Source organism: Podarcis vaucheri (assembly GCF_965113315.1).
Source record: "Podarcis vaucheri genome assembly, contig: SUPER_11_unloc_1, whole genome shotgun sequence".
Taxonomy (NCBI): Eukaryota; Metazoa; Chordata; class Lepidosauria; order Squamata; family Lacertidae; genus Podarcis; species Podarcis vaucheri.
The window spans coordinates 1,046,693-1,118,781 of record NW_028118808.1 but is presented as its reverse complement, the minus strand read 5'-3'; the positions used below and the strand labels follow the sequence as shown (position 1 = coordinate 1,118,781).

General features: G+C 44.4%; 1 long non-coding RNA gene across 2 annotated transcripts; it reads left to right on the top strand.

Annotated features, from left to right (window-relative positions):
• The first annotated feature begins 20,458 nt into the window (after positions 1-20,458).
• Positions 20,459-66,049, top strand: LOC309514786. Of its 2 annotated transcripts, XR_014212202.1 has the most exons (4): positions 20,459-20,558; positions 56,473-56,637; positions 64,170-64,267; positions 65,687-66,049. It is a non-coding gene; the product is annotated as an uncharacterized lncRNA (long non-coding RNA). The 2 variants fall into 2 exon arrangements; XR_014212201.1 differs by lacking the exon at positions 64,170-64,267.
• Positions 66,050-72,089: the final 6,040 nt, after the last annotated feature.

Here is a 72,089-nt window from a genome sequence, read left to right as displayed (position 1 = left end):
AAAATCCCTAAGCCCCGGGGTCACAATTTCAGGAAAAATGTGACTTTTGGCAATTCACTCAAAAATGGTGCCAAACGGTTGCAAATGCTCCCCTGAAAGCTTTGGCAGGCGAAACAGAAGGCTTTTTATCACAGGACAAGAAATCAGCCCTGGAAAACTTAACCGGCGGTATAGATTTTTTTGAAAAAATCCCTAAGCCCCGGGGTCACAATTTCAGCAAAAATCTGACTTTTGGCAATTCATTCAAAAATGGTGCCAGAAGCTTGCAAATGCTCCCCTGATAGCTCTGCCGATGGAAACAGAAGGCTTTTTATCACAGGACAAGAAATCAGCCCTCAACAACTTAACCGGCGGAAAATATTTTTTTGAAAACATCCCTAAGCCCCGGGGTCACAATTTCAGCAAAAATTTGACTTTTGGCAATTCACTCAAAAATGGTGCCAGAAGCTTGCAAATGCTCCCCTGAAAGCTTTGGCAGTCGAAACAGAAGGCTTTTTATCAAAGGACAAGGAATCAGCCCTGGAAAACTTAATCTGCGGAAAATATTTTTTTGAAAAAATCCCTAAGCCCCGGGGTCACAATTTCAGCAAAAATCTGATTTTTGGCAATTCACTCAAAAATGGTGCCAGAAGCTTGCAAATGCTCCCCTGAAAGCTTTGGCAGTCGAAACAGACAGCTTTTTATCACAGGACAAGAAATCAGCCCTGGAAAACTTGACCGGCTGAAAAAAAATTTTCAAAAAATTCCTAAGCCCCGGGGACACAATTTCAGCAAAAATTTGACTTTTGGCAATTCACTCAAAAATGGTGCCAAGCGGTTGCAAATGCTCTCCTGAAAGCTTTGGCAGTCGAAACAGAAGGCTTTTTTTCACAGGACAAGAAATCAGCCCTCGAAAACTTAACCAGTGGAAATGATTTTTTTGAAAAAATTCCTAAGCCCCGGGGTCACAATTTCAGCAAAAATCTGACTTTTGGCAATTCACTCAAAAATGGTGCCAAACGGTTGCAAATGCCCCCCTGAAAGCTTTGGCAGTCGAAACAGAAGGCTTTTTATCACAGGACAAGAAATCAGCCCTGGAAAACTTAACCGGCGGTATAGATTTTTTTGAAAAAATCCCTAAGCCCCGGGGGTCACAATTTCAGCAAAAATCTGACTTTTGGCAATTCACTCAAAAATGGTGCCAAACGGTTGCAAATGCTCCTCCTGAAAGCTTTGGCAGTCGAAAAAGAAGGCTTTTTATCACAGGACAAGAAATCAGCCCTTCAAAACCTAACCAGTGGAAAGTATTTTTTTGAAAAAATCCCTAAGCCCCAGGGTCACAATTTCACCAAAAATCTGACTTTTGGCAATTCACTCAAAAATGGTGCCAAACGCTTGCAAATGCTCTCCAGAAAGCTTTGGCAGTCGAAACAGAAGGCTTTTTATCACAGGACAAGAAATAAGCCCTGGAAAACTTAACCAGCGGAAAATATTTTTTTGAAAAAATCCCAAAGCCCCGGGGTCACAATTTCACCAAAAATCTGACTTTTGGCAATTCACTCAAAAATGGTGCCAGAAGCTTGCAAATGGTCCCCTGAAAGCTTTGGTAGTCGAAACAGAAGGCTTTTTATCACAAGACAAGAAATCAGCCCTCGAAAACTTAACCGGTGGAAAAGATTTTTTTGAAAAAAATCCCTAAGCCCCGGGGTCACAATTTCAGCAAAAATCTGCCTTTTGGCAATTCACTCAAAAATGGTGCCAAACGGTTGCAAATGCTCTCCTGAAAGTTTTGGCAGTCGAAACAGAAGGCTTTTTATCACAGGACAAGAAATAAGCCCTGGAAAACTTAACCATCGGAAAATATTTTTTTGAAAAAATCCCTAAGCCCCGGGGTCAAAATTTCAGGAAAAATCTGACTTTTGGCAATTCACTCAGAAATGGTTCCAGAAGCTTGCAAATGCTCCCCTGAAAGCGTTGGTAGTCGAAACCGAAGGCTTTTTATCACAGGACAAGAAATCAGCCCTCGAAAACTTAACCGGCGGAAAAGATTTTTTTGAAAAAATCCCTAAGCCCCGGGGTCACAATTTCAGGAAAAATGTGACTTTTGGCAATTCACTCAAAAATGGTGCCAAACGGTTGCAAATGCTCCCCTGAAAGCTTTGGCAGGCGAAACAGAAGGCTTTTTATCACAGGACAAGAAATCAGCCCTGGAAAACTTAACCGGCGGTATAGATTTTTTTGAAAAAATCCCTAAGCCCCGGGGTCACAATTTCAGCAAAAATCTGACTTTTGGCAATTCATTCAAAAATGGTGCCAGAAGCTTGCAAATGCTCCCCTGATAGCTCTGCCGATGGAAACAGAAGGCTTTTTATCACAGGACAAGAAATCAGCCCTCAACAACTTAACCGGCGGAAAATATTTTTTTGAAAACATCCCTAAGCCCCGGGGTCACAATTTCAGCAAAAATTTGACTTTTGGCAATTCACTCAAAAATGGTGCCAGAAGCTTGCAAATGCTCCCCTGAAAGCTTTGGCAGTCGAAACAGAAGGCTTTTTATCAAAGGACAAGGAATCAGCCCTGGAAAACTTAATCGGCGGAAAATATTTTTTTGAAAAAATCCCTAAGCCCCGGGGTCACAATTTCAGCAAAAATCTGATTTTTGGCAATTCACTCAAAAATGGTGCCAGAAGCTTGCAAATGCTCCCCTGAAAGCTTTGGCAGTCGAAACAGACAGCTTTTTATCACAGGACAAGAAATCAGCCCTGGAAAACTTGACCGGCTGAAAAAAAATTTTCAAAAAATTCCTAAGCCCCGGGGACACAATTTCAGCAAAAATTTGACTTTTGGCAATTCACTCAAAAATGGTGCCAAGCGGTTGCAAATGCTCTCCTGAAAGCTTTGGCAGTCGAAACAGAAGGCTTTTTTTCACAGGACAAGAAATCAGCCCTCGAAAACTTAACCAGTGGAAATGATTTTTTTGAAAAAATTCCTAAGCCCCGGGGTCACAATTTCAGCAAAAATCTGACTTTTGGCAATTCACTCAAAAATGGTGCCAAACGGTTGCAAATGCCCCCCTGAAAGCTTTGGCAGTCGAAACAGAAGGCTTTTTATCACAGGACAAGAAATCAGCCCTGGAAAACTTAACCGGCGGTATAGATTTTTTTGAAAAAATCCCTAAGCCCCGGGGTCACAATTTCAGCAAAAATCTGACTTTTGGCAATTCACTCAAAAATGGTGCCAAACGGTTGCAAATGCTCCTCCTGAAAGCTTTGGCAGTCGAAAAAGAAGGCTTTTTATCACAGGACAAGAAATCAGCCCTTCAAAACCTAACCAGTGGAAAGTATTTTTTTGAAAAAATCCCTAAGCCCCAGGGTCACAATTTCACCAAAAATCTGACTTTTGGCAATTCACTCAAAAATGGTGCCAAACGCTTGCAAATGCTCTCCAGAAAGCTTTGGCAGTCGAAACAGAAGGCTTTTTATCACAGGACAAGAAATAAGCCCTGGAAAACTTAACCAGCGGAAAATATTTTTTTGAAAAAATCCCAAAGCCCCGGGGTCACAATTTCACCAAAAATCTGACTTTTGGCAATTCACTCAAAAATGGTGCCAGAAGCTTGCAAATGGTCCCCTGAAAGCTTTGGTAGTCGAAACAGAAGGCTTTTTATCACAAGACAAGAAATCAGCCCTCGAAAACTTAACCGGTGGAAAAGATTTTTTTGAAAAAAATCCCTAAGCCCCGGGGTCACAATTTCAGCAAAAATCTGCCTTTTGGCAATTCACTCAAAAATGGTGCCAAACGGTTGCAAATGCTCTCCTGAAAGTTTTGGCAGTCGAAACAGAAGGCTTTTTATCACAGGACAAGAAATAAGCCCTGGAAAACTTAACCATCGGAAAATATTTTTTTGAAAAAATCCCTAAGCCCCGCGGTCACAATTTCAGCAAAAATCTGACTTTTTGCAATTCACTCAAAAATGGTGCCAGAAGCTTGCACTTGGTCCCCTTAAAGCTTTGGTAGTCGAAACAGAAGGCTTTTTATCACAGGACAAGAAATCAGCCCTCGAAAACTTAACCGGTGGAAAAGATTTTTTTGAAAAAATCCCTAAGCCCCGGGGTCACAATTTCAGGAAAAATCTGACTTTTGGCAATTCACTCAAAAATGGTGCCAAACGGTTGCAAATGCTCCCCTGAAATCTTTCCCAGTCGAAACAGAAGGCTTTTTATCACAGGACAAGAAATCAGCCCTCCAAAACCTAACCAGTGGAAAGTATTTTTTTGAAAAAAATCCCTAAGCCCCGGGGTCACAATTTCAGCAAAAATCTGACTTTTGGCAATTCACTCAAAAATGGTGCCAAACGGTTGCAAATGCTCCTCCTGAAAGCTTTGGCAGTCGAAACAGAAGGCTTTTTATCACAGGACAAGAAATCAGCCCTCCAAAACCTAACCAGTGGAAAGTATTTTTTTGAAAAAATCCCTAAGCCCCGGGGTCACAATTTCACCAAAAATCTGACTTTTGGCAATTCACTCAAAAATGGTGCCAAACGGTTGCAAATGCTCTCTTGAAAGCTTTGGCAGTCGAAACAGACGGCTTTTCATCACAGGACAAGAAATCAGCCCTCAACAACTTAACCGGCTGAAAAAAAACTTTTTCAAAAAATTCCTAAGCCCCGGGGACACAATTTCAGCAAAAATTTGACTTTTGGCAATTCACTCAAAAATGGTGCCAAGCGGTTGCAAATGCTCTCCTGAAAGTTTTGGCAGTCGAAACAGAAGGCTTTTTATCACAGGACAAGAAATAAGCCCTGGAAAACTTAACCATCGGAAAATATTTTTTTGAAAAAATCCCTAAGCCCCGCGGTCACAATTTCAGCAAAAATCTGACTTTTTGCAATTCACTCAAAAATGGTGCCAGAAGCTTGCACTTGGTCCCCTGAAAGTTTTGGCAGTCGAAACAGAAGGCTTTTTATCACAGGACAAGAAATAAGCCCTGGAAAACTTAACCATCGGAAAATATTTTTTTGAAAAAATCCCTAAGGTCACAATTTCAGCAAAAATCTGACTTTTTGCAATTCACTCAAAAATGGTGCCAAACGGATGCAAATGCTCTCCTGAAAGCTTTGGCAGTCGAAACAGAAGGCTTTTTATCACAGGACAAGAAATCAGCCCTCGAAAACTTAACCGGCGGAAAAGATTTTTTTGAAAAAATCCCAAAGCCCCGGGGTCACAATTTCAGCAAAAAAATGACTTTTGGCAATTCACTCAAAAATGGTGCCAAACGGTTGCAAATGCTCCCCTGAAAGCAGTCGAAACAGAAGGCTTTTTATCACAGGACAAGAAATCAGCCCTGGAAAACTTAACTGGCGGTATAGATTTTTTTGAAAAAATCCCTAAGCCCCGGGGTCACAATTTCAGGAAAAATCTGACTTTTTGCAATTCACTCAGAAATGCTGCCAGAAGCTTGCAAATGCTCCCCTGAAAGCGTTGGTAGTCGAAACAGAAGGCTTTTTATCACAGGACAAGAAATCAGCCCTCGAAAACTTAACCGGCGGAAAAGATTTTTTTGAAAAAATCCCTAAGCCCCGGGGTCACAATTTCAGCAAAAAATTGACTTTTGGCAATTCACTCAAAAATGGTGCCAGAAGCTTGCAAATGCTCCATTGAAAGCAGTCGAAACAGAAGGCTTTTTATCACAGGACAAGAAATCAGCCCTCCAAAACTTAACCGGCTGAAATTTTTTTTTTTCAAAAAATTCCTACGCCCCGGGGTCACAATTTCAGCAAAAATTTGACTTTTGGCAATTCACTCAAAAATGGTGCCAGAAGCTTGCAAATGCTCTCCTGAAAGCTTTGGCAGTCGAAACAGAAGGCTTTTTATCACAGGACAAGAAATCAGCCCTCAACAACTTAACCGGCTGAAAAAAATAATTTCAAAAAATTCGGAAGCCCCGGGGTCACAATTTCAGCAAAAATCTGACTTTTGGCAATTCCCTCAAAAATGGTGCCAAACGGTTGCAAATGCTCCCCTGAAAGCTTTGGCAGTCGAAACAGAAGGCTTTTTATCACAGGACAAGAAATCAGCCCTGGAAAACTTAACGGGCTGAAATTTTTTTTTGCAAAAAATTCCTAAGCCCCGGGGTCACAATTTCAGCAAAAATTTGACTTTTGGCAATTCACTCAAAAATGGTGCCAGAAGCTTGCAAATGGTCCCCTGAAAGCTTTGGTACTCGAAACAGAAGGCTTTTTATCATATGACAAGAAATCAGCCCTCGAAAACTTAAACGGTGGAAAAGATTTTTTTGAAAAAAATCCCTAAGACCCGGGGTCACAATTTCAGGAAAAATCTGACTTTTGGCAATTCACTCAAAAATGGTGCCAAACGGTTGCAAATGCTCCTCCTGAAAGCTTTGGCAGTCGAAACAGAAGGATTTTATCACAGGACAAGAAATCAGCCCTCCAAAACCTAACCAGTGGAAAGTATTTTTTTGAAAAAATCCCTAAGCCCCAGGGTCACAATTTCACCAAAAATCTGACTTTTGGCAATTCACTCAAAAATGGTGCCAAACGGTTGCAAATGCTCTCCAGAAAGCTTTGGCAGTCGAAACAGAAGGCTTTTTATCACAGGACAAGAAATCAGCCCTGGAAAACTTAACCGGCGGTATAGATTTTTTTGAAAAAATCCCTAAGCCCCGGGGTCACAATTTCAGGAAAAATCTGACTTTTGGCAATTCACTCAGAAATGGTGCCAGAAGCTTGCAAATGCTCCCCTGAAAGCTTTGGCGATGGAAACAGAAGGCTTTTTATCACAGGACAAGAAATCAGCCCTCAACAGCTTAACCGGCGGAAAATATTTTTTTGAAAAAATCTCTAAGCCCCCGGGTCACAATTTCAGGAAAAATCTGACTTTTGGCAATTCACTCAAAAATGGTGCCAAACGGTTGCAAATGCTCCCCTGAAAGCAGTCGAAACAGAAGGCTTTTTATCACAGGAGAAGAAATCAGCCCTGGAAAAGTTAACCGGCGGAAAATATTTTTTTGAAAAAATCCCTAAGCCCCGGGTTCACAATTTCAGGAAAAATCTGACTTTTGGCAATTCACTCAAAAATGGTGCCAGAAGCTTGCAAATGCTCTCCTGAAAGCTTTGGCAGTCGAAGCAGACGGCTTTTTATCACAGGACAAGAAATCAGCCCTCAACAACTTAACCGGCTGAAAAAATTTTTTTCAAAAAATTCCGAAGCCCCGGGGTCACAATTTCAGCAAAAAATTGACTTTTGGCAATTCACTCAAAAATGGTGCAAAACGGTTGCAAATGCTCTCCTGAAAGCGTTGGTAGTCGAAACAGAAGGCTTTTTATCACAGGACAAGAAATCAGCCCTCGAAAACTTAACCGGCGGAAAATATTTTTTTGAAAACATCCCTAAGCCCCGGGGTCACAATTTCAGCAAAAATCTGACTTTTGGCAATTCACTCAAAAATGGTGCCAGAAGCTTGCAAATGCTCCCCTCAAAGCTTTGGCAGTCGAAACAGAAGGCTTTTTATCACAGGACAAGAAATCAGCCCTGGAAAGCTTAACCAGCAGGAAAGGATTTTTTTGAAAAAATCCCTAAGCCCCGGGGTCACAATTTCAGGAAAAATCTGACTTTTGGCAATTCACTCAAAAATGGTGACAAACGGTTGCAAATGCTCTCCTGAAAGCTTTGGCAGTAGAAACAGAAGGCTTTTTAGCACAGGAGAAGAAATCAGCCCTGGAAAACTTAACGGGCCGAAAAGATTCTTTCGAAAAAATCCCTAAGCCACAGGGTCACAATTTCAGCAAAAATCTGACTTTTGACCCAAAGGGGTGGTCTCAACAGAAATAGATAGATTAAGGAAGACTAAGACAGAAGGAGGGAAACTACCTAAGACATTTTTTGAAATGGTGAAGAACTATAATTTGGTAGATATATGGAGATTGAGACACCCCCTGGAGAAACAATTTACTTTTTATTCAGGATCGAATCAATCACTGTCAAGATTAGATCAAATTTGGATATCAAACGAACTAACAGTAAGAACTACAAAAATTGAAATACAGGCCAAAATTATCTCAGACCATAACCCTATCATAATGGAGATGAAGGGGGTTGAAAGACGAACTTTCAGATGGAGACTTAATGATAACCTATGGGATGATCAAAAATTTGTGGAAAAGAGTCGGACGAAACTATTGGAGTACTTCTCAGATAACTTAGACAAAGGGGTTAAAATAAACGTGGTATGGGACGCGAGCAAGGCAGTTATGAGGGGCCTGTTCATTCAACAAAATGTATGGAAAAGAAATAATAAAGAAAAAAGAACTAAGGAGATTTTGAGACAGATTATGGATTGTGAACAAAAACTAATTAAAAAACCAAATAATGAAAGGATACTGCAGGAAATAAAATCTCTCCAAACCCAATTTGCAATGTTGATAAATAAGGAGGTTGAGTGGAACATCAAAAGATTAAGACAGAGAAATTTCGAATTTGCTAATAAGCCAGGAAAATGGCTTGCATGGCAAGTCAAAAAAAGAAAGGAACAAAACACAATAAATAAAATACAAATAAACGGAGAAGAGATAACTGAACCAAAAGGGATTAGAAAAGGATTTGTGGAGTTTTACGAGCAACTATACAGAAATAAGGATAGAAACAACAATAGGAAAATAGAGAGATATTTAAAAGAGAAAATGGTAAGGAAGATTTCGACAGAGCAAAGAGAAATGTTAAATGCCCCCATTTCCAGAGACGAAGTAGAGGAAGTGATAAAGGAACTGAAAAGAGGTAAAGCACCGGGCCCAGATGGGTTTACTGCGAGCTACTATAAAGAAATGAAAGATATATTGACGGTTCCGCTAGCTGAGGTGATGAATAAGACCCTAAAGGAAAAAGAGATCCCAAGTACCTGGAAGGAGGCATTTATTACAATAATCCCAAAACAAGATACTGACCTAACCCAAGTAAAAAACTATAGACCCATTTCCTTATTAAATACAGATTATAAGATCTTTGCGGGAATTCTAGCAAAAAGGTTCAAAAAGATACTAGTGAAGATAATGCATGAAGACCAAGCGGGGTTTCTACCGGGAAGGCAAATAAAAAACAACACAAGAGGCATAATCAATATAATAGAATTTCTATCGGACAGAATTGATAAGCCAGCTAGTCTGATTTTTATTGACGCGGAGAAAGCCTTCGATAATGTCACCTGGGATTTCATGCTGAAGAATTTAGAAATTATGGAAGTGGGTCAAGAATTTTGGAATGGGATAAAAGCAATATATACCGAACAGAAAGCAAAGCTGATAATAAATAATGCTATAACAGAAGACATAAAAATATCTAAAGGGACAAGACAGGGTTGCCCGCTTTCTCCGCTGCTCTTTATAGTAGTGCTGGAGGTTCTGCTAAACGCAATAAGGCAAAACAAACAAATTAAGGGAATATCATTAGGTTTAAACGAATACAAAGTTAAAGCATACGCTGATGACGTGGTATTAACGGTAGAAGACCCTATAAATAGCATAAAGGGAATTCTGGAGGAGATGGAGGAATTCGGGAAATTAGCTGGATTCAAACTAAATAAGAATAAGACAAAGATGATCGTTAAAAACTTAGACCAAGATAAGATAGAATCATTACAGGAACAAACGGGAATTGAAGCAGTTAAAAAAGTTAAATATTTAGGACTCTGGCTTACTGAAAAAAATATTGACCTATACCAAAATAATTACATCCCGGTGTGGAATGAAATTAAGAAAAATCTGGAGATTTGGGCAAGAATGAAATTATCACTCTGGGGAAGAGTGTCCATGGTCAAGATGATGGTACTCCCCAAAATGCTTTTTCTATTCCAAACGATTCCGATAATAAAGGGCATAAAAAACTTTAAAGAATGGCAAAGGGTGATTTCTAAATTTGTCTGGGAAGGAAAGAAGCCCAGAATTAAGTTTAAGACATTAACAGATATTATTGAAAGAGGGGGCTTCGCCCTACCAGACATGAGACTGTACTACGAAGCGGCATGCCTATGCTGGATTAAAGAATGGATAAAGTTGGAGGATACAGAGCTATTGGATTTAGAAGGGTATAAGAACAAATTCGGATGGCATGCCTACTTGTGGAAAGATAAGATAAAAGTACATAAGGGATTTTGCAGCCATATCTTTAAGGGACCTCTGATAGAAGTTTGGAACAGATATAAGAACATACTAGAACCAAAAACCCCACACTGGTTATCACCAGTGGAGTTAATAAGTGTAAAGAAAGTCAATATGGGGAAAAAATGGGGTAGGTACGAAGAATTGGTATTGAAGGAAGGAGGGAAGTGGAAAATTAAACCATACGACCAGGTAAAAAGATATACATACGATTGAATCATAGAATCATAGAATCATAGAATCATAGAATCATAGAGTTGGAAGAGACCACAAGGGCCATCGAGTCCAACCCCCTGCCAAGCAGGAAACACCATCAGAGCACTCCTGACATATGGTTGTCAAGCCTCTGCTTAAAGACCTCCAAAGTAGGAGACTCCACCACACTCCTTGGCAGCAAATTCCACTGTCGAACAGCTCTTACTGTCAGGAAGTTCTTCCTAATGTTTAGGTGGAATCTTCTTTCTTGTAGTTTGGATCCATTGCTCCGTGTCCGCTTCTCTGGAGCAGTAGAAAACAACCTTTCTCCCTCCTCTATGTGACATCCTTTTATATATTTGAACATGGCTATCATATCACCCCTTAACCTCCTCTTCTCCAGGCTAAACATGCCCAGCTCCCTTAGCCGTTCCTCATAAGGCATCGTTTCCAGGCCTTTGACCATTTTGGTTGCCCTCTTCTGGACACGTTCCAGTTTGTCAGTGTCCTTCTTGAATTGTGGTGCCCAGAACTGGACACAGTACTCCAGGTGTGGTCTGACCAGAGCAGAATACAGTGGCACTATTACTTCCCTTGATCTAGATGCTATACTCCTATTGATGCAGCCCAGAATTGCATTGGCTTTTTTAGCTGCCGCGTCACACTGTTGGCTCATGTCAAGTTTGTGGTCAACCAAGACTCCTAGATCCTTTTCACATGTACTGCTCTCAAGCCAGGTGTCACCCATCTTGTATTTGTGCCTCTCATTTTTTTTGCCCAAGTGCAATACTTTACATTTCTCCCTGTTAAAATTCATCTTGTTTGTTTTTGCCCAGTTCTCTAATCTGTCAAGGTCGTTTTGAAGTGTGATCCTGTCCTCTGGGGTGTTAGCCACCCCTCCCAGTTTGGTGTCATCTGCAAATTTGATCAGGATGCCCTTGAGTCCATCATCCAAGTCGTTGATAAAGATGTTGAATAAGACCGGGCCCAAGACAGAACCCTGTGGCACCCCACTAGTCACTCTTCTCCAGGATGAAGAGGAACCATTGATGAGCACCCTTTGGGTTCGGTCAGTCAGCCAGTTACAAATCCACTGAGTGATTGGCTGAGTTACTATCAAATAAATGAAATATTTAAAAAAGAAGTGAAGGAGAGGGGCTATGATGAAAAGACATCGAAATTTCAGAAAGAAATTTCAGAAAGAGATAATAAATTGTGATCGGAAAAATCTGTCAAGTATGTATAAAATATTGTTAGAATGGAATATGAAAGATGAGAAAGTTAAAAAAGTGATGACTCAGTGGACAAAGGACCTCGGATATGATATTCAATTGGAAAAGTGGGAGAAATTGTGGAGAGTGAATATAAAATTTACAGCATGTGTACTGCTAAGGGAGAATATGTTAAAAATGTTATATAGGTGGTATATAACACCCGTTAAACTAGCCAAGATGTATAAAACAGATAACAAATGTTGGAAATGTAGACAAAAAGAAGGGACGTTCTATCACCAATGGTGGGAATGTGGGAAGATTAAAAGCTTTTGGGACGAAGTCTATAATGAAATCAAAAAGATTTTAAGCTATACATTTGTAAAGAAACCCGAAGCTTTTCTACTAGGTATGGTTGGAAAAGATATCAAAAGAAAGGATTGTAAAATCTTCCAATATGCGGTAACAGCAGCTAGAATGGTGATAGCGCAGAAGTGGAAGCAGGAAGAAAGCCCAACGTTAACAGAGTGGAGATTAAAATTGACGGAATATGCGGAGTTAGATAAATTAACAGGGAAAATTAGATATATGAAGGATCAAAAATTTATAGATGACTGGGGAAAATTTGCGGACTATCTGGAGAACAAATGTTTAGTAAACACAACACTAGCAGGATTTAAAGAGGCACTGTAAAACACTAAGAAGTATTGCTTATGGAAAACAATGTTTGAAAGATGGTACTAATGGCAGTACGAAAGACTGGAATGCGTTATTAAGAGATAAATACGAATGAATGTCAAGGACGTTGAAGGAAGTCCAAAAGAATGAGATGTATGAAACAAGGATTTAATGTATATACATGGAAAGATTAATAAAAAATTTTTAAAATGCAAAAAAAAAAAAAAAAAATCTGACTTTTGGCAATTCACTCAAAAATGGTGCCAAAAGCTTGCAAATGCTCTCTTGAAAGCTTTGGCAGTTGAAACAGACGGCTTTTTATCAGAGGACAAGAAATCAGCCCTCAACAACTTAACCGGCTGAAAATTTATTTTTCAAAAAATCCCTAAGCCCCGGGGTCACAATTTCAGCAAAAATCTGACTTTTTACAATTCACTCAAAAATGGTGCCAGAAGCTTGCAAATGCTTTCCTGAAAGCTTTGGCAGTCGAAACAGAAGGCTTTTTATCACAGGACAAGAAATCAGCTCTCAACAACTTAACCGACGGAAAAGATTTTTTTGAAAAAATCCCTAAGACCCGGGGTCACAATTTCAGCAAAAAATCTGACTTTTGGCACTTCACTCAAAAATGGTGCCAGAAGCTTGCAAATGCTCTCTTGAAAGCTTTGGCAGTCGAAACAGAAGGCTTTTTATCACAGGACAAGAAATCAGCGCTCGAAAACTTAACCGGCGGGATACATTTTTTTGAAAAAATCCCTAAGCCCCGGGGTCACAATTTCAGCAAAAATCTGACTTTTGGCAATTCACTCAAAAATGGTGCCAGAAGCTTGCAAATGCTCCCCTGAAAGCTTTGGCAGTCGAAACAGAAGGCTTTTTATCACAGGACAAGAAATCAGCCCTGGAAAACTTAACTGGCGGAAAAGTTTTTTTTTCAAAATATTCCTAAGCCCCGGGGGTCACGATTTCAGCAAAAATCTGACTTTTGGCAATTCACTCAAAAATGGTGCCATACGGTTGCAAATGCTCCCCTAAAAGCTTTGGCAGTCGAAACAGAAGGCTTTTTATCACAGGACAAGAAATCAGCCCTCGAAAGCTTAACCGGCGGAAAAAGATTTTGTTGAAAAAACCCCTAATTCCCGGGCGCACAATTTCAGAAAAAAATCTGACTTTTGGCAATTCACTCAAAAATGGTGCCAAACGCTTGCAAATGCTCCCCTGAAAGGTCTGGCGGTGGAAACAGAATGCTTTTAATCACAGGACAAGAAATCACCCCTCGTCAACTTAACCGGTGGAGAGAGGTTTTTTTGGAAAAATCCCTAATCCCCGGGGGCACAATTTAAAAAAAAAATCTGACTTTTGGCAATTCACTCAAAAATGGTGCAAGGCAGTTGCAAATGCTCCCCTGAATGTTCTGGCAGTGGAAACAGAAGTCTTGTTATCACAGGAAAAGAAGTCAGCCCTCGACAACTTAACCGGCGGAAAAAGATTTTTTTGAAAAAATTCCTAAGCCCCGGTGTCACAATTTCAGGAAAAATCTGACTTTTGGCAATACACTCAAAATTGGTGTCAACCAGTTGCAAATGCTCCCCTGTACGCTTTGGCGATGGAAACAGAAGGCTTTTTATTACAGGACAAGAAATCAGCCCTTGACAACTTAACCGGTGGAGAAAGATTTTTTTGGAAAAATCCCTAATCCCCGGGGTCACAATTTCAGCAAAAATCTGACTTTTGGCACTTCACTCAAAAATGGTGCCAGAAGCTTGCAAATGCTCCCCTGAAAGCTTTGGCAGTCGAAACAGAAGGCTTTTTATCACAGGACAAGAAATCAGCCCTGGAAAACTTAACCGGCGGAAAAGATTTTTTTGAAAAAATCCCTAAGTCCCGGGGTCACAATTTCAGCAAAATTCTGACTTTTGGCACTTCACTCAAAAATGGTGCCAGAAGCTTGCAAATGCTCCCCTGAAAGCTTTGGCAGTCGAAACAGAAGGCTTTTCATCACAGGACAAGAAATCAGCCCTCGAAAACCTAACCGGCGGAAAAGATTTTTTTGAAAAAATCCCTAAGCCCCGGGGTCACAATTTCAGCAAAAATCTGACTTTTGGCAATTCACTCAAAGATGTTGTCAAACGCTTGCAAATGCTCCCCTGAATGCTCTGGCGGTGGAAACAGAATGCTTTTTATCACAGGAAAAAAAATCAGCCCTCAACAACTAAACCGGCAGAAAAAGATTTTTTTGAAAAAACCCCTAAGCCCCGGTGGCAATTCACTCAAAGATGTTGTCAAACGCTTGCAAATGCTCCCCTGAATGCTCTGGCGGTGGAAACAGAATGCTTTTTATCACAGGAAAAGAAATCAGCCCTCAACAACTTAACTGGCAGAAAAAGATTTTTTTGAAAAACCCCTAAGTCCCGGGGGCACAATTTCAGAAAAGATCTGATTTTCGCAGTTCACTCAAAAATGGTGCCAGAAGCTTTCAAATGCTCCCCTGAAAGCTTTGGCAGTCGAAACAGAAGGCTTTTTATCACAGGACAAGAAATCAGCCCTCGACAACTTAACCGGCGGAAAAAGATTTTTTTGAAAAAATCCCTAAGCCCCGGGGTCACAATTTCAGCAAAAATCTGACTTTTGGCAATACACTCAAAAATGATGCCAACCGGTTGCAAATGCTCCCCTGTAAGCTTTGGCGATGGAAACAGAAGGCTTTTTATCACAGGACAAGAAATCAGCCCTTGACAGCTTAACCGGCGGAAAAATATTTTTTTGAAAAAATCCCTAAGCCCCGGGGGTACAATTTCAGAAAAAAACTGACTTTTGGCAATTCACTCAAAAATGGTGCCAAACGGTTGCAAATGCTCCCCTGAAAGGTTTGGCGGTGGAAACAGAATACTCTTTATCACAAGACAAGAAATCAGCCCTCGACAACTTAACCGGCGGAAAAAGATTTTTTTTTTGAAAAAATCCCTAAGCCCCAGGGTCACAATTTCAGCAAAAATCTGACTTTTGGCAATTCACTCAAATATTGTGCGAAACGGTTGCAAATGCTCCCCTGAAAGGTTTGGTGGTCGAAACAGGACCAGGTTTCCAGGTCATGTGGCCAGCAGGACTAAACTGCTTCTGGCACAATGGGACACCGCGACGGAAAGCAAAATGCACAGAAATACCGTTTACCTTCCTGCTGCAGTGGTACCTATTTATCTACTTGCACTGGCATGCTTTCAAACTGCTAGGTCAGCAGGAGCTGGGACAGAGCAATGGGAGCTCACCCCGTCATAGGGATTCAAACCACCAACCTTCTGATTGGCAAATCGAAGAGGCTCAGTGGTTTAGACCACACTGCAACCCATGTCCCGAATAAACAAGCACAGAATCACTGATAGGTCCACCCGCCATTGTGAGGCTCAAAGCAATGAAGATGATGCCTCCCCAGCTGTTGCCATTGGCTGTGGGCTTCTTGTGATGTCACAAAAGCCCTTGGCAACTGAGTGGATATAAAGGCAGGCCAAGGGGAAATCCCTTTTCTATTTCCAGCAGGACAAACCTGGCAATAGATGTGACATTCAGCACTGCCCAGGTTTCTTCCACTTGGAGGAGGCAAAGTGGTGAATGGAAAGAGGCAATTCTCTGGCAGTGGGATGCTAGGGAGCGATAATAAGGAAGTTTGCTTGCTTGAAGCCTGCTGTTACCCGTGGTTGGAAGCTGGTGGATGTCTGATGATGGACCTAAGATAAGCTGGCAGATGTTGGTGGATGGAAGCCAGTGGCTTTTGGATTTGGAAGTCAGTGGAGGCTACAAGGCTAAAGCAGACTGATGTTTGTGGATGTTGGCTGATGGAAGTTCACCTTTGGAAGACAGTCATCAGAAGCCAGTGAATATTTGTGGACTGAAGCCAGGGCACAAACGTGAATTGATGTCATGTTTTTGGATGTCGGCTGGTATATGTTTGTGTGAGTAAATAGGAGGTTTCAAATGTGGTTGAGGCAGAATAGTGTTTGCATGTGCACGAATGTGACATGTGAAATGTAGATATTCATGAATAGATGGAACCCATGGGAGGGGGGATATTGGTTTCATGGAATCAGAATCAGGGAATCGAGTTTCGGAGGGACCATGAGGGTCATCTAACCCAACCCTTTAGAATGCAGGAATCTTTGTCCATTGTGGGGCTCAAACCCACAACCCTGAGATTAAGAGTCTAGTGTTTTTTGTGTTTTCGTGTTGTATTTTTATGTTGTGTACTGTCCTGTGATCTTTGGATGGAGGGCAGTATTCAAATTTTAATAATCATAATCATAAATATTGGTAGGCTGAAGTTAGCAGGTGAAGTTACCAGGCAGAAGCCAATGAAGGGTCCTGAGTGATGCTGTCAGATGGTAGCCTTAACGCCTGGCCATCTATGAGGTAGGGTGAAGCAGCCACCTTGGCCTTTACAATCATAGAATCATAGAGTTGGAAGGGACCCTGAGGGTCATCTAGTCCAACCCCCTGCCAAGCAGGAATCTCAGCTAAAGCATCCATGATAGATGGCCATCCAACCTCTGCTTAAAAAACTCCAAGGAAGGAGAGTCAAGAACCTAATATGTTCAAGAACCTAATATAATTGTCCATATGCTAATACATTCCTCCAAGAAAGGAGAGTTCACAACTTCCTGAGATTGCTGTCTATGTCCTTTGACATCCCAAAGTATTTATTAGTTTGTACATTTAATAATAGTTAGCATTTATGCAGAGCTCTTGGGGCTTCAGAACACTTCTCTTACAGTGGGTGCTATAATCCTAACAAGGACAGTATTGAAAACACCCTTATCTCAGATAGGAAGCTACAATTTACCCAGGAGCACCCTGGGCCAAGGTGCCATTTGAACCAAGGTGAGATTTGAACCAAGGACTTGGGTGATTTGTGGCTCAGTCTCCACACCACACCATGCCTTGACATTTTTAATATCCTTCTTGAAACTGAAAATCACAATCAATACCTCAACAGCTGCTCAAAGGCTTTTTTTTTGTAGTTACCTTCTTGAGTAGAAGGCAATTACATGCCTGTCGTTAGAACAATCTCAAGAAGACTAGGAAACATTATGTTCCCTTGCTATAATATGTACCACACACCGCAAAAACATATAATCTGCAGTTGGAGCAGAGAATGAATTACAACAGTAACAATTATTGTGCTTAATAGAACGCTCACAAGCTGAAACCTACCTTGTTAATCCAGTTTGCTCTGCCCAACGCTGATTAAGGTACATTACTGCATAGCTTGGTAAAATCAGGCAATTTCACAAGCATTTTACAACAACTGCTATTAGACACAGGGACATAGTGTTCATCTTCCAATAGCACATTTCTACGCTTCCATAAGATCTGATCTGCAACTGTTGAAATGACCCAGTCATTTCCCTAAATTTAATATTGCATAATTCAGACACTCTAGTGATGGTCAAAAATGTGCACCATTCGGTCAAAACTGTACTTATTTATTTATCTACTTGTTGTTAATGTGTGTTGTTGTTGTTTTTAATTATCTGATTGGTTTTTTATGGGTGTGCGTCTTTTTAAAAATACTGCTTTTATTTATTTTAATGGTACAGAAGATACTGGTAACTCTTGAGGCAACAATCGTTACAACAGTAAACATTAATTATCTGATTGTTGATTTATTTTATGGTTAAAAGTTTGGGGTGTTTGCGTTGGGTCAGACCATATTTTGGAAAGAAAAAAAATATGAACGAATTCCTATGCCCCACAAATAACCCAGAGATGCATTTTAAACAAAAGGACACATTCTAATGTAAAAACACGCTGATTCCAGGACCGTCCACAGGCCAGATTTAGAAGGCGATTGGACCAGATCCGGCCCCCGGGCCTTAGTTTGCCTACCCATGGTATATATTATGAGACTAAACCTGGCTCTGAGTGAGTTTCTTTTAATTACATATTTTTACATTTATTTTCTCTAAAAGTACGTGTCTCCAAAAAACAAACTGAGCCAAGTAGCTCCAGAACATTTGAGAAATCATTACATTAAGAAATCATTACATTCCAACTAGTGCAATTAGTCCAGGAGGTGAGAATTAGGTTGGTTCATCTCAGAAACCAGAAATATTGAATTTCTTACTCATCTTTGATACAGGCTTCTCCAAGGAGTTCAACAACCGCTTTATTCTGCCTACATGAAATTTTGGGAGGGGCTATAATGTTAATTCTCATTAGCACTGCAGCTCTGACCCTATTGCATTTCATTAACCTGCAGTCATATTACAGGTTGCCCTGAGATGTGGAAGACAAATAAAATAAATGGCATATTTTGTAACACCTGGAAATAAGCACATGCAGGAACTTATATATTGCTTGTTTTGTTTTTGTGTTCCCGTAGTGGTACTTCTGGACTACCTGTCAGATATTATAAAAAATACAATAAAGACATTGACAAAACAAAACACCTTTGTCACCAAGCTTGCATATTCTTACTTCCAGAAAATAGTGTAATTAAAGTGATTTTTTTCCCTGGGGGCACGCATACCCCTAAACAATTTGTGAATCTTTGTACTTTTGTCCATTTACTGTACTATAAAATGGTGATTTTCTTGAGTCAAAATGAGAGTACCCCTAGACATTCTTTTTTTAGAAAAAAAGCACTGAATAAAAGTATCTGTATGATCCATTTTGTCTTTCTCACGTTATAAGGCCCTACATTGTATTTATTTCCTGTATCACAGTGATGCAATGTAGCTTCCTTTAGAGACCTTTAGGAGTATTTTTGGGAGCCAGTTTCCTAGGAGTTTCCTAGGTTACTGGATCTGCGATATGGGAACGACGTTCTGAGCTCAGGCAGTGACATGGCTGAGATCATCATAAGCAGAACTGACAATCTGGAACAAATCAAGAATCTCATAGGTAAATGATTTGCCGCGTAGATTGTCTAAGAGGATGCAACTTAATCCCGGAGATATGCCTTTTCAGTTGCCTGACCAAAGGATGTTACCATTGAGTGAGAAGGTTTGCATCATACAAAACAAGGTGTGTAATGAATTTAACCAAAGTGAAGGTAACAGGAGCATGGATCAGCATCGCTGTCTAAAATTAACTGAAGCACATTAGAGTATAAAGAACAAAGCGCCACCAGCAAGCTCCGCTCAGCCATTTCCAAGAAGATATCCCCAAACACAAAAGCTGCCCATGTTGGGCAGCACAGCAAATAAACACAAGTTAATTTCCAAGTTTAGTTCATTAAATATTTCTAGTGTGACAAGTGACATGTTCTTACAATCACTGCATCCTCTAGGAGTATGGAGGATTTACTCCATTTCATGCCCTCCAGCATTTCTCAGATGAAAATAGTGGCATCCTATATAGCAACAACAATTTTATTATTTATATCCCACACATCTGACTGGGTTGTCCCAGCCACTCTGGGCGGCTTCCAACTTATATAAAAACATCATTAAACAGTAAACAGTAAGAACACCTCCCTATACAGTGGTACCTCTGGTTATGAACGCTTCTGGTTGCAAATGCTTGGGGTTACGAACTCCGCTAACCCGGAAGTAGGTGTTCCTAGTTGCGAACTTTGCCTCGGTATGCGAACAGAAATTGTGCGCCAGAAGCACACGCACAGTGGGAGGCCCCATTAGCAAAAGTGCACCTCAGGATAAGAACGGTTTCAGCTTAAGAACAAACCTCCGGAACGAATTAAGTTCGTAACCACAGGTACCACTGTACAGGGCTGCCTTCAGATGTCTTGTATTGTATAGCTACTTATCTCCTTGGCTCTGGGGTCACATAACTTTAGGTTGCAGGGTATCTCCAGAGGCAACAAGGGCTGAAGCGCTCCTCTGGGGGCCGTTCTAGGCTGTGGGCATCTCTGGACGTGGCACAAGTTGGGGCGACCCTCTGGGGGCTGCTGTAGGCTGCGCTGTGTCTCGTGAGGCTGCACAGGGCAGGAGGCAGAAGACAGCAAGGGGAAGAGGGGAGGGAAGGAGGAGGTGAGAGAATGGGTTGTGGCTGCAGGCAGGCAAGGAAGGGATTAGTGCCAGTGATGGGGATGGTAGTGGGTGCCCCAAATTTCCGACACAAAATGTTAGAGTGTATGTATTCAGCTGTCTGAAGTGGTATGCCAGAATACTTGGTGCATTGGTTCAAGATGCAAAACCTATTATCCAGAGACTTGCACCACTCCACTGAAGGTCATAAAATTACCAAAGATTTTAAGTTGTATATATGTACTGTGACGGCGTGAGCTCCCGTTGCTCTGCCCCAGCTCCTGCCAACCTAGCAGTTCAAAAGCACGCCAGTGCAAGTAGATAAATAGGTACCACTGTTGCGGGAAGGTAAACGGCATTTCCGTGTGCTCTGGCTTCCGTCATGGTGTCCCATTGTGCCAGAAGTGGTTTAGTCCTGCTGGCCACATGACCCGGAAAGCTGTCCACAAACACCAGCTCATTCAGCTTCAAAGCGAGATGAGCACCGCAACCCCATAGTTGCCTTCGACTGTCCAGGTCCTTTACGTTTTTTGCCTTTACTATGACCGGTTAGCAAACTAACAAAAGATGTAGTTAAAGTCTTCTGAAAGTGAGATATTATTCACAATGCATGTACTCACTTTTGGTGATGTGTTTCTACCACATAACCCTAACACATGATTCAAGGTGTACTGCAGCTCACAGGCTAGAGTCATTACTTTTTCACCAAAATTCAGTGCCCTTCTGCCTCTCGCACTCCATTCTAAATAATATTTGCAGTGCCCCCGGCATCAACCCCAAAGTTCTGTGCCTAGTGCAATCGGAGCTGTCACGCTCCCCAAATTCTGCCTCTGATGCATAGCTGTCAAGCGTCCCTTATTTGGAGGGACAGTCCCTTATCCCAGCGCCATGTCCCGCTGCTGTCCCTTATTGATGGATGTCCCTTAAATTTCCCGGGTTTCAAAGGAAGCAGCTCCTCTCCCTCCCTCCCTGCCAGCCAGGGAGGAAGGTGGCTCCAACTGTGTTGCTTGGCTGCCCGGACCGCCCCCCCCCTGGCCTCCTCTCACCAGCCTCAGCCCCCGGGAGCCCCTCCCTGCTGGGATTGGTGGGAGCCTCGGGCCTTTCCGCCACCATCCTCCTCGCAGCTGCCAAACTGAGCGTCTCTGCCTGGGGCCTCCCCTCTGCCAGTCGCTGCCACTCCCGCTAGGCCGTACTGTGGCTGTGCCGCCGAAGGACCCTGATGAGATGGGCAGCCTGGCATGGCCTATGAATTGCTGAGGTGCCTTGAAAGGAGAGCGAGGGCAACCATAGAGAAAGCAGTTCAGAGAAAGGAGGAGGCGGAGGTGTGGGCAGGGGTTCCAAGGGCTACAAGGGAAGGACCGAAAGCGCTTCTCCCATAGATTTGTAGTGGTAGACTAGCATAGATGGTCTGATCTGCAGGTTTACTTCAGGTGCTATTCCCCCCCCTTCCTCCCGCCCCACCTGATGGAATTGAGAGCTGCAGATGGAGCACGAGAGAAAAGATACAGAACTGAAGCAGCATCTTCATAGCTTGGACTTCGTTTTGCATGAAAAGTGGTTGCTGCTTGTAGTTATTTAATTGCAGTGTTTCATCAGCTGGTGTCTTGAGTAGCAACCTCTGGAAACGAAGGGCTAAAAACCGGTGCTGCTCTCCAAAATTATCTGGTCCCTTTTAACTGGTTGACTAAAATCCCTTATTTTGGCTGCTGGTCCCTTATTTTCAAGGCTGCTGGTCCCTTATTTTCAAATCTGTAAGTTGACAGCTATGCTCTGATGGCAAGTAGCTCTGCCACTGTCTTATTCAATGGACAATGATTTCTCCTTCTTGGGTGTCATCCCCCAGAAAGATTTGAAATCCTACAATAAACCTCATCACAAGATGTGTAATATCTGCCTCTGCTTTTCAGTAGACAAGAAGGGACTTTCGTTATAGGCCTCATTTTATAGTAAGCAGAGCAAAATGTACTCTGAGCCTGTAGGGTTTTATAATTATAACATTAGATGTCCACAACCTCAATATTTTACCCTTGCTGAGTACACAAGTTGGAAACCTTTCGGACATGCATTAAAGGAATGCTGAGACCCACTTCTCCTGTAATTGCATTTGGGAGTCTGCATCGTTGGCAGAATTTGTCTGCATTTGAAGCCACCTGGTGTTATTTAGAACATATGGCAGCAGAAAGAGAGATAAAAGAAAAGAAAATTAGGGCAAGAAGCACCTGGCTCAAAAGCATTTGCTCATCACTGCTGGCTAGAAATATTGAGCTCTAGATCCAGTTTTGTTACCTTTAGAAATCAGTGATGCTCCTCAAGCACATGGCAAGCTATTCTCTATATTTAGCCCCAACGTTGCATCCAGGCAATACTGGGAGCAATATCTGAATCCTGTTTGCTGAGGCAAAGTTCACAATAGGACAGTTTTCCCCTTTCTGAAGACTCATAAGAAAGCCAGACTCTTCAGGTGATGGGGTTGATTGCCTATCCTTAGGGGCAGTGGTGTAGTGTGGGTTGCCAGCACCCGGGGCGGACAAGCCACCAATGCCACCAGAGCACCCCCCACGAGCCAAGTGGGGCTGCACTGTACCGTCTGCCTGCCCGTGCAGGGGGGAGCTTGGCCAACCTACGGCCCTTGGCAGACAAATCCCCCCAATGCCCGTGGACAGGAGCACCAGTCCGGGCCACGCTAGGGTCAACCCTTGCCCGCCTGCCTCCATCCATGCCAGCTCACCATGGACCCGAGCTGCTCTGCTGCCTTTGCCAGGGCAGGGATCCCCATGAAAGCCTGTGCCTGCATGGGGGCATCTGGTTGTCCCCCCTACAAATTTTGCGCCTGGGGCCACGGTCCCCCACGCTATGCCACTTCCCTTGCAGACAAGTGGGGTTGGTTGAATCTGTCAATCACTGTTTCTGTTTCTCATTTTTTCCAATTCTCCACATTTCCACATCTTTTGCATTTTTTTTAAAAAAGAAGTCCTTATGAAAAGTCTGTAACATTTCTGCTAGTATCCACATCTTTGTAGCCAATGCTTATTTACAATCCTACTAGAGAAAGGTAAGGAACGTGGACGTCCCAACTTTTGAAGTTGCAAAGACAGAGAGTTTTAAAGTTCATCTCTTATTTTGGAATTCTTCCTCCCATTTGACTTGTGATGGAAGCGAAGCTTAATTAACAGTGATGTTCTTTAACTTAAGAAATTGCAGTGTACAGAAAAATTAATGCAGGAAAGACAAAGTAGGCTGATTAGTTTTCAAGGTGGAAGGAGACAATACGTAGTGTGGGCTTGCCTTGCTCAAAAGTGGTGAGTTGTATGCTCCAAGGGAGGGGATTTGATTTATTTTGAAGATTTCTGTTCCACTTTATCTTCAGTGAGTGCAGAGCATTTCCCATCAAATCACTAAACCATCGAGCTGATGAATAAAAAACAATAGCAAAATTATTATCAAAGAAATAAAATGTTCCCATCAGAATGAGCTATGGCACTAATCCATAAAAAGGAGACTGACCCCACTTGTAGCAACAGAAAAGTAGTGAATATTTTAAAGACCATCTGATCCTGAAGGCATTCAGTGCCCGAGGTAGGCATTCCATAAGTTTGGTGCCAGTACTGAGAAGCCCCTGCTTCTGGCAGAGCCCAGTGTGGCACGCCTTCTGCTCTCATGCTTGGGAGAAGCCAGCTATGGTCCTGTGTTGAAGGAAAGGTATTTATTTTCCTACAAAATTGTTTAAACATTAAGTGTTTGTTTTGATTTCAATTTCTCATCCCTGATTACTACACAGTCAGACCGCGGTTTGCCCTTGCTTTATTTTACCTGCTTTACTTACAAACTGCAAAAGTCAGATTCATGAGTTATTCCATGCAGCAGCAAGAAGAACACAGGTATAATTTCTTGGGTTAGAAAATACAGAAAAATGCTTCTGAGCACACAGTCTGCACTTGAATTGGTCACCCCTGACATGTTTAGCACATTCAGAGGGATTTTAGCACATGGGCACATTAATACTCCCATTTGCACTCCAAATGCAATCTAGTTAACCTGGGGAAGACTGTACAATGTGCCTTTGCTAAATGTGCAGTGGTACCTTGGGTTAAGAACTTAATTCATTCTGGAGGTCCCTTCTTAAACTGAAATCGTTCTTAACCTGATGTACCACTTTAGCTAATGGGGCCTCCCGCTGCTGCCGCCGCGCAATTTCTGTTCTTATCCTGAAGCAAAGTTCTTAACCCAAGGTACTATTTCTGGGTTAGCGGTGTCTGTAACCTGAAGCATCCGTAACTTGAAACGCCTGTAACCTGAGGTACCGCTGTAATTGGATCTGAAAACCCTCACTGTTTTTTGTTTTGCCATTATCTCTTGATTTTAGTTTTATTTTGAAGTTCCCACTCTATCAGTCTAATTAGATGAATTTGTTCCTCTTGATTTTAAACTAAACAAACTGTTTTATTGACAATAGGATTGATGTATGTTTCTGTGCTTTCCAAGTATCATTTGTGAATTTCTCTATCAGTTGATTTATTTCTTGAGCTGCCACAGCAGGGTACATTAAACAAAAATCAGTCTTGTAGCTGTTGATTTATTTGTATCCTCTTTTCCAGTTTAGAGAACGTTAAATTGATTTTGAAAGGAACTTAACTTCCTTTTCATATACTTTAAGAGAAAATACCACTTAAATAACCCAGATTAGGTCTAGGTCTTTCTATTCATATTAGAATGGTTGCAATCAGGGTTGTATTTTGCTTTATATACGAGACAAATCTTTTACACCACATTTTTATACTAAAGACATCTCTTACACATCACCTCCCCCAACTTGATGCCCTCTAGATGTTGGACTGCAACACTCATCAGTCCCAGCTAGCATGACCAATGGTCAGAAACAAAGGTCTGATAACATCTGAAGATCACCAAATTGGGGAAAGCTGCCGTATAAATTGGCTGCATTTAGAATGTGCTTGATCAACAACCTCAGATATGCAGATGACACAACCTTGATGGCAGAAAGTGAGGAGGAATTAAAGGACCTTTTAATGAGGGTGAAAGAGGAGAGCGTAAAATATGGTCTGAAGCTCAACATCAAAAAAAACCAAGATCATGGCCACTGGGCCCATCACCTCCTGGCAAATAGAAGGGGAAGAAATGGAGGCAGTGAGAGATTTTACTTTCTTGGGCTCCATTATCACTGCAGATGGTGACAGCAGTCACGAAATTAAAAGACGCCTGCTCCTTGGGAGAAAGACGATGGCAAACCTAGACAGCATCTTAAAAAGCAGAGACATCACCTTGTCGACAAAGACCCGTATAGTTAAAGCTATGGTTTTCCCAGTAGTGATGTATGGAAGTGAGAGCTGGACCATAAGGAAGGCTGATCGCTGAAGAACTGATGCTTTTGAATTATGGACGAGATGGATGGACAGTGTTCTTGAAGCTACCAGCATGAGTTTGACCAAACTGTGGGAGGCAGTGGAAGACAGGAGTGCCTGGTATGCCCTGGTCCATGGAGTCACGAAGAGTCGGACACGACTAAATGACTAAACAACAACAGCAACCTTCTTCAGGCTCACTTGCTTCCCTCACTGCTGCCACTGCTATAAGGAGGAGTTCAGAAGCCCCCTTCAGTTTGTCATCCAGACCTGGCAAGCTATCATCTTAACTGTGGTTTGCTTAAAGCAAATCCACTCCAAACTGTGGTTTATGAAACTGGTTTGTTTCAGCATATCATACCTAAGGCTGTCCACAGTTTAGGGTTCAAATGTAATTCTAAACTGTGGTGATATGAAATTGGAACTTAACACTTCCAAACTCCTCTTCAGGACAGCACGAGAGCACAGGATCCCTGGGAAAGGCTAGGCTTGGTTTTTTGTGACATCTTGATGCAACCGCTGATATATATTGTACCCACTGTATGAGGGAGGTAGTATGTGTTGTGGGAATGTACATATGGAGTGGTTCCCTCTACTAAGATCATTTGAAAACTATAGTGGTGAAATTTGCTCTTTCAGTGCATCAGAGGCACAATATCTTAGGGTTGCCATATTTCAAACAGTGAAAAGTTGGTGCAAAATTGCAAGAGAGAGAGAGAGAGAGAGAGAGAGAGAGAGGATTTTCCCAGACATCCCCCCCCCCCCCACTTGATTTCCACCCAGGCACTGCTGCCAACTTCAGTATTCTGGATATGTCTGGAGAAATCTGGATGTATGGCAACCCTAAATATCTACAACAGATTGCATATCAAAGTGCTATAGTCTGGATAGAGTGTGTTCCCTAGCTTTTTCTGTAGAGCACATGACACTTTCTGAACACAACTAGTGGCGTCACAATCCTATTTCCCAAGCAGTGAGATTTTCAGGGCTATCTTTAGAGAATGCTGGAGACTTGCACTATCTTTGTAATTATCTGTTCATTTAAAAAAAAATAATTACAGGTTGAACAGGAGTCACGGAGCACAAAATCAGCTGCACAGGCTTTATCAGTTGTACGGCTACATCAGTCCAAGTCTCACCAAATTCAGATCCAAATTCCAGACAGTTGATTGATGCTGTCAGGCATATGCTTTCAGACACAATGCACAACTTCCAGCAATCACCCTCCGGCTGAGTTTTACCAGAGATACAGTACAATGTGGTTTTAGATCAAAGTCACAGAGTGACTGTCGGTTGTCTAAGCCATCCAAACTTAAGAGCTGCCACTTTTCTTAACAGGGCAACATGCTTAACCATCGCATCAGTAGTGAGCAAGTAAGACCGCATGATTCTCACCAGATGATTGCACAAAACTGCCTTGCAATGGCAAGAAAATCATTGAAGGAGCTCCTCTTAAGTTTGTAGCAGGAGAGGCCTGACCTGGTCGCTCCACACAGATTGCACAGGCTCTGGAGAGGTTTGCAGCTCAACTCAAAATAATATTTTTCACTGCTTCCAGATTTTGATCTCATTGCACATACAGTGGTACCTTGGGTTAAGAACTTAATTCGTTCCGGAGCTCCGTTCTTAACCTGAAACTGTTCTTAACCTGAGGTACCACTTTAGCTAATGGGGCCTTCTGCTGCTGCCACACAATTTCTGTTCTCATCCTGAAGCAAAGTTCTTAACCCGAGGTACTATTTCTGGGTTAGCGGAGTCTGTAACCTGAAGCATCTGTAACCTGAAGTGTCTGTAACCCGAGGTACAACTGTACTATAAATCCCCCAAGAGGTCTTTGTAAGTGACAGAGTCTGAAAGACACTGTTCGTTTTTTAAATATACCTGCACTCCTGCAGTGGCTGAGCTTTACAAAATACTCACTCTTATTAAAACAGCGACATGGGGAGCACATTCCTCCTTTGATGATTGACACTACCATTAATTAAAGTCATCTGACTGACTGAAGGGAGAAGCAGCACAAAGACTTTAGTTTTGTACAGCAAGTTCAAAATATGCAAAAAAAGGTAAAGGGACCCCTGACCTTTAGGTCCAGTCGTGGCCAACTCTGGGGTTGCGGCGCTCTCTCGCTTTAGTGGCCGAGGGAGCCAGCGTACAGCTTCTGGGTCATGTTGCCAGCATGACTAAGCTGCTTCTGGCGAACCAGAGCAGCGCAAGGAAACGCTGTTTACCTTCCCGCCGGAGCAATACCTATTTATCTACTTGCACTTTGATGTGCTTTCGAACTGCTAGGTTGGCAGGAGCAGGGACTGAACAATGGGAGCTCACCCCGTTGCGAGGATTCGAACCGCCGACCTTCTAATCGGCAAGTCCTAGGCTCTGTGGTTTAACCCACAGCGCCACCCGTGTCAAAATCTGTACCTGGTACTCAATAAATCCTGGTACTAATCTCTGTGGCTGCTTTTCCAATAAAACCTATGGTTGCTTCCAGGTGACTCCAATGTCTGAAGTTTTTCTGGTGGATCTCTCTCAACAGTTCTGCCTCTTAGTTGCCCTGTCAGTCATTGTAGTCACTAAGCAGTAGCTTAAATCTAGGTAGAGTTCTTTGAAAGCCATTTTGCGTTCCCGGGGAGATGACGCTGCGGGCTGGGAGCAAGCCTTCCCCACGCGCATGGGGTGGGATAGCCCTTGCGCCATTGGATGTTCCTCAGCCACGTCATCCTTAGGCCGTCCAATCCGGATGGTCCAGGGGCATGGCCCAGGCTATTTAAACTGTCCACAGCTGAGGACTTGCCCCTGTTTTCTCCCTGCTCTGTCAGTTCTCCTGCCCTTAGGTTAGGCTCTTTATGTCTTGACCTTGCTATGGACCTTGGTTGCTCGCCTTGGTTGTCCAAGGGGCCTGGTAGGAATTTTTCCCCACTTGGCAAATTGGCACCAGCCATTTGGTTTTTCGCCTACCTCGTAGCAAATTGTTACAACTTTGTAAGGTTTGGCGGTTAGGCATTGGTGTATTCGGTTGGAAGTGTGGGGAGGTAGTGGCCATCACCTACCCCTCTTAATTTAAGGGTATTCCATTAAAGGATTCTGGGGGGGGGGGCGTGGTCTCTGTCTGAAGCCCCAAGACTCCTTTCAAGACTCCTGCAGACGGGCAGATATAGTTGTGTGGTTTCCAGTGCCTAAGCCAATACCACTCACATTCTGTAACCAATAGAGTTGTGGTCTTTTTCACCCATTAATCTAAAATACTGTTCCATGTGTCTTTATTCCACTTCCCAGGAGGGTTTGGGACCTTGCCACACAAAAACAAAGCAATTGCATTTCAGCACCCTCCATGAACTCCATGTTCGCAGGTCATTGTCTTGCATTGAAAACAAGCCTTCCAAACTGTCAGCAAACAATTGCTTAAAAAATAAAAAAGTGGCTTCATGTAATTATTAAATGAGAACAAGGCAGCCTGGTTCGATGGGGCTCCCATACATTTAACAGCCTTTACCAAAAGCGTCATGGGTTTTGAAGACACTCGAACTCAGGACAAAAGGGAGAAATGTGCTTAGAGAAAGGCACGCTTGGCAAACCCTCACCATGATCAACTCCAGCCCGGAAACCTATGTCTCCACTGTGGAAGGGCGTGTGGATCCAGAATTGGCCTCCACAGTCACTTACGGACTCACTTTTAAAATTGTGTTTATGGAAGACCATCTTACTTGGCTATGAGGGATCGCCAAAGAACTAGTTGCATATTCCATCTTAACAGACAAATACAGATTACCTACAAATGCTCAATGGCAACATCTCCAGATAAAACACTTGCTAACCACCATCTACGGGCCAGCAGCTTTTACAGCCTCAGAGACCCCAGAGATATTGAAGCAGTTGATTAATTCTTATGCAACAAAAAACCCCAGCCATCAGCATATATAAATCTTTGTTACTAGCAAAGCAGTATAATACACAGGCACTGAGGGGGGATTGGAATAAAGAATTAGGCATCTCACTTTCGACCACACAGTGGGAAACTGTTTTAACTGCTATAACAAGGGTGTCTCTGGACCTTAAATTGACAAAAAAATAATATTTAGAATACACTGGCGTTTGTTGAAAAAGGGCTATCTAAGGTATCTATCTGTTGGAGATGAAATAGGGATAATGCTTCTCTAAAACGTATGCTTTTTCATTTTCCTGTATTGAAAGATTTTTGCCAGAAGGTAACTGAAACTATCAACAGAACTGTATGGAACAACCTTACATTTACAGAGCAAAATATCCTCTTGAATTATATACCCAGCACATGGGACCTTAAAAAAGGACAATACGAATGTACCCTTCTGCTTAACTCAGTGGTGCAGGACTTTTTGGTGACTGTACGTGAAAATGAACTTCATGCTTATGCATGTTAATTGTTAATTGTTCAACATCCCTGGAGAAGGTACACCCTTAAGATGCTACTTTATGCCTTATAACTCTGTTTGAAATGTATGCGCTAGCCTGGATCTACAGCCGCACAATATGAATCATACTTAATTCTAAGGACTCAGCTATACAGCTGCAAATAAAACGTTTTAACGTGCAATATACAAATGCGACACTAGATGGCAATGGTGAGCTATGGCAAATTCAATATAGTTTTCAAAACGTTTTTTAAAAAGCATTTTCATAGCATTTTTTATATGTGTGTAGATTCCACCCAGGATTCAGTGAAAACAGGCTTTCAACCTTCCCCATACTATTTGTAGATGGCAAAGTTGGGGATACATGTAAACTGCTTAGATACCACTTGGGCAATTGAGCACATAATGTAATAAAATAATGATAATAATTTTTACATATGGATGAAGGAAGACATGGACTAAGAGCTACAAGGAGGGTGGGCCAAGTCCTTTGCTTTCCTCAATATTAAAATAATATAGAATGATACTTAAATAGGATCCACAGTTGCAATTCACAGTCATAATTCACAGACAGTGAAACTAGGAGGAGCCAAAATATATTCAAGCAATAGACTGAAAATGTTCAACACTTGAGGACTATCTATAGCTATAAATTGACAGAAAATTTGTCAGAAAGTACGATTAACCATGGAGTCCTATGCATTTACTTAGGAAAAAGTCTCATTGTGTCCAGTGAGACTCCCTAATAAGTGTCCTCAGGACTGAAGCCTTAGGCTACACATTGCAAGTGCATGCTCACTTGCTTGGCAGTATACTTGATTCTACTCAGTAGTACTGCCAAGGAAATACAGGATCAGGCCTGCAATCCTACTGCATTGGAATTAAGTCCCAGCAGTGTGTTGACTGCTGAAGAAACATGCTTAGGATCAGGCTACATGGAGGGCTGCAGTTTGTCTGAAACTCTTCACTGGCTGCAGAGATGAAAGGAGCCTGAATTCCAGATTTCTTAGATCTCACCACTAGATCATGCTGTGACACAATAGATGCCTCTACAAACCTAATTTTCAAAATCTGTTATCTAATGCTGCATAACACAGTGGGCCTGCAGAAACTGACACATTTCCTTTCAGTTTGATAAGGCTGTTTTTATCCGGAGAACCGAACACGATTTTAATCTTTCTGAGAGAAGCTGAAATCTTATAGGGGCATTTGGGTTCTTTTGGCAACCATTGCTGAATCTGAACTCCTTTATTTTTCATTTTACACACAAGGGTTCTGTGTTGGGAATGGGAAGAAGGAGTGTAGAAACATTTTTATACAGTCATACCTCGGGTTACAGACGCTTCGGGTTGTGCGATTTCGGGTTGCGCACTGCACCGAACCCAGAAGTACCGGAACGGGTTACTTCCGGGTTTTGGCACTTGCACATGTGCAGAAGTGCTAAATCATGCTTTGTGCATGCACAAAAGTGCCAAATTGCAACCCGCACGTGCACAGATGTGCCGCTGCGGGTTGCGAACGTGCTTCCTGCACGGATCATGTTCGCAACCCGAGCATCCACTGTATGTGTTTGTGTGTGTATGTTATGAGGAAAAAAAACTGCTCCTTTTCCCTTATCGGGTACCCAAGAGCCCATATAGAGTCCTTTTGTAGTTTCTCTATCAGCAGGAGAAAATAACAGAGGCCAACCAGAGAATATTGAGAAGCAAAGCAGCTAGTAAGCCTGATCTTTATTAAAGCTGTTGCAACAAGGTGTTGCCCCCCTCCCAGGACCCCGAGCCATGTGCGCAAGCCCTTATATAGACATTTTTAATTGCCCACCCTGGAGTCCAAGACCACCCCCAGAAACATCATACATACATCACAGAAGGGGTGTGGCCCAAGACTACCCCCGAAATCTGGGTGTGTTGTTTCTTCCTGTCTGCCACGTTACCTGAGTGGATTACCTGGGCATCCTGGCCACTCTTTTGTTATTCTAACTACTCATTTCCTGAATCCAGGTCACAGGTCACGGGCTCACTCCCTATTCATATCTTAAATGTGCCCTTAAGACAGGATTTGTTAATGAGACAATGGGGAGAATTCCCATTACCTTCGACCTTCCAGAGAAATATTTGAGGTCATTTTGAGAGAGCGAAAACGGTTTCAGGACTTTTCTGTGGGTTTCAGACATGTGGTTTACATATTTGTATGTGTTTGCTTGGTACATTTATGAACATCTATTTTACATATGTAAGACCTTAAAATTATTATAACAATATATATTGGTGAATTTGGAACTTGTCCAGTTTTGTGATGAAATGCAGACAGATCTCAAGTGCAGCAGCCCACAGTGTTTACTAAGCAATTCTGTCTGGATTCTTTGGCTTCTGGCGATACTTGTGGCTCTCCTTGACATTTTATGCAAGAAGAAATAAAGCAAATTTAAAGTTGCAGGAGTGGCCTAGAGTAATTGATGCTGCAAAGATGCATGCCAATTAGCAATATGCATTTGGTATATAAGGTAAAGGGACCCCTGACCATTAGGTCCAGTTGTCACCGACTCTGGGGTTGCGGCGCTCATCTCGCTTTATTGGCCGAGGGAGCCGGCGTACAGCTTCCGGGTCATGCGGCCAGCATGACTAAGCCGCTTCTGCCGAACCAGAGCAGAGCACGGAAACGCCGTTTACCTTCCTGCCGGAGCGGTACCTATTTATCTACTTGCACTTTGATGTGCTTTCAAACTGCTAGGTTGGCAGGAGCTGGGACCGAGCAACGGGAGCTCACCCCGTCGCAGGGATTCGAACCGCCGACCTTCTGATCAGCAAGTCCTAGGCTCTGTGGTTTAACCCACAGCACCACCTGCGTCCCTTTGGTATATAGTCTTTTTGGTATATAGTCTTTGCCAATTTTTGAGTTTTCAAGTTTTATCCTATAGGCATTTTGTGTCTTCCAAAAGTGCCACGTAATATCAAACCAATCTAGAAAATAGTTATGTAAAGGAAACAGCAGGGGTGAAGAAACTCCAGCATCTCCTGCTCTTCATCCTACTGTTAGCGATGATTAGCTGAATGAGATAACCACAGATAAGGACAGAAGGCGAAAGCCCACTGGCCACTTTCCCTTCCAGTAAGATGTCAAGGCAAGTCCAGAGGGAGCCTTCAGAATACCAAATAATTAGATTCCAGCTGCTTTTCATGTGATGAATAAAAAGCAGTTGGCTCTACGGTCTAGCAGAATGTGGTAGGAAGCTTATGGTGGGGTTCCCCACCATAGTTTGTAACTTTGGGGATCATATTTGTTGTTGTGGTTGTTGTTTTGTTTTTTTAAATACTCACAAAGAAAAAAGACTCCTCATAAGTTGGAGAAAACGTAACGGGTTTCCAAAAGAAAAAAGTACACCCCCACATCCTGAAGGGATACTGTCTACGATTTCATGTCATGATTCTGCTTTCTCAGTCTGATACATGTCAGCATGAGGCACACTTGATGCCCAGTGAGATGGTAGAATGCCTGACTGTGTCATTTCAAGCGGCAGGTGGGTGTTTCTTTGAAAACTCCCTCATGTTAACACACATAATCTTGTGTGCAAAAGAAAAAAGAAAGAAAAGAAAGCCACATTGTGTAGCTCTCTACCTGTTGTACAGCAACACGAGCAGTTTTGAGGAGAATGTGCTTCTGGCGCAACGGGATACTGTGATGGAAATGCCTTTTACCTTCCCAACACAGCACTATTTATCTAGTTGCCCAGGTGTGCTTTCGATCTGCTAAGTTGGCAGAAGCTGGGGCAGAGCAACAGGAGCTCATTCCATCACGGGGATTCGAACCGCCAACCTTCTGATTGGGAAGCCCAAGAGGCTTGGTGGTTTAGACCAAGGCACCACCCTTGTCCCAAATAATCAAGCACACAATCACTGAAAGGTCCACCCACCATTGTGAGGCTTAAAACAATGAAGATGATGCCTCCCCAGCTGTTGCCATTGGCTGTGGGTTTCTTGTGATGTCACAAAAGCACTTGGCAACTGAGTGGATATAAAGGCAGGCCAAGGGGAAAGCCCTTTTCTGTTTCCAGCAGGACACACCTGGCAATGGATGTGACATTCAGCTCTGCCCAGGTTTCTTCCACTTGGAGGAGGCAAACAGGTGAATGGAAGGAGACAACCCTCTGGCAGTGGGACGCTATGGAGTGATAATAAGGCAAGTTTGCTTGCTTGACGGCTGCTGGTATCCATGTCTCATGATAGACCTAAGAGAAGCTGGCAGATGTTGGTGGATGGAAACCAGTGGCATTTGGATTCAGAAGTTGGGGGAGGCTACAAGGCTAAAGCAGACTGATGTTTGTGGATGTTGGCTGTTGGCTGTTGAATGCTAGGGAGCGATAATAAGGAAGTTTGCTTGCTTGAAGGCTGCTGGTATCCATGGCTGGAAGCTGGCGGATGTCTCATGATGGACCTAACTGTAGCTTCTGGCACAACGGACACCGTGACGGAAACCAGAGCACACAGAAATGCCATTCACCTTCCTGCCACAGTGGTACCTATTTATCTACTTGCACTGGCGTGCTTTTGAACTGCTAGGTTGGCAGGAGGTTGGCAGAGCAATGGAAGCTCATCCCGTTGTGGGAATTCGAACTGCCGACCATCTGATTGGCAAGCCCAAGAAGCTCAGTGGTTTAGACCACAGCGCCACCCACATGCAACAATCTCATCTTAATAAATAACAGTTGATTAGGCTGAGAACAAGTGCCATGGCTGCATGTTCCTACAGCTATCACATTTGAATCCTGCTCTTCTGAGGCAACCAAGCTTTTCTGCATATTTGGTTAAGGGATTATGAATGCAACAACAATTATAGCAAACTGGCGTACTTTGAACCTCATCTTTTGCTGATATCATATCATGTTCCTGGGTAGAGTCATCTTATGCAAACAGATTATAATATATTAAATGTTTAATGTTAAATAATGTATCTGTGTTGCCCACGGCTCCCAACAAGCTGCAGCAATGAACAGTTTTACTACCTCTATCAGTACATTTGAATGACTGCCTGTTTGTTTACTAGTCCCATCGCTCACAAAGGTAAAACAAAAACTCTGAACCAATTTCTGATGGAAAATTATCCATTGTTGAACTGTTGCTGCACATTTCCTGTTTAATGAGAAGTGTTTAAAAGCTTTAGGAAAAGCTATTGTTTTTCTGCAATTTCTTGAACGGCCAGGAGAAAGAAGAATTTGACTTCCAAGTCCAATGCAAAATGTATAGGCTAAACTGCTTTCAGTGACAACATTTCTCAAAGTAGTGTGTAGCAGAAGTGAATATTCCCCCCAAGCATATCCTGTTTAACAAAATACAACACCCGCCTGCTGCTTCTGTAACTCTCTTTAAATAGTAATCCTATTTTAACAGAACTTGTGGTTATGCAAACAATGTGGGTTTTCCCCAAACCACTCAGTAAATGGGCCTTACTGTCCCAACAGAAAGCAAAACATACTTAGCTGTCATTGCACATATTCTTCCTTTCCCTATTTTCCCTCCAGTAGCCACCAGTCAGATGATGTGGGCGGGACACTCTTCCTCTCCCAGTACAGAGGCTGACTGGCAAATGTTTATCAGAGAAGGAATAAGACTCAGGGAGATTGACTGTGTGACAGTCCAGACCCTCCAGGTGTCCCTGTTTTCCAGAGACACTCCCAGATTTACAGAATCCGATTTGATCCAAGAATGTCCTGCTTTTCTTTAGGCCATCCTTATTTTCATCAGAGGTGATGGAGTCATGCGATCCCCAATTCAAGGAGAGAAGTAACTATACAACCTTTAGAAGACCCTGGAATTTTTAAAATGTTTAATGTTTTATTATGGGGTGTGTGTGTGTGTGTGTGTGTGTGTGTGTGTGTGTGTGTCAGTCAGGATGCTGTCATCAGCTCCTGGCTGGTTGCCCAGGAAAGTATAAAGACAAGGAAAAGTTTCCTGCCATCCTTTTCTATTTCAGTCTTTTCAGACAGAGGCTATAGAACCCAGCCTCTTGGACAGGCATAGGCAGACTTGGCCCTTCAGATGTTTTGGGACTACAACTCCCATCAGCCCTAGCCAACTGGTCAGGGATGGTGCGAGTTGTAGTCCCAAAACATCTGGAGGGCCGAGTTTGCCTATGCCTGCTCTTGGATAATGGCATTGTCCCGAGTGAATCTCCACCCCTTGTCTCTCTCTTTCTTTTTAATTTATTTAATCATTTTTTCAATACAAACAACCACAAAAGACACATACAACAAAAACCATAATAACACTAATAACAGAATTTGACAATTCAGATCTGAATACTGATATACCAAGAATATTTCCCCACCTCTCCTCCCCCCACTTCCCACCACTGTCCGCCTTATCGCTCTTGGATAAAGGCGTTGTCCTGAGTGAATCTTCACCCCGTCTCTTCCACCTTCTCATTCATCATTATCATCTCCTCTGTGGGTGCTGCTATGTGCCTTCTGTCTTTGAGCTCTTTGCTCTCCTACTTTTAAGGCTCGCCGGGTTCTAGGAGATGGAGGGTCTGGGATGCTTTCTAATGATCCCATGTCAACTGGGTGTTGTTCTGGCTCTCTCATGATTTCCCAGCTTTCCCTCTCATCTTCCTCTGAGCTGTGACCTCCCTCAAACTCATGTTGTATACCGTCTTCCTCTTCCTCCTCCCTGGAAGGGTCAAGCTGGGGAGGCGAGGCGGTCTCCACCATTCGTCCTCTGCCCAGTCTCTGACAATATATTTTGTGTGTGTGTGTGTGTGTAATCAGTCAATGACCAGTAGAGAAGATAAGAAGATAAGAAGAAAACAAAACACATCAAACACAATAAAATACACTGAGTACAGTGGTACCTCTGGTTACATATTTAATTCATTCCAGAGGTCCTTTCTTAACCTGAAACTGTTCTTAATCTGAAGCACCACTTTAGCTAATGGGGCCTTCCTGCTGCTGCCACGCTGCCGGAGCACGATTTCTATTCTCATCCTGAAGCAAAATTCTTAACCCAAGCTACTATTTCTGGGTTAGCGGAGTCTGTAACCTGAAGCGTATGTAACCCGAAGCGTATGTAACCTGAGGTACCATTGTATACTATTACATGCGGAGATTAAAAACAATGTAAAATATTTTAGAAAAAAATAAGAGATATAAAATAGTTATTAAAATGGTAAAAAGACAAGGTAAGGTGTTAAAAATTCTAAACTTAATACATGGTCCTGCGCCGACAAACTATTGCTGCTGCACAAAACTAGCTACCTTGGCAGTCATCTAGTATTCAAACTTAATGTGTACCATGTTTCATTCCAATATCACAGTCTTTAATAAATATATCATGCTACAAAAGAAACAAACTGAGAAGCAAAGTAATCGTTGAATGGGGCAGTTAAGATAAAGGCTTCACTTTGCTTCACTCAGTGGCGTAGCGTGGGGGGTGCAGGGGGGCGGCCGCACCGGGCGCAACATCTGGGGGTTAGGGTTAGGGGGCGCAAATCCATGGGTAAGGGGGCGCAAATCCACAGGTTAGGGGGCGCAGATTACTTGCCTTGCCCCGGGTGCTGACAACCCACGCTATGCCACTGGCTTCACTGATGTTGTCATACTGTATTTGCTAATTCTTCAAAAAAAAAACAAAAATAGACAAATAATAATAAAAAAACCCCAAAACCTGGACATTTCATGTAAAATGCAAAAATCCACCTGGGCAGGCATACTGCCCCCCCCCCAAAAAATAGGACGTGTCTGGGGAAACCTGGACATATGACAACCCTGTCATAAGGAATAATTGTTTTGGATCTACCATTAAACTGAATGGGCTCAAGGAGCTGGGGATTTTATAGGAGTGTATCTGTGCAGTTCGAAAGCACGTGAAAGTGAAAGTGCAAGTACATAAATAGGTACCGCTCCGGCGGGAAGATAAACGGTGTTTCCATGCACTGCTCTGGTTCGCCAGAAGCGGCTTAGTCATGCTGGCCACATGACCCAGAAGCTGTACGCCGGCTCCCTCGGCCAATAAAGTGAGATGAGCGCTGCAACCCCATTGTTGGTCACGACTGGACCTAATGGTCAGGGGTCCCTTTACCTTTGCCTTTATCTGTGATTTAGGCTGCAGGGGCAGGTGACGTAGTAGGACTGTGCACTTACGTGACCTCCCTGCAGCTGAGTCAATGCTGCTACTGGGATGCTGCTGGGATGGAGAGCAGTGTGGTGTGACAGCGGTGAGGTCAGTGCGGTGCAATCACACGGGCAGGAACACCAGATTGGCTCCGCCAGCGCATTTGCACCACGCTGACCATTCTGCTACCTCTTCTTCCCATTGCATCCTGGGATCCACCAGCAACTCAGCAAGAGGAAGATCAAGTAAGTGGCATAGCCCCACTGAATTGCATATCCGTGTAACTGGGAGCAAGCCTTGCTGAACTTAATGGGAGTCCCTTCTGAGTAGATAATGGAAAAGATTGGTGCTGTTATGAGATCTCTGTTTCTCTCTCTGATCAGTTTCATTACGTTTCATGAGATCTAAAAATATATCCTCTTCTTGTAGCAGATGTTTGAAAGGCTGCACATTTATATTCAGAGATTCCTGCTCATCCACGAGCATCTCAATATGATTTATGAACTAATCTTGGCATTCGGTGCCTCTCAAGAATTTATCTGCTTGCAATTCTAGGAACAGATTGGAAAACTGGGTATCATTAATTTTGACTCTCTCCAATACTTCTTCAAGAAGGAGAAAAAACTGTCGCTACAAGATTTAAGAGGGACATGGGTGGCGCTGTGGGTTAAACCACAGAGTCTAGGGCTTGCCAATCAGAAGGTCGGTGGTTCGAATCCCCGTGACGGGGTGAGCTCCCATTGCTCGGTCCCTGCTCCTGCCAACCTAGCAGTTCGACAGCATGTCAAAGTGCAAGTAGAGAAATAGGTACCGCTCCGGCAGGAAGGTAAACGGCATTTCCGTGCGCTGCTCTGGTTCGCCAGAAGCGGCTGAGTCATGCTGGCCACATGATCTGGAAGCTGTACACCGGCTCCCTCAGCCAATAAAGCAAGATGAGCGCCGCAACCCCAGAGTCGGTCACGACTGGACCTAATGGTCAGGGGTCCCTTTACCTTTACCTTTACAAGATTTAAACCCTTCAGTAAACCAAGCGCTTTTGCTTCTGGAAACGGACATCATCGAACATTTAACTAGAGAAGGATTCCAATGAAACCATTGTCTGAGTATGCAACTGTAGTTCAAGGAAATGACATAAATATTTATTTATTAAATTTATATCACACCCTTCCTCCTGATTTAAGGAAAGCCCAATGAGTACAAATACATCTCTGGGTGGATATTACTGGGGCTTTAAAAAGCCTTCTGAAAAATGGCTGCTAATACTCTTTCAGCTGTTACAGATATCAGTGGTAGACAACTGAGGGGTTGAGCTCTTGACACTCTAGCTGCTTACTAGATGAAATAAATAGATGCAATAAGGTTCTTGATAATGTAAACTCATTTGTATTACAGTGGTACCTTGGTTCTCAAACACTGAAAACCTGGAGGTGTTCCAAATGTTTTTCAGAAGCCGAAAGTCCGATGCAGATATCAGCTATTGTATCCGGGGTGCCTGCACCAATCATAAGCTGCGCCTTGGTTTTCGAACATTTCAGAAGTCAAACGGACTTCCGGAATGGATTAAGTTTGGCACTTTTGTTTTTGCTATTTATTTTGTGTGGGGGTTTTTTGAGGCTTTTTTGGTTAATTTGTTTTTGTGACTTTGAGGATGATAATTTTTGTCACCTACAATACTGTCTTATTTATTTTATAGTACAGCACATTGATTATTGCTTTCATTTTGTGGATCAATGGTCTCGTTAGATAGTAAAATTCATGTTAAATGCTGTTTTAGGGGTTGTTTTTAAAAGTCTGGAATAGATTAATCCACTTTGCATTACTTTCTATGGGAAAGCAGGCATTGGTTTTGGAACACTTTGGTTTTGGAACGAACTTCTAGAATGGATTAAGTTTGAGAACCAAGGTACTACGGTACTGTGACACTGATCTGTTATATTTGATTTTGATATGTAAATTTGTCTTGCTGTGCTTAGTGCTTCATATTTACCCTTTTAGCATTTGTTAAGCTAAATGTTTTTGTTATGTCCTGTTTCAATAAAAATTAAAAGGCAATATTTTTTAAAAAAAGAAAAGAAAAAGAATTCTTAGGGCAGTAGAGGGGCACTGACAACGTAGTGGATCCAGGCAGAGGAGTCTTCGGTTGCATGTGATTAATTGTATTTATATACAGATATTCAAGGTTACTGAAGATAATACAAAATAAGACTGGAAGGAAAATAAGTAAACGCATGCCGATCCAAATCTGTTGCCAATTTTTATGAATTCATTTGTCCCCTGCAAAAATTAGAAGGGAGTTTCTCCTGGGGTTTTGTTTTTTTTTGGGGGGGGGGGTTATTATTGTAATGCAATATAATTCATTTACTCTTTCACCACCACCTAGGTTGAAAGGCATCCACTCTAGAAGGAGTGCTGAAACATGCCTGTGAATTTAGATTAATTGGCTAACTAATATCACAGTCAGTGATAAAGGAGGGGAGAGAAATATTACCTCATTAGTTCAAACAAATGGCCCTTCTTGCTAACTTCACGCGGAATGCCATATTTAAAATGTCAGACAAGCGCAATATCAGCATCACTCAATTGCAGACCCCAAGATAAACCATGTGGAACCTCAATGAGTAATGAATTTTAGAATCACCCTTGACAGCAAGGTCCATAACTGTGTTGACCTCACTAAAAATAAATTAGAAGGTAATGGCTCCTCTTCATGGTGAATTTTGCATTGCAAATGGATATTGTCCTCCAGGAGCCTCATTCAGATTGTTTCTCAAAGAGATTTCAGAAGTGCTGTCATGCCATAATAAAGCACTTGGCAAGATTTAACAGGCACTGATGCCAACCAGGAATAATATTTTTAAAACCTGTTTTTATCCTAGTTTCGAGAATGCCTTTTACCTGTTGTTCAACTTATTGTTCTACATCACTACAGTCATAGATCCTAAATAAAAGTAGACTTCATTTTAGCCTCTCTCCAAACATACAAATCAACATTCTTAACCTATAATTTCATTTACGCTTTAGGTACAGAACGGTGGAAACACAAACAGAAAATAACAAGTATGGAAATAATTACAACAGTGAATAGAGTAACAACAGGAAGAAACTCCTCAGTTTTACTTGCAACAAGTTTAATAGCGGGTGGCGCTGTGGGTTAAACCACAGAGCCTAGGGTTTGCTGATCAGAAGGTCGGCAGTTCGAATCCCCGCGACGGGATGATCTCCTGTTGCTCGGTCCCAGCTCCTGCCAACCTAGCAGATCGAAAGCACATCAAAGTGCAAGTAGATAAATAGGTACCGCTCCGGCGGGAAGGTAAACGGCGTTTCCGTGTGCTGCTCTGGTTCGCCAGAAGCGGCTTAGTCCTGCTGGCCACATGACCTGGCAGCTGTACGCCAGCTCCCTCGGCCAATAAAGCAAGATGAGCGCTACAACCCCAGAGTTGTCCGCGACTGGACCTAATGGTCAGGGGTCCCTTTACCCTTACCTAATATAATACAGGCACAGAATTGTAGAGCTGGAAGGGATCTCGATGATCATCTAGCCCAACCCCCTGCAATGGAAGAATCTCAACTAAAGCATCCATGACAGATGGCCATCCAACCTTTGTTTGAAAACCTCCAAGGAAGAAGAGTCTACCACCTCCCAAGGGAGTCTGTTCCACTGTTGAACAGCTCTTACTGTCAGAAAGTCTTCCTGATGTTTAATCAGTGAATTGTAGTATATTTATATAATTTTGAACAAACGTTATAAAGCAGCCATTCTTCTTAGACATTTCAATTATCCAGGCAAACGTGATGATGTTCATTGGTAGGCAACTACTGGCTGGGTTTCCCCAGCTACTCTAGGCGGCTCCCAACAGAATATTAAAAGCACAATAAAACATCAAACATTAAAAACTTCCCTAAACTTCCTTGACATCTGATGGGAAGGCGTTCCACAGGGTGGGTGCCACTACCAAGAAGGCCCTATGCCTGGTTCCCTTAGCTTCACTTCTCACAGTGAGGGAACTACCTGATGACCCTAGGAGCTGGTCCTCAGTGTCCAGGCAGAATGATGGGGGTGGAGACGCTCCTTCAGGTATACTGGGCCAAGGCCATTTAGGGCTTGAAAGGTCAGCATCAACACTTTGAATTGTGCTCGGAAATGTGCTGAGAGCCAGTGTTTGTACTGAGAGGTCTGTGCTCTCCAGAGTCAGAGATCTAATAAGATGTTGAGTCCATAGATATGCACATGACCAAATATTGTTGAACACCACCCCAATCTCCAAGCAACGTGAAATTCCTGGGGTTCTAGGCACTTACCAAGGGTTCAGTTTCCTTTGGAATGAGGAGGAGCAGAGACTGTAGTGTCTTTATGATGTATGGTTTATTTACACATATATACAACCTGAGCCTATGATAGAGGGGTTCACAGCATTAACACCCCAAGAGGGTCTTGCTTACTCCCATAGCCACAGCCTTGGATTTCAACTGAAATTAGGCATGATTCTGGCTCCTGGCTGCCCAGCCTGCAGCCTGCAGCCTGCCAGCTTCTAGCTTCTAGCTCACATAACTCAACTTTCAGTTCTGGCCTTTGTATTTCTAACTGCCGGCCAGTAGAGCGATGGGGGCCCACCCACTGGCGGAAGAAGAGAGCAGGGGGAGCACACCGCCCCCAGCAGAACGATCCCGGTGGGGTGCCATCATGGCTGCCCCCCACCCTTGTTGGGTGCCACGCCACCACAGGCATACAGTCTACCCGCCCCCTGCACACTCAGAGCAGTAATGGTAGAGGATGGATGAAGTTAACAAAGTGAGAATTCAAGAACAGGAATTCTATTAACACTTAGGATAGTTGGTGAGCTGTAAATCCAATGGAAGGTAATTACATTTTATTGAGAGAGAACCACGTATATTGCTTATTCAAGCCTAAAGAATGTGTCACATATGCCCATGAAATCTATTGAGCTTTTTTTAAAAAAAATTGTTGTTCAAATATAGCAACTTTTAAAGTCAGAGACAAAATGCCCAAGGAAACAGAGACAGGGCCTCACAGGTTCTTCTATATTTTAGTAGTTGCGGCTGGCAATACACATTTCATCACCTTCCATTTTAAACCATCGTTAATACGCATACATTTTCCATTTCTGTCTCAATTAAATCAATTATACTTAACAGAACCTGTGCCTTCAGGGGAAGTGTAACTTCAATCGACCAGTTTCTTGGACACAGGAAATTTCTTTTGCTAGTTTTCCCTGTATCTATATGGCTTTGTTTTTGTTTTGTGTTCAATGGGAGCACATTCTCCATTCACACCTATGATTCGCCTCCTGAGTCAGGCTAGGAGAAAATGGATTATATGATTGTATTGTATACAGAGCAGCACTCACCAGACATGCCAAGCCTTCTTTCACACCCTATTTTGCTTGCCTTTTCAATTGCAATTTGGCATCTCAAGTCCCATCAATCAGGTTGCTTAATGAGGTACTGTAGGCAGCTGTATTTGTCAGCCCAGAGGCTAATGCACAATGTGCTTGTTCCAAAGAGGTTTTCTATTTCATGCATATGATGAAGTAGGCTATTACCTACAAAGTTCATTCCGAAAGCTCAGGCTCCAAATGTATTAACATTTGCAGTCCAACGGCACGGTAGACGTTAGTGTTACAGAATCTACAGGTTCTTTCCTGTTGCAGAATCTATAGATATGAAAAGTACAAAAAAAAGTTATGGCCAACGTGAAGAGGAATTGCAGGCTGGGAGAGGTAGATTATAAATACACATTTCCACAGTGAACAAAAATAACATTGCAGTATTCTAGATAACCCATCGGTCATGAGAGTTTACTTCACTAGATAACCCATTGGTCATGAGATTTTACTTTACTTTTTACTCAACATGTTCAAACTTGGGGTTTGATGTGATTGTAGAAGAAGTGCTATTATGAAACACTATGGTGCTGAAATGAAGTAGAACACTTAATCTTTGCAAACAAAAAAACTAAAACCCCCAAAAGGCAAGTAAACTCAACAGTAAAAACTGCAAAACTAGGTTGGAGAGTGTGATATCAAACAAAGTCTTTGCATGCCCACAGTCCTGAAAAAGTATGAAGTAAATGATCAAATAAATGAAATCTTTAAATGCATAGTGGTTCAGTACAACCACTACTGCAGGGGGACCCTGTTTTGAGTTCATACTGACAAAAAATTGATTATCGTTTCTATATATCACCAGTATCAGAGGTATTACTCTTATTCCTGACTGCAAATCTCACAAAACAGAGAAATGTAACCAATGCCAAAAACAGTCAAGCACATCTCTCTAGTGAGCTAAACTGGCTCATATACAAGGGAGGACGCAATGGAGGCAGCTGAAGCCCCCTCACCTTGTCCCTATGACTGAACACACTCACCCTCAATGGTGGCACTGAGGAAAAGGAGAAAGAGGAGGAGCAAAAGGGCCAGGGGGAACAGACAGTGAGCCCTCAGATTGTGGTTCTGGGCCCAGGCCAGAAACCGATGGTGCCATCCCTTGTCTCAAGTCCTGACCTTGCTTTCGATTTCAAATACTCAGAGACTTTAAGAAAGTCTCTTTGCACAGTAGACGAAAAGGGTTAATTAAAATACGTAGATGTAATTTACGTTTCATTCTCAAAGCTTTTTCTATCACATCCGAAAACAAATGCTGGAACTGGATGCTGGAGCTACGATCTGGAGCTGCTTTCTGTTACCCTCATCTGGACAAGACTCCCACTTAAAAAACAAAAACAAAGACTTCAGTGGTTTTCATAAGAAGAATAGGTTTATCACATGGCATTGGTGGACACTGCTGAGGGAGAGTGTTGCAGATACAGTGGTACCTTGGTTCTAGAACAGAATCCAATCCGGAAGTCAGTTCAACTTCCGAAACTTTTGAAAACCGAGACACAGCTTCCGATTGGCTGCAGTAGCTTCCTGCACTCAAGCGGAAGCTGCATCAGACATTCAGCTTCCAAAAAACATTTGAAAACCGGAAGACTTACTTACGGGTTTTCGGCATCCGGGAGCTGATTTGTTCATCAACTAAGCTGTTCAAGAACCAAGGTTCCACTGTATTAATATTGTGCAGCTTGAACTGGATGCTCAAAAACTGACTCCTTTTGGAATAAAACATTGTCCAGACCCATAAGTATTGTTCAAAGCTTTACTAACCAGAACTTCTACAAAACAGGTACAAAACAATCAAAGATACATCCAAATAATTCTATAAGACATATGCTTATCCAAGGCATAGGTTCATTTTCTTAGAAATAAAATAACTTATAATCAGAGTTGACAAACATAGCTCTCTCTCTCTCAGGCTCCATTAGCCAGCATGGAATTCCAGCCCAAGGCTCCTGAGCTCCTGGAGAGGCATCTTATCACATCCTTTTCCCACAGAGCCTGGGAAAAGCCAAGACCCTTCCAAAATGGTGAATTTGCAACTGAATACTTTACTCATTTGATCTAAGGTTAAACACTCGCGTGTTAGAGCAGAAAACTTTCTCAGCTAATCATTAACTCAGCTAAAGCTTAGAGAGCTCTCAGTATGCTGCCATAGGAAATCCCCAGTGTTAGCAATGTACACTCAGGCAGTCTCCATTTCAGGGTCAATTAAACAATTATACTTAACAGAGAGGACCCATAAAGCATTGCCATAGTGACTGAAGAGAAGCAAAGAACAAGGGGGCAGGGAGAACCTGATCAGCAGTAACAAAAAAAGGACGGACCTGGTTTGTGGCGGACAAGCGCTAAGTAGCTCAGTGGTGGAGAACATCCCCCCCCCTACATAAAGCCCCCATCATCTCTAGGTAGGGATGGACAAGGGTACTGCCTGAAACCCCACAGAGTCAGTGTAAACAATAACAGAAGGACTAATGGTCTCTGACTCCGCATAAGCCAGCTTCCTAATGGCTCAGGACCACAGTACTTCAAGGACTGCCTCTCCCCATATGTGTCCATCATCTGAGGCCCTTCTTGGTGTGCCTCCATGTGGCTGTTAGGATATTTCCGTTCCACCTTAAAAGGGAGCAGGATGTTTGTGTCACAGCCTGCGTATTTCCTGTTCACAGAATGTTTCTGTTGTGTCTATGCTTTCGTTTCTCTCTCTGCGTCTGAGACACTGAAGCAGGCAGTCATGTTTTCTTTGTTCTGACCAACGCTGAATAAACTTGTAAATAATGCTCTCCTGCGTGCATCTTTCGCTGTGCATTTTCTGCTGATAGAGCGTGCATCAGCTCTGGAATGTGGCAAGCTATTTCTGGAGCTCGTGTCGCTAATTGCTGATACTGTATCTACGGGAGATCGATGGATCGTCCGGAGGCGACGTGGAGTCATGATGGACTTTGTCTCCCTGGCAGTATCCCAACAGTGGCAACACGAGAATGGGCCTTTTCTGTAGTGGCTCCCAATTTGTGGAATGCTCAGGAACCTTTGTTATATATTTTTAGGTGCCAGGCGAAAATGTTCCTCTTCAGCCAGGCCTTTGGCTGATTAATATCCTACAGCCTTTAAAACGTGTCTGTGGGAAGGAGGATTATTGGTCTGTTGTCTTGGTTTAATTGTTTACTTGTGTTTTATCTTGTGTTTTATTCTGAAGGGAAAGAGACTTTCTACAGGCAATGGCTTCTCCACCTGCCTTGCCCCACCCTCGAACACCGGGAGCCTTTCCCAGAACAGCAGAAGCAGCTGGGAAGAGAGGAGTTCGGGGATATTAATAAATAAATAAATTATAAGTTGTGTGTCCTCGTTTCTCAATTTGATCCTTTTAAACTGTTTTGTTTTTTTTTAAATATTTTTATTGGGTTTTCACATTTTATATAGACAAAAACAAAACACAGAACACCAAAACAGACATAAAAGACGACAAACATGTACAATTTCCTAACATCTTATTTTCTAACCCTAGTCCTTGACTTCCCCCCACCCCCACCCTTGCCTCCCTATTCCCAAATTTATGTCAGCAAGTTGGCATTTCCTTTTCCATCTTAATATTAATCCTTTTATAAAAAAAAACAAAAATAAATTTTCCCTAAGTTGGACCCCAATTCTCTTCCCGCGATTTCTCATTTTTTCTTGAATAATTTTCTTATTAACTAAACCCCCTGGTCTTGAGTGTTGTTTGAATTTAAATGCTTCCCTCCCTCCCATCCCCGGTTTGCGTCCTTTCCCAAGACATGTCCAAAATAACAGTTTTTAGCCTGGGTTCCGCACGTCCGAGGCCCTCAAATCTCTTTCAGTCCCTCTCCGCCGGTTTTGTTGGTAGTCCTTTTTGTCGGTCATCGAGTCTCGAAAGAGTTCCTTCACAATCAATCCAATCAGTCCATAGTCTCTTCCCATATTTAGAAACAACTGCTGAAGAATTTCCACAAGGCCTGAGTCTTGATGATAATCAAAATCAAAGTCTATGTGGAGGCCCCAATTGTACTTCTTTATTTCAAGTTCCTGAATTCCATAAACTCCCGGGGCCTCCACTTTCGTCTTCTGTATCTTTCGTAGGCTTAAAATGGATTTAATCCAATAGTCTCCTTGCTTGTGTTCTCCAGATGTCGGCTTCTGGTTAGTATTTTCCCACTTAACTTGTTCTCTTTCTTGTTTTGTCTTCTCCTCTTCTTTGTTTATTATTTCGAATTCAGCTGTGGGTTCTTTCTCACTCAAGTCCTCATTACATTCAGCAGAACTACTTATTTCAGAATTCAAGGTCCTCAGTTGTTTACTCATAGCTGTAGTCTGCTCCTGTAAGGTTCCCACCAGTGAAAACATCCTTTTGATTTCTCTCAGTATCTTTCCACCCACAGCCATTGTAATTCCACAGAATTCCCCCTAGAGGGAATCTGGTTACTTAATATTCTTTTCTCCAACAATCCTCTGACCTGTTATTGTTTCTTTGTTTCCAACAATTTTGATTCAATTGTAACTCCTTTTAATCCGGAGAGATCTTAAATAGCAATTTTTCCACTGTTAACAGTCCATTTGACAGCTTTGACAGCTGTCAAATTCTGCTCCTCTATACAGGCTCCAAAACAGGTCGCTCCCGGGCCCGGGAGGGAGGGTTGTTTACAACAAAACAAAGTCTCTTCCAACACTCCACTCTCCTGCTCAAATTTGCCTTTCCAAATCTTGGAAGTTACTGTCTTTTTGAAACTCACCCTTTACAGGGTAGGCACTCCAGCTTAGCTCTTATATCGTTGCTCTGGATCGTCTGCAAGGGGGGGGTGGGGACTTCCTTTTAGCACACCCCCCGGTCGTCTCAAATTCAGAAGGTAAAATTTTTAAAGTTCAGTTCCAGATTACTCACGGGTTCTTTTTTTCAGTCCAAATTTCAAGGAAGGAAGTCAGCGCTCTCCAGTTATGGCTCGCGGCTTCGCTCAGCGGCGGTAGCGATCGACTCTCAGTGCCGCGCCGTCCCCCGTATCCCCTCCGTAGCCTTTAAAAAGGCTCTTCGCGAATCAGGGGGGGGCGCTTAAGGCACCCGCCGAGTCTTCAGTCCGCAGGCTTCCGCGCCTGCGGTTTTTAAGGGTCCCCGTGTCGCCGGCACGGCAAAGACCCATCCACCGCTGAGCCGATTCCCTCCGGAGCTCGGAGGGAATCCGCCATTTCCAGATCGCGCCAACCCGGAAGTTTTAAACTGTTTTGTATGTCTCTATGCATTGTGCAGAGACATCACCTTGCCAACAAAGGTCTGTATAGTTAAAGCTATGATTTTCCCAGTAGTGATGTATGGAAGTGAGAGCTGGACCATAAAGGAGGCTGATCGCCGAAGAATTGATGCTTTTGAATTATGGTGCTGGAGGAGACTCTTGGGAGTCCCATGGACTGCAAGAAGATCAAACCTCTCCATTCTGAAGGAAATCAGCCCTGAGCGCTCACTGGAAGGACAGATCGTGAAGCTGAGGCTCCAATACTTTGGCCACCTCATGAGAAGAGAAGACTCCCTGGAAAAGACCCTGATGCTGGGAAAGATTGAGGGCACAAGGAGAAGGGGATGACAGAGGATGAGATGCTTGGACAGTGTCCTTGAAGCTACCAGCATGAGTTTGACCAAACTGTGGGAGGCAGTGGAAGACAGGAGTGCCTGGCATGCTCTGGTCCACGGGGTCACGAAGAGTCGGACATGACTAAACAACAACAACAATGCATTGTGATTTACTGTTATTTTTGTTGATTATAGATTAGTAGTAATTCTTTATTGTAATTGATAAGTGCAAACTGTTGATTATTTGCTGATATTTAATTTTACTGTTCACTATTGGATTATAATGGATATTAGAATATTGTTTTATTTAATATAAGTTGTTTATTGTAAAGTTATTGTGACTTTTTATATTGGATCAGATTGTTACTATTAATGTTTGATGTTTTATTGTTATTTTTATGTGTGTTGGAAGCTGCCCAGAGTGGCTGGGGCAACCCAGCCAGATGATTGGGGTATAAATAAATTGTTGTTGTTGTTGTTGTTAATAATAATAATAATAATAATAATAATAATAATAATAATAATAATAATAATTCTGTAAACTGCCCTAAGAACTTTTGATGAAGGGTAATATAATGATGATGCTGATGTGCTGACTGCATAAGTGTGTACATCCCTTTGAGATTTTTTTTAATTTTAATTTTTACTTTAAAGTGGCATCCTATCAAATCAATCAATCAATCAATCAATCAATCATGTATCTGGCTTCCCAGGTACAGCAATTGTAGCAGCGACATTGAGCAAACCAGGCTTATTGCCCATGGTGTCCCCAGTTGGTCCTAAGAGATTATTACAGGGTTGCATGGGCGTGAGGTTGGGCATGGCCCAACAAGGTGGCAGTGCCAAATCACTGGTCTCACAAAGCCTTAAGGCGTCTTCTGCGGAGGACAGCCTGTGTCGCTCTGCTGTTCTGTGGCCCTCTGAGCGACAAACACCTGTGGCTTTCTGTTTTCTCCAGCATCTTTTTCATTCCCCACTAATAACTTGTGAAGAAAGAGAAACCAAATTGACTGCTGTGGCTTCCGAGAAACGCAACTGGTGAGAAACTGATTAATGCGCTTGACAGTTAATCAAATGCCCGAACAATATTTCCCTAAGCCCAGAAGGGGCTGTGTAATTGCAGCAGCGGAGATTTCATAGCTTCCCACTTGCCTCGGGCACTGGGTAGGCACAGTTGCTACCTTTTGAAATGAAGTGCAGCACAACATTTAAATCATTCGCCGGGTTAGGAAACTAACCAAACGATAAATGCAACCCACATGAATATCCAAAGGACAAGCCCACTTAACAATGTTGTGTCATTTTGTATTCACACAGGTTAAACACACAATGGCAGGAATATTACAGGAACTTGATTCGGACTCCTTTGCCACGGGTTTGGAAAGAATTCCGCTGCGATGGTGATCAATTTTTAATTACACTTTCTGGCAGCGTAATAATATGGTGATTCGTTTTCCTGACAGGAACCTGGAAGATCATTATGCAGCATGAATAATTCAGAGAAGCAAAGTTCTTGTTGACAAGAATAGTAATAGTTTTTGCATTTTTTGTCCCCTCGCCCAAGGGGATCTTGTTGACACCCCTAGCTAGAGTTAAGACATGCCAAAAGACTTTAGCCACAGGCCTTGGGTAGGTTGAAAAAAAAAACACCTGGAATGGAGTTTGGAAAGTAGATTTGAAAATTTTGTTAGGGCAAGCAAAATAACGTTTGTCAGCTGAAATTTCTTTTAAAAGTTTGAATAAGCATTATTTATTTCATTAACATATTGTTCATATGGGTCTTTATAAAACAACAACACACAATTATGCCGTGAGGATACATTCTCCATCAAGCTTATTGGTAAATGAAATATGACCCAATTTTCATGATGGAAATGTTGCCTTTGCTTATAATGTGCATTTTACAGCAGGCTGCACAGCGAAGTGGTGGTTTCTTCATTCCACTGTGCAGCAAGCAGGCTACATTTTCAACCCACAGGGAGGTGCATGGAAAAAGTTAACACTCTCCAGACTGAAAATTGATCTGGCCGCAGCGTGGAGCCATCAGATGACCACTTCATTGTACAACCCATGTGAATCCACCTCTATTTATAAGCTATATATTTTAATCTTTTATATGTAGTTATATGGAAATATATTGGATTTTCTTTTACATAAATGGATAATTTGTTATTAATTTTGCAAATCTGCTTGCTTCTGCCATTAAACACACACACACACACACACACACACACACACACACACACCTTTCCCTGAACTTATGCAGCAAAACTCTGCGTTTCAAAGTTGCAGTGTTTTTGTCTATTGATTGCTCACCTGCCCCTCCACGATCAAGGATAATCCATTAAAGGACTCCAGGGGTTTGGATTTTGTCCAAAGTCCGCAGAGGGGTGAGGGCCATGCCATGACCCACCCGGAAAGCCGGGGTAGAGTGTGAGTTGATTTCTATCGACCGAGCCCCCTCTTCAGCTGGTTACCCTTACCAGACTCCCTACAAGGTGGGCAGGAGTCAGTTATCGTTTTGGATTCCGGTGCCTAAGCCAATACCGCTCACATTCTGCATTCAGTAAAGTTGTGGCCAAAATTTGCCCATTAACATTTAAACTTAATTCATGTGTCATGATGTCTTTATTAACCAGGAGGTGGACTGTGGCCTTGAAGTGCAACCTGGGGTCTGAGGCGATCAGAATGAGGGAGTCATTTTTGCATCTGAAGCCCTGACAATATGTCCTGGCCAGGGATGAAGGTGTAGGTAGTACAGTCCTACCTCGGGTTACAGCTGCTTCAGGTTGTGTCTTTTCGGGTTGCGGACTGCCGAAACCCAGAAGTACCGGAACGGGTTACTTCCGGGTTTCGGCAGTTGAGCATGCGCAGAAGCGCTAAATTGCACTTTGCGCATGCGCAGAAGCGCCGAATCGCAACCTGCACAGATGCACAGACGCAGATGCATGGATCACGTTCGCAACCTGAACATCCTATTCCATCCCTCGCTGTGCCTGCTCCAGGTGGCATGAGAGGTCCAGCCTGCCTCCACCAAAATGCTTCTCACATTAAACCACTGATGGGTGGAACACCCACAGAGGCTTACCACTTGCCTGGATATAGATTGGGGCCTCTACCACAGGGAAGTCCCCCACCCACTGAACCTCTTGGGCTTGCCGATCAGAAGATCGGCAGTTCAAATCCCTGCAACGGGGCAAGCTCCCATTGCTCTGTCCCAGCTCCAGTGCTAGTTTACTACTATTACTACTATTACTGCTATTAAAATTTGAATACTGCCCTTCATCCAAAGCTCACAGCATTACAACATGGAAACACAAAATACATGAGACTCTTAATTTCAGGGTCTTGGGTTTGAGCCCCACACTGGGCAAAAGATTCCTGCATTGTAGGGGGTTGGGCTAGATGACCCTCATGGTCCCTCCCAAACTCGATTGGGTGGCAAGTCCCCTCCCCCATGTGAAATGAAGACACAGGAAACATTATTTAAGGTTAATGGGCATAAAAAGGCCACAAGTTTATTGATTACAGGAATAGGAAGGTATTGACCTTGGGCATTGGCTCCTATCGACTAACCGGCATGGAGACTGGGAAGGGTTATCCGCAAGCCGTGGGGGTCCTGTTGAAGTACGCCAACTAGGATCCCACGGGTGTCACCGCTCGGGGGCGTGCCGGAGGCCCTTACCTCCCTAGGTTTCGGAAGCGCTCCATCTGAAAACGAGACAGAGCACCCGCAATGTCATTATTAATGCCAGGTATGAATTTGGCTGAAAAATATATATTCTGCTCAAGACAGAGGAGGACGAAGGACCGTAACAAGTTTCCCACCCTGGTGGAACACGTGGACTGTCTAGAAAGAACCGCTACTACTGCCTGGTTATCAGTGTTGAAACAAACCCTATGATTGCGGAACTGCTCTGCCCAAAGATGTACTGCCACTACAATAGGGAAAAATTCCAAGAATGTAAGGTCCCGAGTAATAGGCTTGCCTTGCCAATCTGCTGGCCACTTTTGGGCACACCACTGGCCCCTGAAATAAACTCCAAAACCCAAGGAACCTGCCGCATCTGATTGGACTTGGAAGTCAGCATTGAGTGCCATGGAATAAGGATATACCGTTGTACCTGTCGAGGAATTGTAGCCAGACTCCCAGATCTGCCTTAACTTCTTTGGAGAGGCGCACCCTATGCTGTGGTGCCCTGAGACCTGCTGACAATCTGGCCAGACGGCCACAAAAGGGCTGACCAGGCGCCACTACCCTACAAGCAAAATTTAGGTGACCTAGCAGGGATTGAATTTGCCTTAGGGTAACTTTCTTTAGGGGCAATAGCTGCTGTATTAGTGCCTTAAGGGCGAACAGTTTTTCCTCGGGTAACCTAGACGTTTGGGCCACGGTGTCTAACTCTATGCCCAGATAGACCATGGAAGTGGCTGGACCCTCCGTTTTCTCGGTGGCCAGTGGCACCCCCAGCTCCCAGGCCAGGGCCGTGAAGGCCTCCAAAAGGGCGGAGCATCGTTGCCTATTATCTGCCACCAAAATAAAGTCGTCCAGGTAATACGACACGCCCACCGACCCTGTCCTGAATCGTAGGGCCCAATCGAGAAACGTACTGAATGACTCAAAGGCTGAGCAAGCCACGGAGCAGCCCATAGGCATTGCTTTGTCAATGAAATACGCTCCCTCAAATCTAAAGCCCAAGCAACAGAAGTCAGCTGGATGGACGGGAAGAAGGCGGAACGCCGACTCGATGTCACATTTGGCTAGAAGTGCCCCTTGCCCAAATCTGCGAATCATTTTAACTGCTTGGTCAAAGGAGGCGTATTTCACAGTACAAAGTTCCTGGGGGATCGCGTCATTGACTGAGCCTCCCCTTGGGTAAGAGAGGTTGTGGATCATGCGAAATTCCCCTGGGGCCTTTTTAGGTACAATGCCCCGGGGGGATAGGTGAAGTCCTTCCAGGGGAGGTTGGGAAAAGGGGCCTGCTACCCTACCTGCCCTGATTTCTTTCTCTATCTTTTTTCTAACTACCTCGGACCTTTCCCTAACTGATTTTTGATTTTGTGGGTCCCCGGTGTTGGGGGGGGGAAAGCCACGGGGATCCTGAACCCCATGGAGAACCCCTCCCAAAGGTATTGTGCGGCTTTTCGATCGGGATATTGGTCTAGCAGGGTTTTGAGGGGCTGGAGACGGATAGAGGAGAAGGCAAGACTAAGATACCTATTATTGACGGTTACCGGGACCCTGATGAGAGGATCCGGGGGCACCTCTGGCATTGATGTTGAAGTACCTCCTGCCCCCCGAAAGGGCTGCTGCTTATTCTTAAAGCACGCCGAGGCAGGGTGGTTTCCCTGGCACCGCTCACATTCGTGAAGATACTTACAGGAGGGACGCAAACATACACCTCTGTTGTATTCCCAACACTGGCGGCGCCGTTTTGCATCTGTCTTACCCAACTTGGCCGATTCCTGGCTTTTCTTTTCAATATAAGGGCCAACGTCCTCACCCCAGTAATTAGGATCCCTTAGGTCCCATCGGGTGGAAGGCAGGAGAGAAGCATTTCTGCGGAAATTCTCATCATATGTTAAAGCGGCATTTTCCCCTGCCAGCGTGTGAGCCCACCTCACATGCGCCAAATAAGCAACCAGATCCATGGAGCGCCGCCAGATGCGTAGTGAGCAGGGAAGCTGCGTGCACGGCTTAAAGCAGGGACGGATTTAAACCTCCCTGCCTGGAAAATTAGTCTAGGAAGATCCACAGCCCCGCAGATACCCGTCTGCAAAGAGAGGGGGGACTGCTTGATTAAATTACAAAAAACCACCCCCCACACCCAAGTACTTAGCCAGCCGCAGGACGATCAGGAGAGACTTTCTGGACATCCCAGCAACTCCAATGTAGTTTGGAAGCAAAACACCAATGCAGAGACGCTCCCAAAAGCTGGTCCAGTAAAAGGAACAGAGGGCAGAAAAGCCGACAAACAAAAAGCCGACAGACAAAAACCAGGGTCAAAACAGGTCAGCTGGAATGGGGCAAAGAGGGCGGACCCCAGTCGTGCCTGGCCTTAAATGGGTGAGGCCACGCCTCCCTAGCCCGCCGATTGGCGGGCAGGGCTGCAGGCAAGCCCGGGGATTCCCTTGCTCTCGCGGGGGCAAAAGGCCAGCCCCCGCGTGTGTGGGAGGGGGTAGCCCGCAACCCCCTCTCCTCTTCAGTTCGGAAATGGCTTTCTCTGATTCTCTGAAACCTATATCCCTCCTCCCATGGGTTTCATCTATTCTTTCACACATCACATTCTGCCTCAGCCACATTTGAAACCTCCTATTTACTCACACAAACATATACCAGCCGACATCCAAAACCATGACATCCATTCACGTTCGTGCCCTGGCTTCAGTCCACAAATATCCACTGGCTTCTGTTGACTGTCTTCCAGAGGTGAACAGCCAACAGCCAACATCCACAAACATCAGTCTGCTTTAGCCTTGTAGCCCCCACCAACTTCTGAATCCAAATGCCACTGGTTTCCATCCACCAACATCTGCCAGCTTCTCTTAGGTCCATCATGAGACATGGATACCAGCAGCCGTCAAGCAAGCAAACTTGCCTTATTATCAGTCCATAGCATCCCACTGCCAGAGGGTTGCCTCCTTCCATTCACCACTTTGCCTCCTCCAAGTGGAAGAAACCTGGGCAGTGCTGAATGTCACATCTATTGCCAGGTTTGTCCTGCTGGAAACAGAAAAGGGCTTTTCCCCTGGCCTGCCTTTATATCCACTCAGTTGCCAAGTGCTTTTGTGACATCACAAGAAACCCACAGCCAATGGCAACAGCTGGGGAGGTATCATCTTCATTGCTTTGAGCCTCACAGTGGCAGGTGGACCTATCAGTGATTGTGTGCTTGTTTATTTGGGAAACGGGTGGTGCTGTGGTCTAAACCACTGAGCCTCTTGGGCTTCCAGTCAGAAGATTGGCGGTTTTAATCCCCATAACGGGGTGAGCTCCTGTTGCTCTGTCCCAGCTCCTGCCAACCTAGCAGTTCAAAAGCACGCCAGTGCAAGTGGATAGATAGGTACCACTGTTGTGGGAAGGTAAACAATGTTTCCATGCGCTCTGGTTTCTGTCACGGTGTCCCGTTGTGCCAGAAGCAGTTTAGTCCTGCTGGTCACATGAACCAGAAAGCTGTCTGCGGACAAACACTGGCTTCCTTGGCTTAACCATCCAGGAGTCCTTTACCTTTTACTTATTTACCTTATCATTTCTAATTACTACTTCAATGGAAATGTGAAAGGACTGCAGTCTTAGTCTTCCCGACAACTTAGAAGTCTGGATCCTTCTCCTGTATTATATGAAAACCCCTCAAAATAATAAAGCTAAAACTGGTTGGCTAACTCAAACAGGACTCTGGGATTTCTGCCATCTGGAATTCCTAGGTTGTCCATGTGTCCTACTTTGCAGATGATCTGAAGGAATCCTCTGTTCAAAGGGCTGTGCAAACCAAGCTCAATTCAAAGATAAAGAACCAGAAGAAGGGAATGGACCTTGAAGTTGTCCGAAAGTTGGCACCCGGACAGCAGACCAAGGAGGCATACAGAGCACCCAATTGCAGCCTTCCCTGCTAAGGTGAGATATCTTGTTTCTATTTAAAATATAGTAATTATTTCCAACTGTATATATGCATTAATTAATACATGCAGATTATATGCAAATCCATGTCTTCTTTCTGGTATTGCATAACTGGCCACTCTACAGATTTTGCATTTTCAGTGTCCCAGGCAAAAGGAAGAGGAGTACCTCCCAGTTGTTGCTACTTCTTCTCCCACCACTACTAGGTTAGATTTCCATACCCTCCAACATTTCTCTGATGAAAATAGGGACATCCTAAATTATTATTATTGTCAGGGGTTCAGGAGCAGAGGCAAGGGCAAGGGAGGAAACAGAGAGCGAGGAGGAGGAGGCAGAAGAAAAGATGAGTGATGACGACGACCCGAGATCTCCGAGTCTTTCCAGTGAATCAGAAGATTCACAGAAAGGAGCACCAGTGGCCAGGGCAAGGGGGGAGCCTAGGGGGACACCCCAGGAAGATAGAGCCAGAGGGGACTCAGAGGGGAGCAGTTGGAGATCGGGACCAGCGTCACCGCCAGAGAGCAGGGAAGAGGAAGGGGGCCAGGGATCAAGCGCTGGCAGCTCACAACAGGAGGGAGGGCACGAGTCAGGAGTGGCCACACCTCCATCAGGGAGCGAAGAAATGGTCAGACGGAAAGTGGAAGGTTGGGCGCACGTGCCAAGTTCAAATGCACAGGAAAGTGACGCAGTAGGCAGCCCGGAGAGGGAGCCAGGTCCTAAAGCCCGGCGCAAGGAGACAGAAGGGTCCGGGGGGTCGGCGTCGGAGGAGTCCCGGAGGGAGGAGACCCCGGGGGGCAGAGGGACCCAGAGGAGAACAGTCAGGCGGAAAAGGTGGAGCAGGGCTAGGATATTAAGTTGGTGCACAAGGGGCGGAGACTCAGACGGAGCTTCGCCGATCTAACCATAAGACGTAGAGTTGCACGCAGCAGCTTGAGAATGGGAACTGTAACTCAATAAAGACTTTTACTTAATGATCGCTGGCTAGCGTGATCCTCTGTGAGCTAGGATCGGGGAGCAACTCTGACAGTAAGCTCCGTCTCATAAATTGTGGGCATCTACGACCTCAAGGAGAGGAGAGAAAGCGGGTGCCTACTAGCGAGCTCACGAACGGCAAACAACATGACGGCTGAACAGCAGATAGCGGAACTCAGAGAAGCAGTGACACGACTGAATGCCGAGGCACTTGCATCCAGGAAGAGAGAGGAGGACGCAGCTGCCGCCTACAGGGATCTCCAGGTCAGGTTGGAAGTGCTTACTAAGCAAGGGCAACTGACACCCAAACCGGAGGGGATTGGGTTGGGGAGACGAACAGGCGGTCTGGTCTCTCACTTCGATGGGAATCTGCAACAGTACCCCAACTTTAGAGCAGATGTAATGTGTGCACTGCAACTGCTGAACAAAGACTTTAGAGATGAGCAAGAGAAAGTGGGGTTCATCATGTCCCATTTGCATGGAGATGCTAAAGCATGGCTGCGCAATTTGTGGAGGGATAAGGATCCGGCGGTCCAAAATGCGGATGCCTTTATTAAAGCGATGGATGGGTGCTTTTTATCAAGCATTGACGTGGATCTTGCTCGGCAGCAGATACATGGACTGAAGCAAGGGAGGGCCAGCGTAAGGCAGTACCATGCCCGCTTTTTCGCTTTGGTCAGTGCCCTGGAATGGGACAGAGATTCGGCTCCTGTCAGAGACCTTTTTTGGGAGGGCTTGCACAACTCGGTTAAAGATGAGATTGCGAGGGGGGAGAGACCCCGGACCACGCAGGAGATCGTTCAGAGGGCGCTGGCGGTGGGGGTGCGGCTGGAAGAACGTCCGTGGAGCAGGGACGAAGGGCGTGGAGGGCGCGAACCAGCCAGGGGCTCCTCCTTCCTTCCCAGAGAAGCAGCGCGTGCGCAATCCACGCCTCTGCCAGGAGGAGGGGCGGAACCTATGGAGGTTGGAAGTGCAAGGGCTCAGTCAGCAGCCAGAGCCCTAGCACCGGCAACAGTGAAAGCGAAGCCTCCTAGAGGGAACAGGAAGTGTTATATCTGCGATGATCCACAGCATATGGCGAAAGAGTGTCCCCGGAGGCTCCACAAGCACACTGCAGCCTCAGCAATGGTAACTGCAGCAACGCAGCAAGGAGAACCACAGCAGGGAAACGACGCAGTCTGGCTGGAGGAAGAGGCACTGGGGCCCAGCCAGACGTGTCAGTGAAGCAGTCCCCAGAGATTTTACAGCCCATGGACCCCCTCCCGCCCAAGCCAGTAGTGAGGCTCACCGCATCGCTCCAGCTGCCCAATGGAATCACCATGGACGTGCCAATTACCATCGACTCAGGCAGCAATGCGGACTTTATAGGGCAGGACTTTGTCGACCGGCACGCCATACAGTTGCTGCCTGCCACGCTGCCCCTGCAGGTTGTCACGGTGGATGGCAAGGAGCTGCTAGGGGGGCAAGTGGTGAAGCAGACGCCACCAATGGTGATGCGACTTGGGAATCACAGGGAAATCATCAGCTTCAACGTCACTCAACTATCGGACACGCCAATTGTATTGGGCATGAGTTGGCTGGACAAGCACAGCCCGACGCTGGCTTGGTACCAGAGGCAGCTGACCTTCGGCTCTTCCTTTTGTGCTGAACACTGCATCGTGCCCCGGCAGGAAGGAGAGGAAGAGGAGTCACAGCTGCAGCTAGGCATGCTGCAAGCGGTTCCCCACAAGTACGCAGAATTTTTGGAGGTTTTCTGCGAGAAGGAGGCAGACAGGCTACCCCCCCACAGACCATATGACTGCAAAATTGACCTGCTGCCGGGGGCGGCGCTGCCCAAAGGGAAGCTGTATTCCATGTCTGAGGACGAACTGCAGGAACTCAAAGAGTTCATAGATCATAATTTGGAGCGCGGTTTCATCTGAGAGTCCAAGGCAGCGGGGGGCAGTCCTGTATTCTTTGTTAAGAAGCGGGACACGCCCCAAAAAAGGCTTGTAGTGGACTATCGCATCTTAAACAGTGTGACCAAGCCATCGGACTTCCCCATGCCCCGAATCGACGACCTCCTTGCAAAGGTACGGAAGGGCAGCGTGTTCACCAAGTTGGACCTGCGAGGGGCGTACAACCTCATTCACATGCGGGAAGGAGATGAGTGGAAGACAGCCATGTTCATGCCCCTGGGTACCTACGAATATAGAGTTATGCCTTTTGGATTGCAGAATGGCTCCCACGTGTTTCAAGCGTTCATGCATCACGTGTTGGCGGGGCTCCTCTACAAGACGTGCGTCTGTTTCTTGGATGACATCCTGATCTTTTCGGAATCGCAGCAGGAGCATGGCAGACACGTCAAGGAAGTGCTGAGCAGGCTACAGCAGCATAGGCTTTACGCCAAGCTGGAGAAGTGCCAGTTCGACGTGACGGAGGTGGATTTCCTGGGCTACAAGTTGTCTGACAAGGGGCTCGCCATGGACAGCGCCAAGGTTCGAGCAGTGTTGGATTGGAAAAGCCCACGCAACCGGAAGGAGGTCCAACGGTTTGTCGGCTTCGCGAACTTCTATCGCAAGTTTATCAAAGGCTTTGCTATGCAGACGGCGGCCATCACAGACACGCTCAGCTCCAAGAAAAAGAAGTTCATCTGGACAGAGCAGGCGGAGCAGTCCTTTCAGGCACTCAAGCGGCTCTTCGCGTCGGAAGAGCAGCTGCTTCATGTCAACCCCAGCAGGCCGATGAGGGTGGAGACAGACGCCTCGGACAGAGCCGTGGGAGCAGTCCTGCTGCAGAAAGACCCGCAGGGGGTTTGGAGGCCGGGAGCGTTTTAGTCCAGGAAGCTCAGCAAGTCCGAACAGAACTACACCATCTGGGACAGGGAGTTGCTGGCCATTCATGCAGCATTCAAAGCGTGCAGGCACTTCCTGATCGGCGCCAAGCACACGGTGCAGGTCTGCACGGACCACAAGAATCTGGAGCACTGGCGCACGGCACAGTTCCTGAACCAGAGGCAGATACGTTGGGCTGAGTTCTTTGCGAACTTCGACTTCCGAATAGAGTATGTCCCGGGGGACACCAACATCATGGCGGATGCTCTCTCCCGTAAGCCGCAGTATCTGGAGGAGGCAACGCCAGCGGCCGCCATGCACATCTTCGCACCAACAGTGTGGGCATGCGCGGCGGCAACAGTTGACCTGGAGGCGGTGCGACGAGCGTTGCAGGATGACTCCTTCGCGCAAGCAAAGATGGCAGAGGTACACAGGGGCACGGCAGCGACCGACGAGTTCCAGCTGCGAGATGGATTGCTCATCCGTAAAGGGGCCATCTACGTGCCGGGAGACGAACTTCGCGCCAAGGTACTGCAGCAGCTGCACGACGCGCCCACTGCCGGGCACTTTGGCAAGGAGAAGACGATGGAATTAGTCGCCAGAGACTTCTGGTGGCCCGGAATGAGAGGGGAAGTCGCGGACTACGTGGCGAGGTGTGACACCTGCCAGAGGGCCAAACCAGTGCACAGACCGCCGGTCGGACTGTTGGAACCGCTGCAAACTCCGTTCGAACCATGGGAGAAAGTGGCCCTTGACTTTGTCACGGATCTGCCCAGCTCAAGGGGCAAGACGGCCGTGCTGGTGGTGGTGGACTTGTTCTCCAAGATGGCACATTTCATTCCGTGTGCTAAGGTGGCCACGGCGGAACAAACCGCCAAACTGTTCATAGACCACGTGTTCAAGGTTCACGGTCTGCCGCGGTCTATTCTGTCCGACCGAGGGCGACAGTTCATCTCGAATTTCTGGCAGAAGCTGATGGGCTTCCTGAACGTCAAGATCAACCTGGCGTCGGCTAGACACCCGCAGACCAACGGGCAAGCGGAGCGGGTCAATGCCATCATGCAGCAGTACCTGAGATGTTATGCGAATCAACAGCCTGTGACGTGGGTGGATTACCTGCCTCTCGCCGAGTTCGCCTACAACAACATGAAGCACGTGTCCACGGGGGTCACGCCGTTCTTCGCCAACAACGGGAGGCACCCCAGAACCTTCCCGGGACTGGAAAGAATGGGGGAGGGGGAGCCGCAGACAGCAGATGCGTTCGCGTCAGAGTTGCAGGAGGTCCACGATCAGCTGTGGCGGCACCTGGAGCTGGCCAAACACGCATACAAGGTACAAGCGGACAAACACAGAAGGGTTGGCGAAGAGATCCATGTGGGAGACTGGGTCTGGTTAGCAGCCCACGCAGTGCCGGCCAGGTCGTTGGCGAAGAAGAAACTAGGGCATAAGCAACTGGGGCCCTACCAAGTCGAAGAGCAGGTCAACCCGGTGGCTTTCAGGCTGGCGCTTCCGGAGGGTTCCAGGATGCATCCGGTGTTCCACAGATCGGTGCTCACTCCCTACAAGGCACCTCACAGATTTCAGGAACCAGGCACGGCACCAAGTCCACTCCGAGAGAGAACCGAGCAAGGGGGAGTGGCACAGGAGGAGCGCATCAACGAAGTCACAGAGATTTTGGACTCTAGATGGGGGAAGAGGGGGTAGAATACTTTCTCGCCAAGGAGGGCACCCCGGCCAGTGCCAACAGCTGGGTGCCAGGCTACGCTCTAGACGAACCTCTGCTCAAAGAAGAGTTTCATGCCCTCTTCCCACACAGGCCCATGCCAGCTGATTTTTTCGACGACTGGCTTTTCACGCCCACGCTTTCAGCCAGCACGTTCCGGGGGTTCGACTCGGACGAGGAACCGACACGCGACGCACGTTCCCCGGAGGGGTCACCCTCGGGATCTGCCTCAGAACCCTCGTATTGGTGGGACGATAGACCAGAGGAGCAGTGGCGCAGAAAGTGGCTGGAGGGTCCAGGACGAGCGACGCCCCCAGGAGGAAGCGAGGGAGAGACGGACATGGACGTTTTCGGGGACGACCGGGGTTTCGAGCACGGCGGCACAGAGATGGAAGCGGAGGTGACCGTCGTCGACGAGAGCAGGGAGGAAGAACCGGAAGACTTCAGATGGAGACCCGCCACGGGAAGCGAACTGTACCCGACATTCGTCCCCCTGACACAGCAGCACCCAGCTCCCGCACCGGAAGGAGGGGAGGGGGGAAGAGGGGGCTTCGAGGGGGGGATGGATGTCAGGGGTTCAGGAGCAGAGGCGAGGGCAAGGGAGGAAACAGAGAGCGAGGAGGAGGAGGCAGAAGAAAAGATGAGTGATGACGACGACCCGAGATCTCCGAGTCTTTCCAGTGAATCAGAAGATTCACAGAAAGGAGCACCAGTGGCCAGGGCAAGGGGGGAGCCTAGGGGGACACCCCAGGAAGATAGAGCCAGAGGGGACTCAGAGGGGAGCAGTTGGAGATCGGGACCAGCGTCACCGCCAGAGAGCAGGGAAGAGGAAGGGGGCCAGGGATCAAGCGCTGGCAGCTCACAACAGGAGGGAGGGCACGAGTCAGGAGTGGCCACACCTCCATCAGGGAGCGAAGAAACGGTCAGATGGAAAGTGGAAGGTTGGGCGCGCGCGCCAAGTTCAAATGCACAGGAAAGTGACGCAGTAGGCAGCCCGGAGAGGGAGCCAGGTCCTAAAGCCCGGCGCAAGGAGACAGAAGGGTCCGGGGGGTCGGCGTCGGAGGAGTCCCGGAGGGAGGAGACCCCGGGGGGCAGAGGGACCCAGAGGAGAACAGTCAGGCGGAAAAGGTGGAGCAGGGCTAGGATATTAAGTTGGTGCACAAGGGGCGGAGACTCAGACGGAGCTTCGCCGATCTAACCATAAGACGTAGAGTTGCACGCAGCAGCTTGAGAATGGGAACTGTAACTCAATAAAGACTTTTACTTAATGATCGCTGGCTAGCGTGATCCTCTGTGAGCTAGGATCGGGGAGCAACTCTGACAATTATTATTATTATTATTATTATTATTATTATTATTATTATTAATACCCCACCCATCTGACTGGGTTGCCCCAGCCACTCTGGACAGCTTCCAACATATATAAAAACATAATAGAACATTAAACATGAAAAAACTTCCCTATACAGGGCTGCCTTCAGATGTCTTCTAATGGTTGCATTGTTACTTATCTCCTTGGCTCAGGGGTCACATAACTCCACACCACCCAACATTTTCCAATGATAATAGGATTGTTCTAAGGGAAAACGGAACATTCTGGGACCAAATCAGAAACTGTGACAGCTTCTGTAAATCTGAGACTTTCCTTGGAAGATAGGGACGCTTGGAGGGTCTGGATTCTGGAGAATGAAAGGGAGCAGTAGGGTAATATTTAGGCTTGTTGGGGGAAGAATAAGCTTCAGAGAGTCATGAAGGAGTTTGGCAATTCTTGGGGAGGTTTTGATTCTGCTTCAGTCTTGCTGATGTTATCAGGTACATAACAGGTTTCTAAATTATGGGATCATTAGGTGGAGAAAGCTTTTTTGAGGGGAAGGGGAACAATTCATTTGCTGAGCCCAATTCCAAATGCAACTGAAAAATTTCCTCATAACAAACATGCACTACAAAATCTACTGTACATACACGACTCATATATTTTCCTTTGCTATTGTTGTCATTGGTAAAACTTTGTATCCCAGCAGTCAAGGGTTCCTTCAGATTGAAAGGCTGGATGAAGCCCAAAAGGGTTGCTAATGGAGCACAGATACCCAGATGTCTGCAGAATCTGAAGATGCAAGGGGTGAGAATTATTTCACATTGTGTTGATGAGATGTGGATTGCCAGCAATTAAAAATCAATTATCCCCAGCAGCTGCGTTCATATTTCAGCAGAAATGGGGAAGCAGAGTTTGGGGCTTCCCAGGCAAGCATTTCCTCCTCCCCCATGTTATTCTTAGTGCTATATTAGCTCCATCCTTGATCCACTGCTACTCATGAAAATGAGAAGGGCTGCTCCTTGTTCTTTCTCACAGAAAACTGCAGCCGTTCTTCTCCCAAGTAGAGTTACTGGCAATAAAGGGATTCAACTCCAGCCTCTTGCATGTCCTCTCTTACAAGTAGATACACTGGCACAGAATAGCACTAGTCAAGGCTTTCCCCCTCTGCTGGAACTTGCTGTAATGGCATTCCAGTACCTCTCAGCTGGGTCCCAGTTATGAGGGAGAGACCCAACAATGAGGAGACCCTCCCAGGAACCTGAAGAGGACATCCTCTATGGCAGGGGTCAGCAAACTTTTTCAGCAGGGGGCCAGTTCATTTTTATTTTTTCCCCAAAATATAGTCCGGCCCCCCACAAGGTCTGAAGGACAGTGGACCGGCCCCCTGCTGAAAAAGTTTGCTGACCAGTGTGGTAGACTATTATATTGTTCTGCAGGGAAAAGCAGTTTTATTCTGTTTAGCAAGCAGAACGCTGAAGCACATAGAATATTCATTCAAGGACCTTGGAAGAAAAACAGAGTGAACATCTGAATTGATGTCCCCCTGCACCTCACTGTCAACTCTCCACAATAGAAACTATGACTAATGCTTCCAGCAATATTCCTGTTGCCACAATGAACGTGTGTTTTTATAAACAGAGACTATTATTACAAAAACAGGAAGTGAAAAAGAAAGAATGAGAATGCTGTAACGGTAGCATTATCTCTCTGTGTTAAACTGTACAGATAAGAAGGGGAGGATTCACTAGTACAAGGCACAAGATGGTTGCTGAGAACAGCAAACACTTTAGGTGCAACAACTGATAAAAAGGATTTTACCAGCAACACCTTGACAAACACAGGGGTGCCTAGGTTTTAGGAATGGGGAGAATTCAAATCAGATTGCATTTAAACATGGATTTACCCATTTTACACTTGTTAAGATTATATGTGGACTGAAACACCACCACCTTTTGAAATTTGTACTTCTCTAAATTTTGCAGTTCAGTTCTCCAGCTCAGCAATATGCACAAAAATCCATAAACTAAAGTAAAGTGTGCGTGAAAATGCACATAAAATAACAGGGGGGGGGGAATGATTTAGATTAAGGAAAATACAATGAGATAAAATATACTTTGCAAAAATGTGTAAGGCAAAATTGCATACAAAAATGTGTACATATTAGAAATGCTGATGAATTTTCAGGATGACTATTTTTTATTTTTTTATTATTATTATTAAAAGGAGAATTCAGAAGCTGATGTGGAAATGTGGAGAATTGAAGACAGGTGACATGAGCAACCAAAATTGACAGGTTTGCCCAATCCTACCTGGTCAGAACATGTCTGAAAATGAAAAAATGGGGATGTTTTGGCAGCAGCGGCTGGTTTGCCAATACAATGGGAAGATGTTGCTGTTGCCAAGTGCAGCCAGTGGATAGGGAAGTCTCCACACCCTTGCTGGTGGGAAGAAGGGTGTCAGAAGGCCAGTATAGTCAACACCATGAAAGGTGCAGGGCTGCTGTTGTATCTTATGTGTTCCTGGTGTGGCCAGTCAGTAGCTGCAAACCTGCACAGCTTTGACTTTACAATTCCTGTTGCTGACAAGTCTGCTACCAAAAAGGGTGGGAATGGGGGGGGCTCTCTTCCCCCTGCTCACTTCTGAGCATCAACGGCCTCTTCCCAGTCCTTCCCATCCATCTGCTACCTCGCTGGACGCTGGTGGTTCTAGGAATTAAACCTCAGTGTATCATTGTGGCTAATACCCCACCAGAGTGGTGCATGCTCTAATTATCTCCCGCTTGGACTACTGCAATGTGCTCTATGTGGGGCTACCTTTGAAGGTGACCCAGAAACTACAACTAATCCAGAATGCAGCAGCTAGACTGGTGATTGGGAGAGACCGCCAAGATCATATAACACCGGTCCTGAAAGACCTTCATTGGCTCCTAGTATGTTTCTGAACACAATTCAAAGTGTTGGTGCTGACCTTTAACGCCCTAAATGGCCTCAGCCCAGTAGACCTGAAGGAGCGTCTCCCCCCCCCCATTGTTCAGCCCGGACACTTAGGTCCAGTGCTGAGAGTCTTCTGGTGGTTCCTTCATTGATAGAAGTGAGGTTACAGGGAACCAGGCAAAGGGCATTCTCGGTAGTGGCACCCGCCCTGTGGAACACCCTCCCTCTCAATGTCAAAGAAATATACAACTATTTGACTTTTAAAAGACCTCTGAAGGCAGCCCTGCTTAGGGAAGTTTTTAGTGTCTGATGTTTTAATGTATTTTTAATCTTTTGTTAGAAGCCGCACAGAGTGGCTGGGGAAACCCAGCCAGATGGGCAGGCTATAAATTATTATTATTATTAAGAGCAGAGAACCAATATTTCCTTCCTTCTTGCTTCTGTCATGTATTCATGATGTCATCTGCCTTGCACCCCTTGTTCCTCAGTTTCTTACCAGGTTTTTGATTGGGGAATCATAGAATATGTGAAGCCCTTGTTTATTTGGACAGCAAACAGGGAGCAGATAATGTTGCAGTTCTTACCGAGCGGCTAGACCAGAAAAGGTGAATGAAGTGGTCCAACAGCACAGGAGCTCTCCAGTGTCACATGATAGGAAGCATATGATGATCTGAGCCGTACCAGGCTAAGTGGCAGGCATGGGCAGTGGAGGACACTTGAGAGCACTACTGAGCTACTGACAAATGCTGGTTCTAACTAAGGAAGCAGGGAGATGAGAGCTGGAAATGGAAGAGTGTGGGCAGCTTCCTTGTTCTGGATGCAGGTCCTGCAAGATAGGAGGCAGGCAGAAATGGAAGGGACACCAAGTGGAAAGTGCCTTGCCAGTAGAACGGGTCCTACCGATAGGCTTAGAGTGGAGTGGTTGCCTCAGGCAGACGTTTTTGGATATTGCAAGGAAGTAGCTTTTGTCTTCAAGGAGAGAGAGACCGTCCCTCTCTTTCCAGTCAGCTAATGTCACACCCAATCCACACGTAAGTCAGCCTTTCGCTTTAATAATAACTTGAACAAAACTTGAACACCACACTACTTAGCTGCAGGAGAGGGATTCATGAATGGTTGCATCTGACTGAGATAAAAGAGATGTGGGGGTACTCAACTAAGTTTTACTCAAGAGCAGACCTATTGAAATCAATGCACCTGACTTGCTTCAATGCCATCCATGATATATGGCTGAGGTGAAAATGTAACCCCAGACTTTAATAAGTCTGCAGAGAGGGAGTGGCAGTTTGGAATAAATGTGATATATGTATACAGTGGTACCTCGGGTTAAGTACTTAATTTGTTCCGGAGGTCCGTTCTTAAGCTGAAACGGTTCTTAACCTGAAGCACCACTTTAGCTAATGGGGCCTCCTGCTGCCGCCACGCCTCTGGAGCACAATTTCTGTTCTCATCCTGAAGCAAAGTTCTTAACCTGAAGCACTATTTCTGGGTTAGCGGAGTCTGTAATCTGAAGCGTATGTAACCTGAAACCTATGTAACCTGAGGTACCACTGTATACATAAACATCTGAAATGCTTGTCTACAGAGCTTTATGTATTTATATGATATCGCTTAAACATAGAATTAAAAAATTCTTAAATCTGCTATCCCGTGCTTAATTACTTGGGAGCAAGTGTCATTGATTATTGCAAGACTTAACTTCAGAGTAAACCGGCAAAGGATTATACTGTTAGACCATGCCTGCATACAAAGAATTGAGCTTGTTTGCAGTAGAGTTTTATATTTAGCTTTGTCCCTATATGGGAGGTCAAAAATCATGTCACATAATATGCATGAGTGAATTCTAAAACTGCATCATGGAAATCGGTGACCTTTCAGAGAACCTCCTCTAGAATCACAAAAGTAATCTGAAAACTATAATGCAGTGTTAAGGAAACATGTTTAAAAATCCACCCCATTGTGGATAATTATGTGTTACTTTAGCTTATTTGCATAATATTGACAATAGACAAAGTCAGCTTTGCAGCTGCCATAGCCTGCTCTGCTTTGTTTCAGTGTATGAGTAAGATACTCATGGGGTCTACTGATAAATTTCTGCCCCTAAAAAGTGGTAGTTAAGGCATAGCTACTCTTCCTAATTGTCATTCTTATACAATAGCTTCTAGATTTTAGTTTTCTAAATTGAATTGGCATCTCCCACAATAGCACCAGCTAGGAGTGGGGAAACACTTTCAGTTCCAGTAGAAAATAATCTTGGTGTGTCAAATTATTTTGCCACCTGGGTAATGTAGATCAGGGGTCAGCAATTTTTTTCAGCAGGGGGCCGGTCCACTGTCCCTCAGACCTTGTCGAGGGCTGGACTATATTTTGGAAGGGGAAAAATGAACAAATTCCTATGCCCCACAAATAACCCAGGGATGCATTTTAAATCAAAGGACACATTCTACTCATGTAAAAACATGCTGATTCCTGGACTGTCTGCAGGCCGGATTTAGAAGGTGATTGGGCCGGATCCGGCCCCTGGGCCTTAGTTTGCCTACCCATGATGTAGATGCTTCAAGTCCTTTGTGAACTGATCTCCACCCCATTGATAGGCCTGGACAAACAGGACTCATGTAGTGGCCTGACAACATCACAGAAGGTAGAGGCCATTCATTGGAGTCATAGGCACCAACTCTATGGAGCTGAGGACAGCTTAACCCCCCCCCCAACAGGAATGGGACTTGAGGGGCCCGTGGTGGCTGAGAGCCCCACCAAGCCTTTCTGCAGGGGTGGGGGACCTTGTTGGGCCTCTCTGCAGTGATGGAAGGCTTCCCTGGGCTGATATAAATTATACTGTCAACCTGTATTGAAGCACCATGCCTCAGTCAACGCCTAAGAATGCTCACCACAAGGTGATGGTGGGAAGGGGCTTTCTGGGCCTACTCAAAAACTTTTCCAGAGTTGAAAAGGACCTAAGTATCTCAAAAAGAGCCTGAAGAATTCAACCCTGAAAGCTGGTTAATTCTGTGGTTTGGTAGTGCCCTTCCCAACTATACCATCAAGAGCCAATTTTGAAAGCTGGATATTTCCACTACCCAGTGGGATTATGACTATTTTGAGTTCTTTAAATTAGTTCTTTCAATAATGATGAGTTCTTTAAAAGACTGAAATGGGCAGGCAATATAAGGCAGAATTTGTTGAATCTACAAGTCTTAAATGATTTTTAGTCAAATTTATGATTAACTAATAAAACCAGCAGAATGAGAACTTAATTTCCAATTATGGAAGCACTGATTGCTTCTAGATGTAGTGGCCAAAGAACTAATTTTTCAAGAAATAGCATTTTGCTTTTCTCTTTTTACAAAGAATGTAGGGAGATTAACAACCTATTGCATTGTCTATATTTGTAGAACCATAGGGAGAATTTTAATATGTTGCCTCTTTCCTATTACTACATTAAAAAACCTCTCTGTGAAAACTGAGATTAAAAAGAGGTATAAAGAGAATGAACTTTGAGAAATATAGCCTTTTCCCACAATAGCAGAGTTTTTGAGATAACAATTTGTTTACTATCAGTAATTAGTAAGGTGCATACCACATATCTTAGTCTTTAGAAATTTGTACTTGTCAGATGTGGACCATAAGGTCTGCTCTTAAAAGATATTGTTGCATCAAAATGTGTGTTCCAAGGGCATACTTTGGCTCCCAGTTTGTTTGATCTGTACTTGTATAACCTGTCATTCATGTTCAGTTCATCTGAGATTCATAATTCTAAATTGGAGAGCACAACAATTAGTATATTACTGCATGTAAATGATGCTGTATTGTTATCTAAAGCTCTTGCGTATGATTGAACATGAGACCCTGGGCATACTGTAGCACCCTGCTTGTGGTTAACGCTTAGCTGGAATGAAATATTCAACGCAGCAATAGAGAAATTAAAATAAGAATTTATTTGTCAGACAAATAAATGATAGGCACAGTGGTATATGGTTACCAAAGCTCTGCCCCCTCCAGCCCTGATGGCCAGCACTTATATTTCCTCAGCCCAGCCCCCTTGCTCCTCCTTTGGCTGCCTCTGTCCAATCAGCCTGGTTGAAATTCCTATTGGCTGTTTGCTAGAACCAATCATAAAAGATACACCCATTTCCTATTACCTTTTATGGGAGACAAAGAGCTATATTTCCTTCTATCCATAAATGGCAGACAAGTAGCCATATATCTTACATTTGCCTCAACAAGGCACCTTAATTACCAGATCACCTTTTGCCCCTGTTGCCCCTGCTGCCCCTGCATTCCAAAACAAATGGCTAAAACAAATGGCTCATGGTATTAAATTCTATCTAAACTGGGTTCGCATTCTCACACACCATCAATGAAATAAGAATCTAACATAAGAATCTAACATTTCTTACTTTCTAAATTCCTTTGCATAATTACATTAAGCCAATAAATCTCATACATAACATAGATAGCTTTTTAGAAGAAAAGGCCTTTGCAAAGTAAAAAGAAACTCAGTAAAAACAGCTTCAAAAGAAGCCTCTTCAGTTTACACCCCCTTTCTCAGCCAGCTGCTTTTCCCATTAGCTCTTACCTTAAACCTTAGGAAAATATGGCTACAGTCTGATGGGAGGCACATGGTATTATTTTCTGTTAAACAATAAATCTTACTATTTACCAACTCTTAATTAGTGTTTTTGCAGCTTGATTGTATTCTGTAATATGTAGGGTCAGTATAACCTTTGCTCCCAGCCTGTAATTCCCTTTTACAACTTTGAGAAACTTGTCTCCTGCTACTGCTATAAATCAGGGGGGCTCTTTTTCAGGAGAGCAGGAAGATAAACAACTGCCAGAGTACTTAGCCAGCTGGTTTCTGCCTGGCATGAAACATACAAACATTTGCAAATATATTTTTAAGCTCATTTTAAAATACAGGCCTTGATCAGATGCCTCAATACAATCATTGGAAAGATGTATGAGATTTGAACCCCAAAATGCACAAACTCTCCAAGCCTCCCTATTTTCCAGGGACAATCCTGGATTTACAGAGGCCATCCCAGTTTCTGATTTGATCCCAAAATGTCCCGCTTTTACTTAGGATGTCCCTATCTTCATTGGAGAAATGTTGGAGGATATGGAATTATCCAACCCCCGAGCCATCTGAAGGCAGCCCTTTATAGGCAGGGTTTGTTTACTGTATAATGTTTTATTATGTTTTTATATATTTTGGAAGTCACCCAGAGTGGCTGGGGCAACCCAGTCAGATGGGTGGGGTATAAATAGTAAGAAATATTATTTATGGAATAGGGCGTCCCTATTTTCATCGCAGAAATGTTGGCAGGTATGCACTCAATATTTCACACGAGGAGCAAACATGGGTACATGAGTACTATGTTGCAACCAGGTCTGCAGTAGAGTATTCTTCCACATACCGTCAGCATGATCGAGTGGATATTGGGAATTATTGTACAAAGTCTTGCACAACTTTGTACTGTATTTCAGGACACAGCTTTGTGCACATCTAGTACAATGCTAAGTCCACAGTTAACAAGGCAGAGTGCTCACACATGACCAGAAAGCCCTCAGGCCTTTTAATTTAACTGAACACCCACAAAAAAACCCCAATTTTGGGTATTGCTGGGAGTGTACATTGTTTCCCAGCAGTGAAGCCTAGGTGGCACTATATGTTCATTGGTGGGTAGAGGAAACAT